We start from the raw sequence: 63,749 nt of genomic DNA, 5'->3' as shown, positions 1-63,749 counted from the left end.
TTTAAGTGTGTATATGTGTTTATGCATATGTATGTAATGAGACAAATATATTAATTCATCAAATTAAATTCAACCCATGTTAAGTTAATAGAGAAAGAAATGTCATTTAAAATTGACAGAAAATTGGTGGAATTGTTGAAATTGAGAAGGGTAGTCTTTGGCTACAGAATGACATTGATGACCTGGGAAAAACAATCACAGATGAAGTGTGATTTGAAGTGATGAATTTTAGGAAGACTAATCAGGCTCAGATATACACATTGAGTGGAAGGACTGTAGGAAGTATTGAGGGCCATAAAGGCAGCAGCACAGGTAGAAAAGGTGATTAAAAAGGCAAATGGGATACTTGACTTTGTTAACTGGGGCAGAGAATATAAGGGCAGGGAGATTATGGTACAACTTTATAAACATTGGTTAGGCCTGAGCTGAGTACTGTATGTGAAGTTAAGGTCACCAAGTTATGGGAAGGATGTCATTACACTGGAGAAGGTGTGGAGGATGTTGTCTGGGATGGAGCGTTTCAGCTAGGTAGGCTGGGTTTGTCCTCCTTGTAGCAAAGGAGGCTGAGGGAGTACCGAACTAAGATGTACAAAGTCATGAGGGACACAGATAGAGTGGACTGTGAGAAACTTTACCCATAGAAAAGGTGACTAAAACCAGCAGGAATTGGTTTTATGGTAAGAGTTGGGTGTTTCGGATAATTTTTGAGGAACAGTTCTCTAGGTGGGCAAGCTCTGGGAACTCCACGGCAGCCCACCTTGGATGAGAGTTATCAGTGGTGGGGGTAGGGAGGGGGGTGGTGGCGTGAAGCTGAGCAGGGGAACTTAAATGCTTTCTGCTAATTAAAAGTGGCAGAGCACTGTACATCCGATATTTAATGCTTTTAGTAGCCTTGTTGAGATTTTCAGTCATCCATTTTAGATTTTGACATTGTCAAAATTCACTCAATCAAAGTGAGGATTTGAAGTCCTTAGGCCCCTGAATTCTGGGTTAACTAGATCCTAAGACGAGCAGAAGTGGCAAATGTAATTGCTGTTCTTGAAGTGAATAGAAATGAAGAAAGATTTTACAGTTGAAAGGCAAATAAGTGACATAAGAAAACAACGTTCTGCAGATACAAGGAGGTGACTTTGCTGACCAAGATTGTGCACTGCCAAGAGGGAAGTTCAGCTAAAATCATTTACAGTAATTGGTAGCATTCAACAATTGTTTGAATTTATATAGTAGCTTCACTAGAGCTTTTATCAAACAAAATTTGAAATCAAGCCTCATATGGAGAGGTCAAACAGGTAGCTTTATGGGCAGAAAAAGAGGTAGAGCAGTGGAGAGGTTTCGGGCCTAGGTTTTTAAAGGCTGAAGCCACAGTGCTGCAATTAAACTAGCTGGGCCTGGGCAGGGGGTACAAAAGGGATGGGGTTGATCAAACAGCCAGAATAGGAAGATGCAAAGATCTGGGAGGCCTGAAGGAGGTTACAGAGATAGGGTGGGGTCAAACCAACAGAGGGATTAGAAATACACACAAAATGCTGGAGGAACTCAGCAGGTCAGGCAGCATCAACGGAAGGAAATAAACAGTCGACGTTTCAGGCTGAAACCCTTCATCAGGACTGGAAAGGATGAGAGCAGAAGCCAGAATAAGGAGGTCAGGAGAGGCAGAGGAGCACAGGCTGGCTGGTGATAGGTGAGTCCAGGTGAGGGGGAAGGTAGGTGGGTGGGGGAGGAGGGATAAAAGGGAGTAATGTAAGAAGCTGAGAAGTGATAGGTAGAAATGGCAAAGGGCTAAAGGAGGAGGAATCTGGTCAGAGAGGGCAGTGGACCACGGAATAGGGGGGAAGAAGGTGGGGAATAGATGGGCAGGTCATGAGGGTAGGGGAGGGGAAAGAGAAGAGGTGAGGGGGCCACAGGAATGAGGAAAGACAAAGGTGGGGGAGAAAAGGGGGGGGGGAGGAGAGGGGTTACCGGAAGCTACAGAAGTCGATGTTGAGGCCATCAGGTTGGAGACTACCAAGGCAGAATATGAGGTGTTGTCCCTCCAACCTGTGTCAGGCCTCAACATGGCAGTAGAGGAGGTCGTGAATAGACGTGTCAGTATGGGAGTGGGGTGTGGAATTGAAGTGGGTGGCCACCGGGAGATCCTTTCCTTTGCGGCAGACAGAGCGAAGGTGCTCGACGAGGCGGTCACCCAATCTGTGTTAGGTCTCACCAATGTAGAGGAGGCTGCATCGGGAGCACCGAATGCAATAAATGACACCCTCGGACTCACAGTTGAAACGCTGCCTCACCTGGAAGGACTGTCTAGGGCCCTGAATAGTGGTGAGGGAGGAGGTGTAGGGACAGGTGTAGCACTTAGTGCAGTTGCAGGGATAAGTGCCGGGAGGCTCATCAGTGGGGAAGGATGGAGGGATTAGAAAACAAGATCTCTCATCCCTCTCATCAGAGCGATTAGAAACAAGGCTGGAAACATAAAACTGAGGGATTGCTTGGTCATGTCCAACATGAGTCTGCAGGTGAAGATGAAGAGTGAACAGGATCCATGTACTTTTTAAATATGATGTGAATTTCTGCCTTTACTCCTTTTTGAGGCAGTGCGTACCAGACCCCCAATAACCTCGGGCAGGAAACAAGTTTTTTCTCTAATCTTTCAATCCAACCCCCTTCCCCCTCCGTCTTTAACCCCTCTGCTAAGGGAAATGGGTCCTTCTATTTATTTTATCTAAGCCCTCCATAACTTGGTATACCTGGATCCACACTCCCTTCAGCCTCTTCTGTTTCAAAGAGAACAACAGTTTATCTAATTCTCCAGTCCCAGCAACAATGCTGGAGACCTCTGCAATCTCCACAGGGTAATCACATTTATCCTTTAAAGCAGTGATGAGAATTGTATAAGGTACTCAATCTAAACTTATGTTATATATAGTTCCAGTATAACCTGCCTGCTCTTAAATTCTGTGCTTCACAGACAATGTGTTTTGAACTCTGGACATGCAAATTATGAATAACAATGAAGAGATTGGGTAAGACTATGGATCCATAAAATGGGGAATGAAGCCCCATTCCAATTATTCCCCCCCCCCAACCTTCTAATCCTGCTTTATCACACAGGAGAGGGCCCAGTGGTTAGCTGCACCTGTTTTTATCTAGAATTGTAGCATGATTCTCATCTTGCAAATTATCTGTTGAAGTGATCTTGGTGGAGGAATACATATTGGCCAGGAAACCTCCAACAACACTAACAACTTCTATTTATATATGTAGCATCATTCATGTAAACAGAGTCAAAAGAACAGAAGCAGGCCCTACTTTGCACTATGTCCATGCTGACCATCAAGAACCTATCTATACTAATCCCATCCACCAGCATCTCATCTGTAACTGCAACACTATATTCTGCATTATGTTTTCTTTTTACTACCCTGATGTACTAATGTATATCATGAACTGTCTGGATGGCACACAAACAAATTTTTTCACTGTATTTCGGTACATGTGACAATAATAAGCCAATACCAATACCAGTACCAATCCAGAGCAGGACAGGACATGAGCAAAAGGGATTCAGTTGATCTCAAATTTACAAAGAGGAATAAGTGAGATTTTTGGTCAGAAATGCATTGGAACAATCAAGTTTAGTCGTAACAAAGGATGAGGTTTCGGGGTACTTGGAAGCACATGATAAAATAGGCCAAAGTCAGCATGGTTTCCTTAAGGGGAGATCTTGCCTGACAAATCTACTGGAATTCTTTGAGGAAGTAACAAGCAGGGTAGACAAAGGAGAGTCAGTGGTTGTTGTTTACTTGGATTTTCAGAAGGCCTTTGACAAGGTGCTGCACATGAGGCTGCTAAACAAGATAGGAGCCCATGGTATTACAGGTAAGTTACTAGCATGGATAGAAGATTGGCTGACTGGCAGAAGGCAAAGAGTGGGAATAAAGGGGGCCTTTTCTGGTTTGGCTGCTGGTGACTAGTGGTGTTCACCAGGTGTCGGTGTCCGCTACTTGTCACGTTTTATGTTAATGATCTGGGTGACAGAATTGATGGCTATGTGGCCAAGTTTGTGGTGAATACAAAGATAGGTGGAGGGGCAGGTAGTGTTGAGGAAGCAGGGAGTCTGCAGAAGGACTTCGATAGGTTTGGAGAATGGGCAAAGAAGTGGAAGATGGAATACAGCGTAGGGATGTGTATGGTCATGCACTTTGGTAGAAGGAATAAACGCATAGACTATGTTCTAAATGGTGAGAGAATTCAGAAATCAGAGGTGCAAAGGGACTTGGGAGTCCTAGTGCAGGATTCCCTAAAGGTCAACTTGCAGGTTGAGTCAGTAGCAAGGAAGGCAAATGCAATGTTAGTGTTGATTTTGAGAGGCCTGGAATATAACAGCAAGGATGTAATGCTGAGGCTTTATAAGGCATTGGTCAGACCACATTTGGAGTATTTTGAGCAGTTTTGGGCCCCATATCTAAGGAAGGGTGTGTTGGTGTTGGAGAGGGTCCAGAGGAGGTTTACAAGAAATGATTGGGAAGAAAGGGTTAACGCATGAGGAGCATTTGATGGTTCTGGGCCTGTACTCGCTGGAGTTTAGAAGGATGTGGGGGGGATCTCATTGAAACCTACCGAACATTGAAAGGTCTGGATAGAGTGGACATGGAGAGGATGTTTCCAGTAGTGGGAGAGTTGAAGAGCAGAGGGCACAGCCTCAGAATAAAAGGACTTCCCTTTAGAACTGAGATGAGGAGGAATTTCTTTAGCCAGAGAGTGGTGAATCTGTGGAATTCATTGTCACAGATGGCTGTGGAGGCCAAGTCCTTGGGCATATTAAAAGCAGAGGTTGATAGTTTCTTTACTAGTAAAAATGTCACAGGTTACAGGGAGAAGGCAGGAGAATGGGGTTGAGAGGGAATAATAAATCAGCCATGATTGAATGGCGGAGCAGACTCGATGGGCCAAATGGCCTAATTCTCTCCTATGCCTTATGGTCTTATGGTCAAAGATATAGATGAGGGTTTTGGCATCAGATGATATGGCTAATATCAGGCAATGTTACAGAGGTAGAACTGGCTGGTCCTAGTGATGGTGCAGATAATATTAGGTGGGATTAGGGTCAAGGGGATAGAGAAGGCGTCTCATCAGCAATTTAGCTCAGAGTAGGCATGAGGGAAGATAAGAAAAAAATAACTTGATCAGGGCTAGTGATGGAGGTAAAGTTTAGAACATCATTTTGCTGAGTCTGGGCAATGGAGAGAGGTGTCAGAGGAAGATAATTGGAATGTCTCCATCTGAGACAAAGAATTCTATGAATTTCTTTTATTTGTTCATGGCAGTGAAGACAGAAACGGACAGGGAAGAAAAATTTAAAAAGATTGGAATGGAGAAAAGTCACAACACGATTGCCAGATAAAACCAGGTAGAATACTTTCAGTTTGGTCAAAGCAGCTTTGAACAATGTTAATCATGGGGATAAGTGTTGTCCCAAGAGTTCAGGCAGCTATTAGTGGAGTACACAGACCTGGTAATGCCTGAGGGCAGATATTGTTAACTTTTTTTACACAGAGAATGGTGGGTGCATGGAACACACTGCAAGCAGAGGTTGTGGGGGCAGATACACTAGGGACATTTAAGAGACTCTCAGACAGACACATGAATGATAGAGAAATGGGGAGCTATGTGGGAGGGAAGGGTTAGATAGATATTAGAGCAGGATAAAATGTCAGCACAACATTGTGGGCCAAAGGGCTTGTACTATGCTGTAATGTTCTATGTTCTATGTTCCACTGGGAGGGCATTCATATGCCTCCTGGGCTCATGAAAATCAATTTATGATCATCTCTTTGACTGAACCATCAGCTGAAACAGTAGCGTGTAAGTGCCTAATTCACCCAGCTGGCAGTCAGAGTTCTCTGTACCTCCATTTGCACATTAACAGGCTTTAATTTGACTCAGATGAGCTCTCCCTCATCCAGTGATAGGTCCTGAGGAATATGGAGTTGGTCTTGATGGGAATGAGTAATAATTAATGCACCAACATTTCAGGCCGTATTTATGCTGGCTTTAGAATCTCTCTCTCTCTTTTCTCAGAGTAAGGATCCTGCAGATACTTTTCCTCTTTGGATAGTTAGATTGAATCTAGTATCTTGTGAATGCACAATTGGCCTGAAATGTGAGTGGGAACTCCTGGCAGGAAGAGGCTTTTCAAGTCAAACTATATTACATTATTCAAAATGATCTAAACAGTGGACTTCAGTCATGCAGTTATTAAGTACTTATTCCTTAGTTCTGACAGTTTGGGTCAGATCCATCGTAGACTGATGGAATGAGTCTCTTCCATTTTTCAGTTGGGAATGGAAATGAAACTGTTTGGCATGAATTGGTAATTTCACTCTGAAGCCAAGGGACAACTGGAATGGGAAATGCAAAAATGCCATATTGGTGCCATTGTGGAACCAAAGGTTATTGTTGGTGCAGACCACAGGGAACTTCTCCTTCACTCTGAAGCCAAGGGACAATTGGAATGGGAAATGCAAAAATGCCATATTGGTGCCATTGTGGAACCAAAGGTTATTGGAATCAAAGGTTATTGTTGGTGCAGACCACAGGGAGCTTCTCCTTGGTATAATGTTCAACCTGGAAGTCTTGATAGAGACATTGGGAATTGAATGAGATAGATAACTAGCAGACAACCTGTTCCCTTGAGTTAACACATAGGGGGTAAAGACAGAAATTTACTGCTGAGAATATTAAATAGAAAGAGTTCCTTTCTCTAGCATTGATGAGTACGTGATAAAAGGATTGAGCAAAAGTCAAAGAACTCACAGTTTGGTGACATGGGAATGAGTAGTTAGGTGTTTTCAAACTGGCAATAGCTACATATATATAAAGTTTAGCCATGGCAGTTCTACAACGTGCATTTGTATACAGGTACTGTGAGTCTGGGATATATTGACAGATTCAGTTGGGGGGTTGGGGTGTGAAGCTACGAGTTTACACTGCAGCTAGTCTGGCAATGCCCAGTGGAATTCTGGGAATTACCACTCAGATCCTGCACTTTAAATAACTTGTATGTTATGAATGTTAAAATATTAATAATGTAAAATATTAATATTTTTAAAATGTTAAAATATTAATAATGTTAATTTTTAAAAATTGTTTACTTCAACTTTACTAGTTGTTAAATGTCTCTGAATGTTCGTCCTCAGCTTTGCCTTCCCTTAAAGGCTATTGGAGGTTTGTCAGGGATGGTTCCGACCATACCCGCTAGACCCAAAGGCGCAGAGGGTCAGTGAAACTTGTACTCCACGTCTGAACAATGTTAGTTGCTGGCTATAAGATCTACCGGTGGCAATTCTGGGTAGTCCAGTGTCAGTGTAAAAAGTGTAAATAGTGCCTAAAGCAACACATCTAATTTGGTTAATTATCTGGTATCAGTACTTTGACTCCAGAAAATATGAGACAAATCTCACTGGTGCTCCTCATCCCACAGTCCATCAGCATGCTGTGGGTGAGGAGATTGCAATCCCAACAAGTCCCTGACAACCTTTGACAGTGAGAAAGTGGACGGCAGGTGGGGTGTCGACCTTTGCCAGCTGTAACTGATTTAAACTTCTTTTGAGTGTCTCTGACAACCAGAAGCATTTAAAGATGATTAAAACTGAAGTAAATTTTTCAAAAACATAAAATGTCTAATTTTAAAGAAAAGTTGACAACATTTGGAACATCTAAAAATAATAATGCAAAGCAAAATAATTTTAAAAAAAGGTAAGATCTACCTTTCTGCCTCCCAACTCTTCGACCTATAATCTTCAGTGAGATGAATATTAACCTGGATCCTGCACCAGATTTAACATAGAATCTGGAAAGCAATTCCCCAGTGTAATGCTGGGAGATTCCAACAAGACTGGACTTCGTCACTGAACTCCATGTGATACAGAAAACCAACAGGTTCTGTCAAGTCCTGGCCTTTCATGTTTCACAGCCCAGGTAGGTGGGTAGAATTGCACCACACTCCCCACTGGTGCCTTGTTAGTCATGGAAAGACTTGGGGGCATCAGGATGTGAATCATCTCACAGGATTCTGATATGTGGATTTCACATTCTTGATTCTTTCATTTCCACAATCTTGCATGATTTGTGTAGAACCAGGACTGTCTGGAAATACATGCCTTTCTGCTGATTATACCATGCAGCTCATATATCAACATTAGAATATTAATTAAAGACATTGTTGCTACGATATGTTATCAGAAGAACTGCATAAAAATTTAAAGGAATTCTTGATAAAAAGCAAATGCTTTGATGCAGCATCCTGGCATTGTGGAAAAATCTGAAACTCAACGGATGCAGACTAACTATGCAATTTTGACAGCTATAATTCAGCATGAGTTGTTACCTTTGCCTGTGTTTGCTGAATCATGATATCTTGTGGTAAGGAAGCAATCTTATCTAAGGCACATTATGAAACAAATAAAAAGTGCTGTGAACAAAACCGAGCACCAACCGTGTTGCCAATTCCCTCTAACAATAGCACATAGGTCAAAAACAAGTGAAAGAAGGAAGGAGGAGTTGTCATGTCAGAAAGCTGTCCTACCTGGGATTTGGATTCTACCCAGTTTTTGGTGTTCTAAATCATGGTTGAGTTTACTGCTAATCAAGCCCCTTGCAAAAAATTATGAAATGGGTAAAAATCCAGTGTGAAACAGTATCAGGGTGGTTTATACACTGAAACAAACACTTAAATGGAACCTGCAAGATTCCTAACCGGACTTCACCCAATCTTGTATATGTTATAGAGTCCTACAGCATAAGGATGAAGGAACTGATGGCATTGTGGCCAACCCAAGTTTGCAAATGATACAAAGACAGGTGGAGGGACAGGTAGTGTTGTGGAGGCAGGGAGTCTGCAGAAGGACTTGGACAGGTTATGTGAGTGGTCAAAGAAATGGCAGATCGAATACAGCGTAGGGGTTGTGCACATTGGTAGGAAGAGTAAAGGTGCAGGCTACTTTCTAAATGGAAAGAGAATTTAGAAATTGGAGGTGCAAAGGGTCTTGAGAATCCTAATTCAGGATTCCTTTAAGGTTAACTTGCAGGCTGAGTTGGTAGTAAGGAAGACAAATGCAATGTTAGCATTAATTGCGAGAAAACTAGAATATAAAAGCAAGGATGTACGACTGAGGCTTTATAAGGCGTTGGTCAGACTGCATTTGGAACATTGTGAGCAATTTTGGGCTCCTTATCCAAGGAATGATGTGCAGGTCCTGGAGAGGGTCTAGAGGAGGTTCACAAGAATGATCCCGGGAATGAAAGGCTTAATGTATGAGAAGCGTTTGATGGCTTTGAGCCCATGTTCAATGGAGTTCAGAAGGATGAGGGGGAGATCTCATTGAAACCTACTGAATACTGAAAGGCCTGGATAGAGTGGACATGGAGAATCTAGGATCCGAGGGCACAGCTTCAGCACAAAGGGTAGAACTGAGATAAGGAGGAATTACTTGAGCCAGAGGGTGGTGAATCTGTGGAATTTTTTACCATTGAGGGCTGTAGCAGCCAAGTCATTGTGTGTATTTAAGGCAGAGATTGATAGGTTCTTGATTGGTAAGGGGGTTAAGGATTACGAGGAGAAGCAGGAGAATGGAGTCGAGAAAAAAGAAATCAACCTTGATTGAGTGGCAGAGCAGACTTGATGGGCTGAATGGTCTAATTCTGCTCCTATATCTTATGGCCTTACGTCCACAGTGACAAGTGGATACCGATCCATGTTAATCCTATCTTCCAGCACTTGGCCTGTAGACTTCTATGGCTAGGCGTTTCAAATACTCACCTAGACACTTCTGAAAAGCTCACTCAAGGTACTCTAGCTCCTCCAAATTCCAGCAGATCTAAGCACAGCCTGTGTAACCTTTCCTTGTAAGATAACCTGTGCACTCCAGATGACCATTCCAAGTAGCAAACGGGTAAACCATCACTGAACTGCTTCTGATGCATTAACAATCTTCCTTAAAAATGGAGACCAGTACTATACACTGTCCTGCAGATGTGGTCACACCCATGCCTGATATAACAGAGGCATAAGCTCCCTACGTTTGTATCCAATTCCCCAAGTAATAAAAGATTCTGTTAGCTTTCTTAATTACTTGCTGTACTTGCATACTAGCCTTTAACAAATCATGCACCTGGACACCCAGATCCTTCTGCATCTCAAAGCTGTTGCTAAATTTGTTCTTTGACCAAATGGCATTTTATATGATGTGCTTGCTGGTTGAAGTGTTGAATCTTGGAACAGATTGCTAATTGTTAAGGTCCCAGGATAATTCATTAACATTACTATGAGAGAAAGTCATTGAGTGTCTGTGTGAGATAGTGTGAAAACTTGAGTGTATCTAAGAATGGAGTAAAAATAGGAGACCCTCAATTCTGGGGGACTGTTAAGAAAAACTCTGAGTAAGAGTGGGGGTGGTAGAGTCTGTGTCAATTTCTGTATAAATGTGTGTTTTACAAGAAGGATAGTGTGAATACCCATGTCCATGTGTGTGTGAGCAAATGATTGAATGAGCGAGAGAGTGTGCAAGAATACATGATCAACTGTTAGAGTGCGTACTTGTAGCTTGGATAGGATATCTGCATATATGTGTGCAAGAATATAAGTGTTGGCATGAACGTAAGTCAGAATTTCTTTCTGTGTGTATGTGTGTGTTTGCACGTGTGAATGTGTGGGTACTTTTAAATATAGCTCCTTCCATTTACTCACCACCCTCTGCATGAAAAAGTTTCCCCTCAGGTCCCTTTTAAATCTTTCCCCTCTCAGTTTCAATATATGCCCTCTAGTTTTGGGCCATCCTATCCTGGGGGAAAGTCTTTGGCTATTCATATGTATATATCTACATTACTTGGGGGTAAGAGCACAATAGTGGCACAAGGATCTTTAAAAATTTTATAGAAGTTCATCTACCCAATACTGTAACATGTTAGATGATAGAAAAATGGTAACATGATAGAAAAATAGAGGGCAATGTGGGAGCGAAGCATTAGATAGATAATCGAGCAGGATAAAATGTCGGCACAACATTGTGGGTCGAAGGGCCTGTACTGTGGTGTAACGTTGTACATTCTATATGAGGAAGAGATAGAGAGAGGCACAAACTCAAAATGCAAGGGTATATGTAAATATATGTATGCATGAGATTGACAGGTAAAATATATGTGTATGATAAAACTGTGCATGTCGCAGTGGTAAAACTGATGATGGATATAATTTATTTTAATTAATTATTAATAATTAAAATAAAATGAAAGAATTTGTGATGGTAAACTCCCTCAAGTGTTCTCTTGCTGTGATTTCTTTCTGTGTTTTTGTATTCCTGATTACTTTGTTCTTATTCCTTTATCGTAGCACCTAGCTTGGTTCAGAATGCCATAGTCTGCCCAATCTGATATTTTTTACTTTATTTCAAATTCAGAACATTTTGTAGCTTTCAGTCCTTTATTTTAGTATTTTCCCTTGATCTACAGGTTTAGATAAATCACATCCTAAACACAATATTTCAAAAACTATCAGTGTTGCTACTTTAATATTAGTATCAGCCTTGCATCCTTATTCCCTATAGATCTTTTTTGTTAATTTTCTAAATGGTTCTAGACTTTTGAACTGACTGCATCGAAACACGGCCATCTCAGCTAGATTGTCTCAATCAATACTATTGAACACCTGACTCCTAATCAGATCCACTCTCAAGCAAAATCACTTGTGCAAGAACCATGGTAATAATGGCGATTTGGGCTTCCTGTTGGATGAATGTCTGAAATGCATTGCAATTTGTGATTTTAAATAGACTTTCAATTTTCCTTTATGTCCAACGGACAAAATTCAGCGAGGTTTGTACATGGACATTAGAAAAGGGTCTCTGCATGTTTCACTGGGATAATTACTGTAAAATGATTGACCCTCAAAATGCTTTGCTTTTTGACTCAATGATCCAGCAAGAAAACTAAAATTTTGCAGATATCAAAAAAACAGAAGGGCTTCAAGGCAATCAATATAAACCCAACTTTCAGCTTTGCTTTAACAAATGCAGACAAACTAGAAAGCCAATCATTATAATGAGGTTTTGTTACATCTCACAGATTAAAGTTGTTGGTGTGCCAGCTCACAACTCACCAGGGGACTTCAAGCTTCCAGTGCTGTTTGTATGGCTTACTTCCTGCACGACAAATTGCTTTAAATCAGCTTTCCTTTGGAATGTACCCAATCACCTGCTAATTTAAATATTAAATATAACATTGCCTAATGATGTTTATTGCATTATTTGATGTGGCTCCTGTGTATTCATGTATTTCTGTAATTAGTTCATCCATAAATCAAACTTAACAAACACTAAAGGCTGAAAATTTGCAATAAAATAGGAAGTTTGGAGATATCTCCCTGGGCTCAATGCAGACATTAAACCTGATAATCTGGTGATTTTACTGATCTCAAATTCTGCCCTGGTGTACAACCAATATTATTAAAATATGCGCAGTCTTAAAATGGGGAGAAATGGGTAAGTCCACATTAGCAATTAGATTCAAGGAAGGCATCAAATCCACATACTCATCCCTGCACATCATGGTCTTTGACATTAAGGAGGAAAGTAATCAAATTTTAACGTGACTTATACTTACCTCAATGAAAATATATTTAAAAAGTCTAGACTATGATGATCTTTGCAATGAAATAGCAAAATAATTACTTTTATTTCAACTGCCCTTAAAAATTTGGTTGTAATGTTGAGTGTTATGCCCTAAACAAGAGCAGTCCAGGAAAACTCACCTTTGAGAGTTGGCCAATATTGTAGCTTCGATAGATATAAAAGAATGGGGAGAACTGAATCCAATATAGTGATGCATATAATTCACTTACATGGAGAAGTCTGAATCATGTCACATTAATGACCTGGATTCTCAGTCAGCGTGAAGGAATGACACTTTCCACTGACATCAATGGAAGCTACCAACAAGATCAAATGACCTCAATGGTGCTGTCTCTCTGTTGCTGCAGGGATCAGTCCAACAGGATCCCTAATGTCCATCAACTGTGATGTCATTAAGCTGAGCAGCAAATCACATTGAAGAATTCCCATAGATAGCAAACTAGGAAGGAAAAATGCAATGTTTAACAGATTGTTAACAGTTTAAAAAGCACTAAATGACAATGGAACATGCACAAGAGATTAAGGTAGAAGCTGAAATATAAAAACTAACATAAAGTAATTCAATAAATCTACTAAAATATTTTCATGGGAAATACAAACTATACAAAATTATATTTCTTTAGGGCAAGAATGCTAAGTATGGCTTTGTAAGCAACTAACAACTTAAGTATAGTTCATATAACAAAGCCTAACAATTTTATAGAGTGTTACAGTAAGTGATTCCTAAATACTTGAAGTTCTTCACAGACCATTGCTTTGCTTTGATTATACTGGAGAAGATTGCAAGATAGTCCATGTGGAGGAACAGAGAATTATCAACAGCAATTCCTGGATCTCTGCATTTAACTGTACAAGTGCTTATTCCAAAGGTTGCTACAGCCTATAATGATACTGAATGCTGTCATTCAGTGCCTGGCTACCATCCTGTTGTTCACGAATCTGGGTAAAGCCATACAATGGTGTCCAAAATGCACAGGAAATCCTTGGTCAATAATTTCCAAGTGATTCAATCTTACTACAGTTATACAGAATGTTAGGGAGACCACATCTGGTGTACGCGAACAGTTTTGGTCTTTTTACCTTAGAAAGGATATGCTTTCCATAGAGGGAGTGCGGTGAAGGTTCACTAGACTGATTCCTGGGATCGCAGAACTGCTGGATAAGGAGACACTGGGTTGACTAGGCTTGAGATTAGAAGAATAAAGGAATAAAGGAATAAAGGACAGGGCTTGTCAGGCTGGGTGCAGGGAGGATGTTTCCACTGGAGTGTCTAGAGTCACAGTCACAGGGGGCGGGGTAGTCATTTATAAGTGAGATGCGGAGAAATTTCTTCATTTTGAAAGGAAAGAATCTGAGGAAGCCCCTATCACAGAAGACTCTAGAGGCCAAGTCACTGAATACATTTGAAAAGGAGATGGTTAGATTTCTCGACTGAAAGGGCATCAAGAACTGAGGGGAAAATGATGGGATTTGGTATTAAGACATAGGATCAGCGATGATCATATTTAACGATGGAGCAGGCTTGAAGGGACTCCTGTCCCTATTTTTCTTTTTCGAGTAGGCATGGTTTGTATTACCATGAGTATAGCCTGCTAATATTTATTTTAGGCTGCTAATTGCTTTTGAATATTTCAGTAGAGGTGGTAACCCATTTTGGTTAAATAGATAATAGAAACAGGTAAATCTGGAAATACTCAGCAGTTGGGGCAAAATCTGTGAGGAGAGTAAACAACTCAGGTCGAAACCTAAACGACAAAACCTAAACCACATGCAGTTACCATCTTGGGCAGGACTCATTGTCCTCTAGCCCACCACAGCAGGGCTGAGAAGAAACTCTCTACTTGTTTTTCTCGTTATAATCGGTTAAAAATATCGTCTCTGCTGTGTTTCTGGTGGTAGGCCAACTTAATAAATTTTCCTACTTCATGACTGTGAATAAAATTAACACAATGTGCATTTCCTTATCCCAAACCCCAACGTTTTTTTTTCTCTCTGGAACCAAACGTACCTTTTTAGGATGTAAAATCAGCCTCGTGACCCCAGTGTCTAATTTCCATAAAGACGAGGGTGGAGGCCGTGAGTGGAGATCGGCAGCAGACTGTAGGAATTTGTACTGAATTAAGTGCGGAGGGCTTGTTGGGTTTGATCTACGAGTGGGAGACAGTCCAAGTGCTATCACAATGATTAGCTGGAATGTATGGGTAGTCCTGTCTCTTGCGGTAATTTCAGAAACGGCTGTCCCCCCGACACAAATTCAAATTAGCCAAGGTAAGAAAAACTTTCTGGAAGCATGCTTAAATGTTACATTTTAGTGGGAATAGTTTAATGACTTTGTCACGTCCACATACAACATTTTTAAAAATCTATACCATTCCATCGCTCCGAATTTAAATTTATAATGATGTTTATGCTCTTTCTTTCCTTAATAATTCCGCATCAAAATAGAGTAACGAAACTGGACAGAACTCTCGCATGGTTAACATTTTCCTTAATTTGCAAGCGAGATAAAATGGGGAATGAAGATTTATCTTGAAAAGATATTGCAGCCTGTTTATTGGCAACAGCGCCGATAAATCTGTACAGATATCAAAGTAATAGTTTTCCCAAGAATTTAGCACATCGCTCAGTCGACAATGTTCCAGACCAGACTGGGAACTTCACGGGCTTCGATTTCTCAGTCTCACTCTGTGCGGCACTTTTATAAATGTCTGTGGGGAAGGCGCTGAATGGTGCACAGGGGATTAACAGCCCAAGAAACTAGAGCATTTTTTGTTAATATAATAAATTGGTGTTTTGCATTGCATGTGCTCTGGTCTAACTCAATCGGGAGTTACTGAGGCACAGTCCGGTGATTAATGGTATAATCGTTATGTCCCTGCATTGATGCATAGTGGAAGATGGATCTAACAATTCCTGGGCATAGTATAGTATGCATTTTCCGTTAATATTTATTCACTTAATTTCTATTACTTTGTATGGAGTTGATAATAAGTAGGAAAATCTGTTCAAATTTTCCTGAGGTAAAAACCCAGCAAGCATCATGGGAATGAGAAATCACTTACCCATTGCAATCTAGGATTAACTGTTAATGGGTGAATAGGAACCATGTATAGATATAACTAGTATAATACAAAACTATTAAGTAGTGTTAAAAATCCATGGCGGTTACAAATATAGGTCAAGGAGATTTACTATGAAGTTAAAAAATGGTAATGGAGAAAATAATGGGACTTATAATTGACTGATCTTCAGGATATGATATGCACCAGAAAATAAGTAGTAAAGAAGTAACTTAGTTAAAATTTGTATCAGAGAATTGCAAACGTGGCTGCATTGTTTAAGAGACAGCAGGATGAACCAGATAACTACAGACCTGTCAGTTTAACATTAGTCATGGGGAAATTATTGGAATGTGTTTTCAGAGACAGAATGACTGAGCACTAGGATAAGTATGGGCTGATCAAAGAAAGTCAACGTGGATTTGTGAAGGGCAGGTCACATCTGATTAATCTTGTTGGATGCTTGAGAAAGTCACCAGGAGAAGCTCGATAAAAGTTATCTTTCAGCAATGACTCTCAGAAAGGATTCGATAAAAGTTTACCCTGAAGATTATTAACTTAATTGAAAGCTCACAGAATTCAAGATAACCTTTTGACATAGGTTGGTAATTGGTTGAGAGGTGCGAGTCAGAACATAAACATCAAAGGAACAATTCCTTATCGACAAGACCTGATAAATGGTTTACCTAAGGTCTATCCTAGGGGAACAAAAAAACAGAATGCTGGAAGAACACAGCAGATCAAGCAGCATCTATGGAGGCAAAAGATGTAAGTTGATGTTTGAGTTCGAGTCCTTGCATCAGGACTGAGGGGGAAGAGGAAAGTTTGACGGTATATAGCAGTACAGGGGTGTGGGGTGGGGGGGGGGCGCGTGAGACAGAGGCTGGTAGGTGAGAGTTGGAATCAGATGGGGACGGAAATACTGAATGCAGTAGAACAAGTTGGAAGAGGCACAGGTGAACCTCTGCCTCACCTGGAAGGGCTGTTTAGGTCCCTGGATGTTGTTGAGGGAGGATGTGAAAGGACAGGTATTTGCACCTCTTATGGTTGCAGGGGAAAGTGCCTGGGGATGGGGAGGGGTGGGTGAGCAATCCAGGGAATCCCAAAAGGAGTGGTCCCTGTGGAAATCAGAAAGGAGGCCAGAAGGTAGGATGTGACTGATGGTGGGATCGTGTTGGAGCTGGCAGAGGTGGCAGAGGATGATGAGTGTGTGCAGGCTAGAAGGCAGAACACTCGCATGAGGCAGGACACCATCCCTTTTTCTCAATTTCTCCATTGCCACTGGATGTGTTCTCAAGACGAGGCTCTATACTCCAGGGTACCTGAAGTGTCCTTCTGAAAGTTGATGGATCCCTCACGGGCATTTCCTCCATTTCCTGCACATCTGCTTCCAACCCCTCCCCCTAGACAGAACATCAATAGAGCTCTCCTGGTCTTCAACTTCCAACCCCCACTTCCAACACATCATCCTCCTCTATTCCCGCTAGCTCCAACATGATCCCACCACCAGTCACATCTTTCCCCCCCACCCCACCTCTGCTCTCCACAGGGACCACTCTTTCATGATTCCCTTATTCATTTATCCCTCCCCACTTCTCCTTGTCCCTTGGACCTCTTCTCTCCAACCATAGGAGGTGTAACACCTGTCCCTTCACCTCTTTCCTCGTCACCATCCAGGGATCTAAACAACCGTTCCAGGTGAGCCAGATGTTTACCTGCACCTCTTCCAAACTGGTCTACTACATTCAGTGTTCACAATGTGTCGTCCTCTATATTGATGAAACCAAGTATGGACTAGCCGACTGTTTTGTGGAGCACCTGTGGCCATCTCGTGCTTCCAGTTGCATTTTAACTTTCCTTCCTACTCCCACACATACCTGTCTGTCCTTGGATTTCTCCATGGTTATGGAGAGGCTGAACGCAAATTGGAAGAACATCTTGGGTAGCTTACAACCCAGTGCTATGAACAATTCCAGGTAACCCACACCCCTGGCATTCTCTTCCCATGCCCACTCACCCATCCTTTTCTCCTCTCTTCCGCCACCTTGTTCCATCTGTTCATCAACCCCTCCCCATCTGCTTCCACCTATCACCTACCAGCATTTCTGCCATCTCCTCCTGTACTGCTATATACTGGAAATCTTTCCTTTTCCTTCTCGGTCCTGATGCAGTGTCTTGACTTGAAAAGTTTTTGTCTCCACAGATGCTGCCTGATCCTTTGAGTTCCTCCAACGTTCTGTTTTTTTTGTTCCATGTTTCAGCATCTGCAGTATCCTAGGGGTTCTGGAACTGCAATAAGGAAGATGTCATGGCACCGATGGGTATGTTCTCACAGCAGCATAGACTTGATGGGCTGAATGGTCTCCTTCCCTATCTTAAGGAAATAAAAGAAACATAATATATCCAGTTTCTAAATGACACTAAATTAGGATGCACATTCAGTTGTGTTGATTGGAACAAATTTGAATAGCCTACCTTTGTGTTGTTGCCATTTTATCACAATGAGGGAAGGACATATAACAGCAGGGGGAGTTCAATGTAGGGAGCATGACAATTACTTTAGATCTGTCAGATCTTGTAGATCAAGTCAGAATTTATTTTTTAATAGGGATGGTATTCCGTAAGGAAGCAAAGTGATTCAGGTCTCTGGGTGTCTTAAAGGGTTATTGGAAAGTTAATCATTCCCTGCATTATTTACTATTTCTGAATAGAGGAAATTATGCTGAATTGAAACCAATTACAAGGAGGTACATTGAACAGGTATGGATTGATTTGCACTCCAGCTCTGTCATGGGAAGAGTTTATCAGATGGATCAGAGGAAATGATTCAAGGATGTGCTTAAAGCTTCCTTGAAAAATTTAACAACCCCACAGACTCCTGGGAATCTCTGGCCCATGACCACTCAAAGTAGTGAAGGAGCTTTTCGGATGGTAATGCAACTTTGAGTCCATGCATCAGAAGCACACAGAAGCCCTGAGTAAGTGGCAAAAGGAGCAGACACCCCACAACCTACCTACCCACCCACCCACTCCCATTGAGCATCACCTGCCCCATCTGTTGCTGTTGAAGAGTCCCACAGTGGCCTCATTAGTCACCTCAGAACTCACAAAACTATAGATTATATTGATCAGCTGGGTAAGTGGGTTGAGGAATGGCAAGTGGAGTTTAATTCCGATAAATGCATGGTGTTGCATTTTGGAAAGTCAAATCAAGGTAGGACTTTCACAGTGAACTGAGGAGGGTTGTAGAACAGAGGGACCTAGGAGTTCTGGTACATGATTTCCTGAAAGTGGCATCATAGGTAGACAGGGTGGCAAAGAAGCTTTTTGGCATTCTGGCCTTCATCAGTCAGTATAGAAGTTGGGAGGTTATGTCGCAGTTGTACAAGACGATGGTGAAGCCGCAGTTGGAATATTGTGTTCAGTTTTGTTCACTCTGCTATAGGAAAGATGTTTTTAAACTGGAAAGCGTGTAGAAAAGATTTACAAGGATGTTACCAGGACTTGAGGGACTGAGTTATAGGGAGATGCTGGACAGGCTAGGACTGTTTTCCTTGGAGTGTAGGAGACTGAAAGGTGATCTTAGAGGTGTTTAAAATCATGAGGGGCATAAACAGAATCTTTTTCCCAGGGTTAGGGAATTGAGAACTAGAGGGCATAGGTTTAAGGGTGAGAGGGGAAAGATTTAATAAGAATTTGAGGGGCAACTGTTTCACATGGGGTGGTACGTATATGGAATGAGCTGCCAGAGGAAGTGGCTGGGGCAGGTAAAATAACAACTTTTAAAAGACAGTTAGACAGGTACACAGATAGGAAAGGTTTAGAAGGATATGGGTCAAATGCGGGCAGATAGGACTACTTGGATGGGTATCTTGGTTGGCGTGGACCAGTTGAGCCAAAGGGCCTGGTTCCATGCTGTACGGCTCCATGACGCTATAACCCACATCCTCGATCCTAAGAGTGTGCTGAAGAAGGAGTATTCCTAACTATCTCAGGATGGATGTTAGACAGGAAGTTAATTCCATTGGGAATTGGGGAAGTTGCAGGCCCTACCACGACAAAGGATAATCTATCTGTAAACCAATTGACCATAAAGCTGGTGCCTTTGCAGTCTCTGCTCACCACTGAGGCAGCTGAATGATTCTTAAAAATGTAGTAATATTGGGAAATAATTTCAACATTTTGCTTTATAAGTGCACAGACAGCTCCAGTGAGAGATCTATGACATAAAGTGTGTGTACAAATGAAGGAATAAATCAAGTTTCCAAATCTTTAATACATTTCAGCAAATAAGATTTACTCACATTTTTAGTGTGGTATAACGTAATAAAGTACTGCAGAAGATTAGATCAGATGAGATCATTTAGTTTAGGGTAGAGTAGTAGCTTAAAGAATTGATGTTTTAGGCAGGGTTTGCCAAACTTATCACAAAAGGCATAGCACAGAGGGTACCGAAGGTATTGTCAGAGAGGAATATGCAGAAAAAATTGTACAATGACAGATTAATATTCACTGCTGTGCACATCTGTGGATATTTACTCATGGCGAGCCAACAGACTGACATTCTGCCAGGTGTACAGCTGCCATGGCAGGTCCTTGGTGTTGTATTTGGAACTGGCACCAGATGGTGGAGCCAAAGGCCAGTTGCTGGGCTCTGCAGAGAATGTCTAAGCCTCAGCTGGAAGGAGTGGGGCTAACTGATGGACTGGGAATTGGCAAGCCTATATTCCTCGTGCTCTTGGCACTCATCTATCTCTTGGACGGGGTAATCTCAGAGTCCAATGGGCAGATGATCAGATTAGAAAGAATGGTCAAATTTGTGGTCAGCAGTGACAAGCATGGAAGGTCTTCTTTCCAGGCAGTTTTCACTATTTCATTGCACAGTCTTTCCTGCCTCAGGAACCTTTCCTCTGGTGGAGTAAATATGATGGAATATAACCTAAATGTACCTGCTTGGCTCCAGAATGAAACCTTTGGAAAATTCTAATCAATGGGCATAATACAGTCAGTTTTGGTCTTGCATGTAAGCTAGAAAAGAGTGAACACCTAACATTGATGAAATGATATCTATTCTCTAGCTGCTGAAGGGAGCCAAGTGTATGCTTTTCACACCATTCTAATTCCCATATATTTTTACATCTTGAGAATTTTTGTGTTAATTTGTTGCTAAGTTTTAGAGATGTTAAGTGCCGTGGGATGATCATAATTGGTAACTGATTATTGGTGACTGGCAATAAATTTACATTCCTTACTGCTACCGTGCCAATGCATAAAGTCAATGAACTATGCCATTTTCCATTTTTACCATGTAGAAATTAGTGGGATTTTAACCAGGGGCTATAAACCATGATTTTCTAAATGTTTATGATGTTAATTCTGTCATTACAGAGGGTTTCAGGATTGTTCCTAATGTGTTAGATATTAATTTCTGAATTCTGCCCATTTTTCTATGTAAACCTAAAGCCTTTGGCCTTGCTTCTAATTTGAAATGACAATTTTTAGTTCCTTTATATACCTGCCACATACAAGGCTGTGGCCGTTATCACATCACTGAATTTTTCCCAAAGAAGCTTTGCTATCTGAGAAAAGACAAATCACCTGTCAACAAGCACAATGGAAAACCCTTTATCAATACAAGTGAATGTTTCCTTACATACCAATGTTAACTATGCAACAAATATGGTAACAATTTACAACCACAACTACAGATAAATCTCCATTTATGGACACTCATCCTGGATCCTTCCCTTACTGCAGCTGTCTAGCCAGTTTGAAATCCTCTCACCAGCAACCAACTACAGTTTTCCTGCCTAGACTGTAATTACATTTCAGTTAAAAAGACAATGTTTTGGAAAGCAAAACTGGATCCACTAGAAGAATATGAATCTTTTTCACAAGAGTTTGATCTATTTCCACAAATTTTTCTCTTTCTTAGTAAAAGCTTACGTTGTGTAAAAATAATATTGTAAATAACCTATTATTAGAAATAAAAACATTTGCTTACATCACAAGGACAATGTGGCCCTGTTAAGCATGTTTATGAAATGGCAATTTGAAGCAGTATTATCTAACAAGTACTTAATTAAATGATGATATACTTAACTCGCGTTCCACAAATATTTTTAGAAATGTAGGTTTGTTATGGGTGCCCCTTCTGGTTCATTTGAATCAGCTACTTCTGTAATCAGTTTTAGCATTTTGCTTCATTGGGAGTTTATTTACACTATTCTAGATTACAATGGAAAGCCAAGGTGTACAACATTACTTCCTTGTGGTCTGATATGTATGGCTATTGGATATGCATTTCTTCATTTTCTGTAGCAATGGACAACAATAATTTGGACTGGACAATGCTTGATGCAAGTTAATAAGCTGTCATATTCCACACTGAATTGAAACTACAGAACAGCATTCATCATCAGGTGCAATTATCTTTGACTAGTGACACAAAATAAACAACTCGCTATGCTACTCCATACCTGGGCTGGCTTGGTAGACTTGAAATAGCTTGCTTCTTTAACTGTTTCCTTATCGTCTCTCACCTTGCATTATCATTCCTCTTTATCATTTAACCTCCTTTGCCTTTCACCCTATCTTAGACCTTTCATTTTTGTCCTTCCCTTTTTGTTCTATCCTCCCTCCCACTTTTCTCTGCATCTTCAAACGTGTTCATCTCTAACATTTCCCAGTCCTGATGAAAGGTCATTGACCTAAAATGAGAACTTATTTTTCTCTGGCTTGCTGTGTATTTCCTGTATTTATTATTTTTATTTAAAATGGCTATTAGCTATCCTCCGGTACTTCTTATCTTTCCACCTCGGTGAAAGAGCCACAACTTTGCTGTTCATACCCTCCAGCTCTGTGGAATCCTGGTTCAATAGCACCATTTTGTAATCTGTATCCAGTCTCTGTTATCTCCTGCCTTTCACCCAAAGAATTTCCAATCCAATATAAGATGAAGTGCAATGATTTACTTATTTAAATCCCATTGGGAGACAACATCTGAGGTCACACATTAACATCAATTATACTAGTCGTTGTCTAAATGTCTCTGCTGCCAAAGAGTTGAATTCAGTGTTATCTTAAATCTTGGGTTATCAGTATGCTTATTGTAGAAATCCACTTCTCTAATAAATCCTTAGGATGCAGTTGCTTGCTGTCTTTGAAATAGATATGATGATTGATATTGACTTTGTTCAAAATATGATATGTTGAATTTCTTGGCATGAATTCAGCAGCAGCTGGTCTCAGCTAAGTGATGTCATGGAGGGGGAAGTATACACAATTATGAAGTGGAATTAATTTAAATCTAAGAACTTATTATTTCCAACTTTTGGTTTATTTTGAAAGTATCAGGCTAGTTATGTAGTTATGGTATTAGTGACTTGAAGTTAAAGAATTCAAATCCAATTATGGTAAGTTGTAAATTCAATGAATCCGGTAACTCTGGTACTGCACCTGAAACTAAACATGAATGATACCCGCTTGTAAAATTCCTGCTGCTGCTTCGTTATTGCTCTTCAGCAAAAAGAGCCACCATGTTGATCTGGCTTTCTGTTGTTGCCCACGGTAAAGCTGCCTACCATAACATCACCAGCCTGAACCCATCTGCTGCTGAAGTCTATGGTCTTGCCTTTGTTGCTCTGATATCAACAACATTCACCTGCTCTAATTAAGCCTATTGAAAGTTCTGCTGGCTGTATCGACTCCCACATTTCACTTGCCTATCACATCTATTTTTGCTGAGCTACATTAACTACAAGCTTCTCAATGCCTCACATTTAATTAAAGTTCATATTTTCACGGTGAAATCCTCTCATGCCCGTGCCTTTTCTGCAATCTCCAGCTGTCTCCCAGTCCTACCAATTATTCTGACTCTAGTTTTTTGTGCATTTCCTTCCTTCACACCACTGTAGACACTTTAGAAAAATAAAGGACTGCAGATGCTGGAATCTAGATGAAAAACACGATGATGCTGGAGGAACTCAGCAGGCCAGGCAGCATCCATGGAGAAAAGCACGTGTTAAAAACTTAAAGCTACAGAAGAGTTGGAGAGCATGTGATGTGTCATGGATGTAGGTGGGAAGGGATTGGACCGGGGGGACAGGATAGTGTCCAGGTAGGAGGATACTGAAGAAGGGTCCTGCCCCGAAACATTGACCGCCTGCTTTTCTCCATGGATGCTGCCTGGCTTGCTGAATTCCTCCAGCATCATAGTGTTTTTCACCATAGACACTTTGCCCCACCTTTAGGATTATATTTTTGTGAACCTATTTTAATACCACTTTCGTGTATGACATCCATTTTCAGATGATTACAGCTCTGTATTGTAAAGGCACTTTATAAAACAAAGTTGTATATTTTATTGTCCCAAATTATGTGGCTGATTTCCAAAGCCCTAAGGGCAAATGGAGAGAAGCAATTAAGTACCATGTTTTGCCACATCCATGCAACAACCTTCTTAAACACTCAATCCTTGGAGATGACTTTAGCTATATGGAAAAATTGTTGTTAATCACATTTGCTTAATCCCATGTCCAGCTAACATAGAAGGAGTCCAGTGACAAATGGTGGGAAGCAATACAGAATATCCATTATAACTGGCTGGCTTAATATGCTTGAATCCCACATCCCTTCCCTTATGACTGAGGTTCAGGGAAGGTTTTAGTGCAATAATGGCTCATTTATTACTGGTATTTTGTTGTGTGACATTTTGATATGCATGTAGAGCATTGGAAAGGAGGAAGTTACGTGGAAGGGCAGCACGGTAGCATAGCGGTTAGCGTGACGCTATTACAGTGCCAGCGATCGGGGTTCGATTCCCTACCTCGGGTCTGCAGACTCTTTTCACGTCTGTGACTTGGTCCTCCTTTTTTGTAGAGATCAAACCAGCCACCTTCTCCTGCCATTTTAGGTCAATCTTCATTTTCTAGAAACTGGATCATGTCATGCCACCTTCCTGTGTGTTGTGCAGTCCATGAAACACATAACATTAAACTCAGAGACTTAATCTGCAATTTTTATCCCAGGGTGCTCTGTGTTTTTGGCACCTCTTGCTCTAAGGACCAGAACATGTGCAATGATGTCCAACAAAAGTCTAGAAGATACTTCCAACTTCTCCCCCTCAGCCATGAGATTTCTGAACAGTCCATGAAACCAATGAACACTACCTTGTTATTCCTTTTTTTGCATTATTTGTTTTTGTAATTTATAGTAATTTTATATCTTTGCACTGTACTGCTACTGCAGAACAACAAATTTCATGATGTATAAGTCAGTGATAATAAATCTGATTCTACTTGTATGATTTTTAGTGAAGCTTGAGTGGCCTTTACTGCTAGCAGCCCTTGTATGCAGGGGAAGTCTGCGAAGCGTGAGTCTGCCCAATTAAAGTGTTTGTTGCTGAGCAGATCCCTGGTGATCCTGGGATCTCAATTCATCTAGCTCCCCTTTGAGTCATTTACTTCTCTAGCTCTCCTCTGTGTTCTAAAATGCTATTGCCACAGTCACGACCATGATCTTCCCCACCCACCACCAATGATCTCATGATCCTTTCCCCCCCCCCCCCCATCAACCTGCCACCTCTACCAACCCAACTTAGTCCTCTAAAAACTTCCCCATGCCAATCACAATTGCTGACTTGATCACCACCATTCCTGACCAATTACCACACCTCTCTTCCCCACCGATTCCTGGCAGTTGACCTCTGCTCCAGGCTGCCACCTTAGTTGCCTAATCCTTTATCGTCCCTCAACCAAACCTCAAGCCTTTGAGCTCCACAACTTCTCTGCCATTCTAGCCCAGAATTACCTGATTTCTTTCACACGCTCAACACTGTTGGAATACATCAAGAAAAGGTCTCATCATCATGTATGAGGGTGATTTCAGTGGGACACAAGTCCCCTAGTTTTATGCACTTCTGAATTTTGCAGTGGTGGGGCCACAATTGAAGTCTTTGATAGTCCAATACACAGTGACTGTTTAATTTGACAGGAATAAAACTAATTCTATGCCTAAGTCCTTTCATCATATGTGAAAAGACAATATGATAAAAATGATTATCATTTCTTTTTCTTTCTTGATTCAGTGTATTTTGTATTCTATTTCTAATGGATCACAGGAAACCTTAAAATAGAGCTGACTGCCAGGCATAGCCCAATGTAGTCTGAAGGACACATAGAATGAGTAATGGAAAGTCTTCAAAGTTTTGCTTTGAGTGGGTGTGCTGAAACAGCCAGGAAAGTGGTGTGCTGTATACTGTTCTCACCTAGAAAAATTCATGCTTCTATAATTAATGGAATCGTAAGGATAATATTCATTCGTATCATGGGGATTAGTATTATCTGCCAGTTTTCCTTCTGGAGTAGAATATAGAATAATTACAGCACAATTCAGGCCCTTCGGCCCGCAAAGCTGTGCCGAACATGTTCCTACCCTAGAAATTACTAGGCTTACCCATAGCCCTCTATTTTACTCAGCTCCATATACCGATCTAACAGTCTCTTGAAAGACCCTATCGTATCAGCCTCCACCACCATTTCCGGCAGCCCATTCCACACACTCACCACTCTCTGAGTGAAAAAACTTATCCCTGACATCTCCTCTATATCTACTCCCCAGCACCTTAAACCTATGTCCTCTTGTGGCCACAAATTCAGCCCTGGGGAAAAGCCTCTGACTATCTACCCTATCAATACCTCTCATCATCTTATACACCTCTATCAGGTCCCCCCTCATCCTCCGTCTCTCCAAGGAGAAAAGGCCGAGTTCCCTCAACCTGCTTTCATAAGGCATGCTCTGCATCCCAGGCAGCATCCTTGTAAATCTCCTCTGCACCCTCTCTATGGCTTCCACATTTTTATACCAGTCAAGAACAATAAAATGACATTGCATTATATGGATTGAATTGTTGATTGTGACTTCTATGTATGATTTGTGTTATTGCAGAACTGCCTCTTCGTCTAACTGGAGCTATTCCAGCCTATTCCTGCCCTCTCTTCTGGACAGAATTCAATGGATACTGTTTCCGATTCTTTCCTGAGACCAAGACCTGGGCTGAAGCTGACCTGTACTGTGCTGAGTTTTCAAATGGACTTAGATCAGCAAAATTAGCATCTATTCATAGGTAAAAACACTCACCTGCTTAGATCACATATGTTTAGATGGCATATGTCTCAATAAACATACACATTCAGAACTGAATTCAAAATTCTTCATTAAATGTTTATGACCAGGAACGTGCATTATTATTCTGTCAGGAAATTTAATTTCCTGTATTGACTCCTGGGCAAAAACAATGATATTAATTTATTTGTGGTGACATAAGATTATGAAGAATTAAAATTCAAATTTGCCTAGAGTTACTAAAGCTTCAACTTGCAGGTTTTTTGTTCTAGCTGCTGAAAAGTATTTGATATCAGATATTTTTAAATTTGAGTTGAAGAATTTCCATAAAGTTGATAGTGACATGAATCGTTGGAAATCTAATTCTCTTCATGGAAAGGTTCCATGTGTGAAAGTAAAGATGGTGAAAGATGTCACAGCAAAGGCCACAGCTAGTATTTCAGTTTGTATTTTGTGCTGAATCAGATATGTAGCACAAAACTGAAATACTGCAGATGTTGGAGATCTAAAACTGAAACAGAATGTTTTATGTTTGGACTTTACTCAGAAGTTTTGTGCCAAAAGTATGAAATAGAGAGAATGAGCCCAGGCTAATTTGTAAATATTGGCGTGCACATTTAAATTTATATGTGTATCTCTGACTGTGATTGTTACTTCTTGACATCCTTAATATCTTCTACAAAGGCAGGTAGTTATTTGGGAGCATCTTACAAAGTATTCACACATTTGAGGTATTTGGATGGAGTATAATATCCAAGAGAGAAATTTGATTGGTTAGTACAATAATTCAAATGCTGAGTGTGTTCTCAGACCTCAGTACACAGGGCCCAAAAAGATGCAACGCTTCCAGCACATTCCTGTCATTATTCCATGTAAACACCATTCCAGCACCATACAGAGGCTCTGGCTTGGTCTTGTTGGTGTAACAACCTCTGCCTGCCTCAAACCAGAATCTGAGCTTCATGCTCCCATGCCAAATTCCCCTGCTTTTGGGTTCTCAGTAGGACAAGGCACATCCCTGCACTGGACCTGCTACAGTTTGCTGCAGTCTGTACTTCTGGAGTCAGGATGTGTCAGTAGCATTATGCAAGTCTGCTCTTAAAACTAAAAGTAGAAAACCAACCCTTGGGAAGTTCTCCCTGATCAGTAGTGAAGGTTCTTAGGATGTGCACTCCCAATATTAGATTTTCATCCCAATATTATTAAACCATTGGTTATAATAGTTTGTTTAGCAATATCTTGTGTTAGAAGGTGAACCCTGTGATCATTCCTCCACTCTATCTTACTCTAGAGATTTTACTGTAGCTCAGTGATGGGAGTGTCATTTGTGAAGCAGATGGTTGTGGGTGGACCTCACCCTGGTGACTTGACCACAAAATCACAAAAGTCTGACAGTTCAGTGCAATGCTGGAAGTGCCTGTTTGATAAGCCAACACTCTGTTCACCCACTCATATAATTTTAAGGAAGATAAGGAAAGTTCTCAGTTCTCAAGCAGCTTTAATAAAACAGAATATCTGGGCATTGTCAAATTGCTGTATGTGGGACCTTGTTATGGGCCATTCCTCCTGCAATGGGTATACTTCAAAAGTACTTTGCCAACTGCTGCCATGTACAGTATGTGTAGGTGCACACATCACTTTCTTGAGTTATGGGTAGTGCAGGGAACTTTGAGAAACATGAAGGGGTACGGAGAGTTGTAGAATAAGTGCATCTTGTTTTTCAACTCTGATCACCCTGTGTATTTACGCATACTTGAGAAATGGTCATGCACTGACATATTCTAGATTGCTTTCCTCTTTTTGAAAAGAGAGAATGATTCACATATTCACATTATTTTCCAATTTTACTTATTCACAAGTTTTCTGCCTCCTTTCGATCTTCTCAAAGGAATGACTCCAGACCTCATGAAATCTCACGACAGCAGAAGAAGCAAGCATATGGGAACTTCATGGGCATTGTTGCTGTCCCTCAGCTGATCGATCTATACTCTTATGAGTCACAGAGAATCAAAGAGAGATACAGCATGAAAACAGGGCCCTTGACCACCAAGTCAGCATTGACCATCAACCGGCCATTTACACTAATCCTATATTAAACCCATTTTCTTTCTCCCAAATATTCTCATCGACTCCTCCTGGATTCTAACACCCACCCGCACACCAGGGACAATTTACAGTGGCCAATCAACCTACCAACCCTCACATCTTTTGGATGTGGGAGGAAACTGGAGCACTTGTGGGGAAACCCATGCAGTCGCAGGAAGGACGTGCAAGTTCCTCACAGACAGCATCCGAAGTCAGGATTGAACCTTGGTCCCTAGCACCATGGTACAGTGGCTCTACTAGCTGCGTCACTGTCCACCACCACCCCCCCCCCCCCCCACCCCTGTTCTTCTCCATACTGAAGACCACCTGGAGGAAGCACTGAGGCTAACAAACTAAACAGAATTATACCCAAAGATTAGGGGGAACATCGGTGTCCATCACCAGTGTATCTGGCTGATCTAGCTAGACTGTATTTGTGGGAGGCAGTGTAGGAACCAACATGAGGGAAATCCTACATGTCCCCTCCATTAGCAATCTGCCTGTCACAGACTGAAATGTCCAACATTTACTCACAATACCATCTGACTCAATCCCTGCTTTGGCAGCATCATTTGAATGGGGTGCCCATAGGGATAGATGTTACTCTGATTATCATCTTCCAGAATTCTATAGATCATGGAATTGTTCATGTGGATTGGAGGGTAGCAAATGTAACCCCATTATTTAAGAAGGGAGGGAAAGAAAAAACAAGGACCTGGTGACCTGTTAGCCTGAAGGTCTTAGAGTTGATAGTGAAAGATATATAACAAAACATCCTGAAAAGAACAATAGGATTGAGCAGATTCAGCATAGATTTACAAAGGAAAATCAGGTTTCATTAATCTACTGAAGTTCTTTGAAGATGTGTCCAGTAGAATAGATAAGAGAGGAGCTGATATGGTGTATTAGCAATTTCAGAAGGCTCTTGCTCAAGCCCCTTGCAAGATGTTTGTCAACATGGAGTTGGAAGTAATAGACTGACAGGACAGAGAATTGGTTGTTGGACCAATTCTCTGGTCCAAGTTTTAAGAGTTACGATGGATGGCTATTTCTCAGGTTGGCAGGTTGTAAACAGTGCAGTACCACAGGGATCGGATCTTGCCAATTCATAACCTAAATCAACAATTTAGCTGAGGGGACCAAATGTCATGTTCCAAAGCTTGCTGATGATACAGATTAAGTGGGGTGAGAAGGGAGGAGGAAAGTCTAGAGTAAGGAGGGAAAGAGTCTTCCAGGTTATATAGGCATGCTGACTGAGTGGACAACAACATGGCTGTTGCAATATTAGGTGGAAAAGTGTGAAGTAATCTGCTTTGATCAAATGCATATCCATTAAAAGTAATCTTGCTCTGGCTAGATGTTGAATGAATGAATCCTTCAGGTGCTGCTAGATGGCCAGTGAGACCTTGGGCCACATTTCTGCAAGATACCTGTCTATCATGAACCCTAAGCTCAAAAGTAAAACAGAAGAGCAGAGTATTTTTTAAATGATTAGAGACAGGGTAATGTTGATGTTGCACCTTCCCATTTTGGTGGTTGCACTTCACCAAGACTATGAGCTCTGTAGTTACTCTCCCAAACCTATTTATCTCTCTTTTCTCCTTTTAAAACATGTCTGAAGTACTTGCCTAAGCTTTTATTAACTTCTGATTAAAATCTCTATTTAGGTCACTGTCAGATTTTTTAAAAATATCTCTCTCCCCTTCTCAGTAACTGTTGATGGTCGCAGATCGAATCTATTGGCCTGACCTGTCCTTCACTCTACCATTAGCACCAACATTGATTCAATGGAGAATGTAGATAGCAGCAGAGATTGAGAACTATCTGCACCTCGAAGCAAGCTGTTCTAGAACAGTTGCTCTCCTTCTCAATATCCAATAAAGTGCTTCACTGCTTCCTGCTGCTTCATGATTTCTGTTGACTCCAATTTCAAAAGACTATTTGCTTCAGTTATTTCTCTTTCCATACAACACAACAGGATAACCTGAGCAATGACTTGCTTCATTTGTCATTCCTGTATGTTACAGAAAAGTGTTTGCATGATATTCAAACATTTGAGATGATTCAGTTTTTACTTCCTCTAGCCTCTGTTGCTTTGCCAGTTGATTAAACAGTTGCTCCTACTCTTCCAGGGTTTACCCTCATGGTGGATTCACAAAGATGCATGGAGCTGTGTAGGTTTCAACAGCAGTCTGCTGTCACCACGAAGTTCATAAGTTGTTCAACATTGTGATGCTGTAACCTAGAGTTCCCACCAGGATTCTTTTACATTCAGACAGCATTTGGCGGTGGTGAAGTCATTGTAAAGTATGTTGGCATATGATATACTATTCACAACCAAGAGTCTCGCAGTAATTGGTGCCAGTTTGCTTCATCGTAACATCCCTCCTTCTGTCAGGCTGCTCTGCTTATATGCTGAGTTTAATGTCTGACAAAATATTGGGCCAAAATTTGCTGCCAGTAGTAAGCTGGCCCACCAGTGACAACTGGCTTTCCCAGTTGTAAGTGGTGAGGCCTTGTGTCTTTGGCAGGTAAGGGATTGTGGAGGGAGGGGTTGAGTGCTGGACAGGTTGTGCCTATTAAGAGCCGAATAAGAAACTTCCATAGGAGCCCAGCTGACTGTCAAGTCTGCCAAAAACAGTGAATATTTCTGAATTCCCCTGACAATCAGAAGCTTTCAAAAACTATTATAAATCAATGAAATAACTAAAATGTATTGAATAAAAACAGACAATGCTGGAAATATTCAGTAGGTCAGACAACATATGTGGAGAGGGAAACAGAATTAACATTTTAGGCTGATAACTTTCTGTCAGATCTGGGAGAATTTAGAAAATGAATAGTTTAAGTTGCAGAGAAGGGCGAGGGGTGTCGCGAACAAAAGGACTATTAGTGAAAGGGTGAAAGTCAAATGAAAATGGATGATACAGATTGACATTTATTGAGAGAGGGTCTTGATGAGTTACTAATGGCAGGTAATCTCTGTTAATGATAATTAATCAACACCACTCACTCAATCCAAATCAGGAGTGCAGTGGAAACATGCAAGGCTCCAAACTGTGATCATCTCTGATACACAGAACAATTATTATTTCATTCCTACCAAGACCTCCTCCCGCACTTCCTATTCAGTATAGCGATGACTGCATTGATCCTGCTCATGTACAGAACTCAGAAGTGTCATCAGTCTTGCTGCCAACCTTCACTCTGCTCTCACTTTCAGATGGTTTGTCACTGATTTTTCCCTTCTCTTTCCTGACTTAATCTCCATTTCAGGAGCTAGGTTAGCAAACAATAACCATTACAAGCTGACAGATTCCCACAGTTATCTTACAACACTCTGCTTCCTGTAAGGACTCTATTCCATGCTCCCTGTTTCTCTGGCTCAGTTACATCTGCTCTGATACTGTCAATTTCCACAGCAATACTTCCTTTTTTTAAACCATTGCTTCTCCTCTATGGTGGTTGACATGGTTTTCAACTACCTGTTCCATTCTCCACACTTCTCCACACATTCCCCGCCCCTCTCAGCTTTCCAAACTGACTATTTTATCCGTGACACCCTGGTTCATTCTTCAAACTCCCCTTCTTGCACCGCCTTCCAATGCAGTTACAGGAAATGTGACTTTTACTTCTTTCTACCATCCAAGAACCCAAACAGTCCTTTCAGCTAACGCAGCTTGAAACTTGCATTATTTCTGATTCAGTGTATTGTGTTTAATGCTCATGATGTGGTCTCCTTTACATTGCAGAAAACACACACAGGCTAGGTGAACACTTTGCAGAACTCCTGTGTTCAGTTCACAAAGGTGATCCTGCTCCTTTATTTTCTGTCACATTCCCACTCTGATCCCTCTGTCTTTGGCTCTTACACTGTCCCAACAAAGGTTGAGGAACAGCACATTGTGTTCTATTTAGGCACGTTGCAGCCCTCAGGACCCAGTATTGACTTCAACAGTTTCAGATCGCCAGGCTTTCCTATTCGTGTCAGAGCTAGCCTGCAAGGTTATCAACCTGTAACATTAACTCAGACTGTCTCGCTCCACATCTGCTACTTGAACTGCTCAGTATTTCGAGTATTCCCTTTTTATTTCAGATTTACAGCAAATGCTGTTCTCAACATCTCATAGTTCTAGCACTTCTTTATCTCCTCGATTCTGATTCGTTTCTTTCAGATTTCCAATATCTGCAGGTTATTATTTTTCAATCCCTGGCCAGGGTTTATGTAAGATAGTTTTTCTCTCGTTACTGATCCAGCCTAACCTGCCAGACTTTCCCAGCATTCTCCTTTATTTCAGATTCCCAGCAACTGCTGCACTTTGTATTTCACAGTGCAGGTTTTTTTTGTTTCTCCTTTATTCTTCATCTATTTACACCTTCCCCAGACGGATTAGCTGCCATCAGCTAGGCTTCACCCTGACATTCTGTGTCATCCAGTCTCTGTTGATCTCCACCCTATCATGGCCATTCCTTTGTTCTCCCTACCTCTGCCTTCTCTGCAACCTAACATACAGTATGCTTATTAGCTCAATTTTCTCAGTTTTGACAAAGGGTCATCAACCTTTACTTTTCTTCTCTATAGAAGCTACCTGACCTCCTGAGTATTTCTTTCCTTTTCTGTTTTCATTTTTCTTTTAGCATCTGAAGATTTTTGCTTTTCTAAAGCATCATTGTAGATATTAACATCCTGATATGGGGCAGATGTTCCAAATTCTCATAGTAAATCTTGAACCTAGTATTGGCTTTTTGTGCATGGCTTATGATGGGTTAATGTCAATGAGAGCCTTTTAAAAACTAAACATGTACCTGCCCAGTATTTTGTGTCCTTAACATTGGATATTATGTTGTTGTTAGAACTATAATTAATGTGAAGTGTATTACCACTCTTTGTATAAATGTTATTATAAGTAGAGTTTAATTGAATTCTGCACAAAATTGAGTCTCCCAGGCTATTTGAATTTTTTAAAAAAATTATTGAGTACATTGGAACTATTTTTTTGTTGTTGGATTGATTAATTTCCTTTTATTTTCTTTTATTCAAATCCAATGTGCTTTACAAGCAATCTAAACTGCTTCTTGAGCATTCCTGTTTGGACTTGTGTTGCTATGAGGATGAGGAGAAGTTCCACAGGACTGAGTCCCTCTGCAGTGCAGACAGCTTGCACTCCCCCACGAAGGGGTGTCTACGGGCTTGTACAACTTCAACTGCTGTTACCAGATCATCTCATCCAATACTGCAGATGCTTTGTTTCTTCCAATTAATTACTTTGCTGGATTCCCTACAGGAGACTGCCAGCAGCTTTGTAACTTTTCTGCTCGGACCACAATTTCTCTTTGAAATAGATTAAAACTCTCCCAGATGATGCTGAATTGAGAATGGATAATGTGCTGCAGGACGTCTTGTATTGATTCACTCCAGGACACTGTTAGCATGTATTGTAGTTGCCCAGAAAACCACATACAGCCAGTTTACTGGAGAGTTCTGGTCTTTGCAATGTTAGGATTAAGGTTGAAGCTGCTGTGCTCATCTTGGATTGTTGTTGCCAGGATTCTAGTAAATCTTGAGTATTCCCTTTTACTTCAGATTTCTAGCACCCGCATCTCATACTTCCAGCATCTTTTTCTGTCTTCAATTCTAGTTCATCTCTCTGCAGATCAAAAATATTCATTGCATTTTTTTTCAATTCAAGATTGCAAGGCTTCACCGATGAAACATTACATGGGTCCCATCTATTGATACTATGACTGTTTGGTTAATGCACACTTTAGTATATGAATTGCAATTGGTATCCACCTTTTAAATATCTCACCTTCCCTTTCCTTGAGAACAAGTTTAGGCAGCTTATGGGGAAGTGCTCAGCTTTTATTGCAGCAGGCAATGAAAGTTGTCAGCATCTTGTCGGTGGTAAATGATTGAGAACATGTACCATCTCCCTGACATCCTAGATGAGGTCTACAGACCCATCAATATTAATTAAAGCTCTGGCAACATAATTTCCAGGGTTGGGGACACAAATTGCAGGGCAGGTAAATGCTTAGTTTTTAAAAAGCTATTTTCTTTGTCTCCTTAATCACATGGAATGCTGCTTCCTCATTCTTCATTTCTACTCTTCTCACCTAAAGAACCACTATAGGAAAGGACAGCACGGGATGAAGAAGATAATGATGAAAAAGAAACAAAAACTGTTACATGTACATGAACAATATTTATAACTTAACTGTCTGCCTTACTCTTACTAGCTGGGAAGAAAACGTGTTTGTTTATGATTTGGTTAACAGTCGAGTTCCTGGAATACCTACTGATATTTGGATAGGACTCCATGATAGAAGAGTGGTAAGTCCATTTTATAATATCAAGTGGCAATTAAAAAAAGTTGCTTTCATGATTTTTGCAGCAGAATCATAGAATCTAAGCCTCAATAGTTAACGCTCTAGACCTCTCTATTACTTCCTTGACCAAAAAATTTGCAATAGAGGTAAAGTCACAGTAATGGCTTGTTTTTCTATCTGAATTCATTTTGACAATGATAAGTCCTCCAATACTTGATTTGAGATATTTTGCCTCTTACAGAAAATTACAATTATTTTAAAGAAAAAACATGAAGGAAAGATTTGTCATCGTTAATTGGTGCTAATTGGATGTGAGAGTGCTAGCTGCCAACTATACTCACCTCTGCCAATTCAGTTTAATTGCCTTCAATGGAAATGCATGTGCTGAGATGACCAGCAGGTGATACTTTTGCCTCTGTTTTGGACCAAAGGTGAATTGCTCCTTGTATAAGTAGCTCTGATTTGTTTGAAAAATGTACAACAAACAAGAATGGGGGAAAAAAGCCAACAAGAATAAAACATAATTGAGGAACTAATAAAAGGAGCTTTGGAAGAAAACAATAAAAGATTAAGCAATCAGTCAATTAACTCCTTGAGAGATTGTTTTGTTGATTCATGACGATACTTCAAATAATTTTGATGCTCAATTCCTCAGTGAAAACCGTACAATCTGGCTTGAAAATTTCAATTGAATCTGCACTAAATTTTTGGGAAGAGCCTTCCATATGCCACAATATTTTGTGCACAAAACCAATTCCTGATTTCATTCGGGAATGAACTCAGCTCTAAGTTTAAGATTGTGCCCCTTTATTCCAAATTCATCCATGTCCTGCAAAGAAATAACATATGGTGGTTCAGGACTGAAGTTCACAACCAAAGAAGCATGCCTTGCAAAAACACACGTTTCACAGCAAACTGCAGTTTCTAGGCCAGTGGATTCCATTATGTGGACAAATACGCACAGCAAAATTCTTCGTACCACAGTTGGATAGGTGACCAGTTGATCTTTTTGCTGGTGGAGGAATACAACTTTCGATAGCATCAAATAGCACATTAGATTCCTTAGTATTTGCCTGATTGACAGTGGCCCAAAAGTTGCTCCGAGTAATGTTGTGAGTCACCCTAGCACTATTTGTGAAACTCACAAACAGAGCAACAACATCAAATGCGTGGTTCACAGAGAATGGGTGTTGCTACAATGTATCACAATAGGTACAATCTTTTCAGGGAACAGTTAAAAGGGTAAACAGCCTTCCAGCCACCAGGGTTTGTTGCAATGTTTATTCATGTATTGGTACAGGAGCCTGAAGACCCACACTCAGCGATTCAGAAACAGCTTCTTCCCCTCCGCCATCAAATTTCTGAACAGTTCATGAACCCATGAACACTTTCTCGTTATTCCTTTTATTTGCACTATTTATTTATTTTTGTAATTCATAGTAATTTTATGTCTTTGCTACCGCAAAACAACAAATTTCACATCATATAAGTCAGTGATAATAAATCTGATTCTGGCAATGATGCATGGATCTGATTTGAGAGAACATTTCCTGGAAGGTCAGAGGCAGGCTGATGAAGAACAGTACCACAGGATATATGTCCTTTGTGCACAAGGGACGTGGAGGTCCTCCGTGGCTACAACCAGGATTCCTGATGAGTGCATGCCAGGAAGTCTATGAACGCCTGCACTTCAAGAAAGCCTGAAATGCAGCAAAGCCACATGCCTTGCTCTGCCTGCTCCTGCACCTCGATTGGAAGGTAAATGAGGTTGCAGTTCCTTGAGTGTGGAGTTCAGGGACACCTCCAATGCAAAAGGAAAATGTGTTATGTGGCAAATCAGCAGCAAGAAATGGCCCTGAGGCTAAGAAGCTGGTATTAACCATGGCCCTGATCTCCACAAAAGAGTCCAGGCATGTGAGTGAGGGTGTATTTCAGGGTACAGTAGCTCACAAATCTCAATGAGGAGAAAGAATGTAGGTTGAATGTTGTCCTTTTAAATAACACTGTTTCGGGGAAAATGGGGTTTGTAAAACCAGATTGTTCTGTCATTAAATATGAATTTTATTTAAGACCAGGGAGTGACGATAACCCACTTTATGGGTTCTAAGAGTAGCCGATGTGTCTGGTCTCTTCCTCAAAGGGTGATGGAAGCAGAGTCTTTGATTATTTTTAGAGACAGGTAGATAGGCAAGGAGGTGAAAGGTTACTGCAGATGGATGGGAATGTGGTATCATTTAAATCAGCCACAATCTTATTAAATTTTGGGGCTGAGTATCTGGATTCTGGGCTGATTTGGGAAGATACCAAAAAAATGTGAATTTTTGGCCCATTCCTTTTAAATCAATAACTAATAATTAATTAAAGTTTTCAAATTCTGTTCAAAAAATTATTCAGGAGGGCAATTTTGAGTGGACTGATGGGACAAGGTATGACTACAGTTATTGGGATGGCAACCAACCTGATGATGAGACCCAGTTAATACAGGAAGAGGAGGACTGTGTGCAAATATGGTTCCGGCAAAACAGTGGTATGATGTTTTCTAATATATGCATTTCTGTGATATAATGTAAAATAATCCATGCTTCTGCTGGAAAAGAAATTATAAAACATTCAATCTATGTCTTTTGTAATGTTGTTACTGTAACATGTTATTGCAGTTCCCTTTTGTATAACTCTGCGTAGATCCAGTATCTTGTGTGTGGGGTTTACAACAAAAAGGACCTGTTATTTACACCATTCTTAGCAGTGAATCTGTGCAAAAATGTAGACTAAAACAGTCAGAGTTTATAACATTAATTGTAGAAATAAAGTGAGGTGAGATTACTACTAGATTTATCTTGGTCTTCAAATTTAAGAAAATAAGAACAATTATTACAGATGAAGGAAAACCAGGAGAAATTAATTATTTTCATGAATTTTATGTTCTGAGATTCTGTTACCTGCATACACATTTAATGCTAATTTGGAAACATTTCATCTTTCATGCTTGGAAATAATTCAATAGCTTTCAGTATTCTTTACGATACTATAAACAGTGTAATATGTAATGTAAGGTATTTTCCACAATGTTAATATGGTGCATTAACTGGTGAAAGAGGAAGAAGAAATTAGCTGTGATAAAGTTTAGGTTAAAAACAGAGAGAAGTACGAACTCTGCAATCCCTTCAATTTCTGTACATAAATGATATGAATTGGTATTCCCACTTTGAGGTAATTAAATTTGCAGATGACACTTTATTAGGATGGACACAGAATGTACAACTAAGACCTTATCCAGATCTCTCCTGCCCACAAAAATACCATACCATTAGTCTACTCAGAGCCTACGGCAAATGATGGAAAGTATCATTGGAAGTACCACCAAGCAGCATTTACTAACCAGTAATTGCACAGCAATGCCTTGCTTGGATTCTGGCAATTCAGCTACATTCAAAGTGCATTATATACTTCATCCAAAATGTAGAAAGGAGCAGAATTCAAGTGGTGATATCCTGCCTCTGATATGAAGAAATATTTGAGAGGAGCTTCAAGTTGCCCTTGTAAGATTAGGATCAAGGAGAAGAATCCCTACTGGCCATGGTGTCAGATCTCCCACAAAGAAAGGTGGTTGCAGTAAGGGTCAATCATCCTACTCCCGTGCTTCAGCCATCTTCAGTTATTTCAATCGCCTTTTTCTCCATCATAAGGTCAGAGGTGGTGGTGTTTACTGATTATTGCTCCATAGTCAATGCAACTTGCAATACCTCAGATAATGCAGCAGACCATCCCTACAGGAAGCAAGATCTCAGTAATATATGAGCATTATCCTGTACATGACAACTATTATTTGGAACACCAGTATTCAAGACCACAACAAGAGGGAGTCCAATTACCTAACTCCCAATGGTATTGCCATCATCAAATCACCACTGATCTATATCCTGTGTGTCACTATTGGCCAGAAACACAATTGTGATAGAAAATTTTTCACCAAGTTCAAAAATCTCCATTCCTTACAGAATGAAGCCGCCTGCTTGATTGGCACCCTCTCCATTGTCAAGGTTCATTTCCCCCCCCCCCCCCACCCCCCACACCCCTCCATCAGAGCACTGTGGCTGCAGTATGTACCACCTGCAAATGTGCTGCAGCTTTATGTCAACGCTCCTTGACAATACCTCCGGGAACTATAAACTCTGTCACTCAAAGTGCCAAAGGCAGCAGTCAGATGGGAATGTCGCCACCCCCAAATTACACTTCCAAGTACACATTATCATGACTTGAAAAGACTTCACTGTTCCTGCATTGCAAATGAGTAAAATAATTGGAATTCCCTACCCGTAACAACACTGTGAGAATGTTTTAAGGTTTCTTTCCCACAGAGTTGTTCTCTTAACTTTTTGCTCACTATGTTCAACCAGTCTGAGGTATCAGTAAACAAATAGTTCTATGATATACCATTCAATCTCTAGGGATCTCTCTGTACTACTAAAGTGCTGCTCTCATCAGGCTCTATCAGGAATGCTGCATTCCTGCAACATAAGGTGGCTATTAAGATCTTGGAAACAGTGTTGAGAAAAGTATCCATCTCAGAAGTTTGAACCAAATGTGATGATTAGATAAATTGGAGTGTTTCAGTCTCAAAAAGGGGTAAAGAGAATGCTTAATGGGTTGGAGAAAATAAACCCAAAATAATACTTCCTAGTCCATAAGAGCAACAAGAGAAATGAATACAGGATCATGCTTGTTCAGAGTTGCAGAACCAGACTGGTATATGGAACTAAGAAACAAAGAAGCTTTAATCTAATTGAATCAGGGAAAAAACAGAAGGGGCTGATGATCTACTCCTGGTGTTATGTGCTTGGTCATTGGAGTAGGGCATTTTGGGTTGGAAGTTGCTTCGCACTTTATGTTTGGTGTTAAAACAGTGTTATGTGTCATCAACACTATTTGTGAAACTCACATAAAGAGTGAGAATTTCAGTTGCCAGGTTTACAGGACAGCATTGTTGGGTTTCCCTGTTTAACACCATGCTGAAACAGATATTCTCAGTTTAGACAGGGCATTCCATATTAATGTGTTGCAAGATCCGACACTTTTTATCAATATGTGATCCAGCAGCTGTGATCTTGCAGCCAGCTTTTAAAATGACATACTGGATTATAATAAATGTTCCTCCAGTTACAAGGGAATGTTGCTATTGAATGAATGGATGCCACAGTGATGGGAAGAGGGGTGAGAGAGTGCTCCCGAAAGACTAGTGAAGAGCATGCGCCCCAAGTGGCATGCCCTTTGTGAAAGGGAGACATGGATACTCTGTAGGAGTACAGTCAAGTACTCCTGAGAGGAGGCTGTAAGGCAGATCGGGTGGCATGGTGCACCTTGTAGAGCTGCTACCTCACATTACAGAGACCTGGGTTCAATCCTGACTTTGGGTGTTGTATGTGTGGAGTTAAAACCTTCTCCCTGAGACCATGTGGATTTCCTTTAGGTGCACCTGTTTTCTCCCACGTTTCAAAAATGTGCCGAGATGCAGATTAATTGACCACTGTAAATCATCCCTGCTGTGTAGGTGAGGGATAGAATCTGGGAGCAGTTGATGGGAATTTGAGGAAAATAAAATGGGATTGATGTAAGATTAGTGTAAATGGGTACTTAATGGTTGGCACGGACATGGAGGGCCAAGGCCCTGTTTCTGTGCTATATGACTCTATGAATCTGAGTCTATCTCTGTAAGGACATGTGCAGTCTATGAATCCCTACAATGCAGCCAAATCCCTACAGTAGCTCGCTACTGTAGTGTGGCAGTGAGCATTAAATTATGAGTTGTGGCAGAGATCAGCTGCAGTAGCCTGGATGACCTTGAGCCTAGGAAACTGAAGGTGACTGCCGTGCAGATATCCAGTGGCAAAGCTGTCAAGGGACATGTGAGGTTATACTTGAAGGTGCAGGAGGTCACTGATCTCAGTGAGGATAAAGAGTGCATTTTGAACATTGGCCTTTTAAAATGCGCAATTTGGGGAGGGAAAGGAGTTAATAAAACATGGTTCTGTGAGTAAGTTAGAGCTGTAATGTTTCAAACTAATGAGGTTGAAAATCTCACTGCAGATGAATTTTGTATGTTGCACTAGCATTTCATCTGGGGAAAGTGGAGATCCCACTGAAAAAGTGGGAAACAAATTTCCTGGCAGCCACTAGGGCATTCAGGAAAACATGAAAAATTGCTCCCTTCTGGGTTAAGCCAATTTTTTACAGCACAGCACCTTTTATTTGGGATGTCCCTTTATATCTGCTTCCATATTTTAGTGAACAAAAACATTGAAATTACAATGAATATGATGGAATATGAAGTTGGTTATTCTCAACCACAAAGCTCAAATGGGTCAAATAATCTTTGCAGTTGAAACGATTACTAAAATCTTGTGTAAGCACATTTAGAAAAAAGGGGTTGGAGTTATCCCCTGATCTACAATTTTCTACACATTAAAATGAATGAACAAATTGACAAACCACAGGCTTGACAGTGCAGAAGATAAGAATCCTGCCAACAGCTTTAGCACTCATAGTTATGTGCTCTCATGAATATAACTGATATTCCTAATGAAGGTGAAATTTTCTTTTAAAAAAAACTTCTATCACATCTCTATAGTGCAGAAAAAAAGAATGCAGGCAAAATCTCACAGGCTCAATGAATTTGTTCTTTCCTAGTGTCAACTTTGTGTCACTTCTCCCAAAAATATGCCTGGAGTCATTGCTAAAATGGGATAATAGGATCCTAATACATTTAAGAACCCTTTGAATAATGTTTTTCATCAACAAAGAGATGGCAAAAGGTATTTCTCAATGGATTCAAAGGAGAATTGCAGATTGCCTGATAAATACAAAATTTAAGATACTGCTTTGCAGTCTCTGTTGCCAGTAGACTGAATAAAATAGTTAGACAGCTCATTACATGCAAGGCATGAGTGAATTGAAGAAGTATTTTCATGTACTTATAAATATTTCTTTCTTCATTTCACAGTTGGGTCAACCAGATCGTGTACCACTAGAGCAATATCATTATCATTCATACTTTTATCTAGAACTAGAGCTTAATACAGCATTTAGGGAATTATTGAGTATGCCAGAAGGAATGAATGACAAGTTGATTTTAATCCACCCTAATTAGAAGGATGGAACAGAATTAATATTGATCCTTGGGTATTGTTCCTTGGTAGGAAAGAAAGGGGAAATGGACACTAAACAGGGCAAGAAAGTTCACATGGTAGAGGTCTTGCAGACTGATTCATGCGACTCAGAGTTCCTGTGTTGGGATTTTAGTTCTCTTGCATTCCAAAAGAGGCTTATTGAACACATGAATCATGTAGAGAGATCTCTTTCCATATTGGGAGGATAATTGTTTAATAGGCAATAGGCTATTAATGGATATTATCACCAGCTGTGATGGTATTATTCAAACAGCGGAGAGTCTGTTGAAAAACAGTTTAGAGATTTCTGCCAGTGGGATCTTGGGACTTTTTTTGAAGAATTCTCTTCTGTCCTCCAGCAACAAGTGAGCGTACTGAGGAGGTGTCCTTCAGGAGAAGCATGTACACAAAGATCCACTGATACCTGAGTTTCTGATTGTCAGCTCTGAGACAGCAGTATCTTGTAAGAGTGATTTCTAGGAATTCTCTGAAAGCAGAGGCACACTAGAAGCTAAATCCCTTGACTGTTTCTGGCAGGGATGAATGTACATTTGAATGTCATCATCAAGCCAGAGAGAATATCGAATTGCTAAAAGAATACTGGGTAGCAACTAGTGAGTGCTTTGTCTGGATCATAACTATAGGTATCATAGTACTGACATTCCCATCTGTTGTGAAGTCTTGCTCGATGGGGAGTATAGATTGGAGATCCTGGTGTGAAGCTCACTGAGCCTGACTTGTAATGCAGCAAAAATATCCAGATCAGTGGCCAACAAATGAAGTGGGCACATCAGATTCTCTAATCTGTGCAATCCCACCATAGAAGAATCCATAGAAGAGCATGAGTCATAGACCAGGTAAAAAGATTGACTAGAAGTTTAGTTTGACTTAAAACCAGGTGGATTTAGAATCTAAGTATTTATAGAATACCATGCAGAGAAAAGAAGCATCCACAATGCTTTCATTTTCAGTCATCTCTTTGAATAGAAATTGAACTCCACCATGAATAATCACAAAATGGAAAACATAAGAAGTAAATTTTTCTTTCTGATTTGGTTAAGCAAGTTAATTTAGTTGTTTTAATACTTTGAAGCACCCCTTCCATTCACTCCAACTTCTTGCTGTCTATGCATAGCTCCATTGTAAGGCCACTTCTGGTGACGGTGTTCCGGGAGGACTTGGGTACAAGGGTGTCTGGTAACGTCTTTTGCAGTGTTACATTGTTAGATATTGTAAGGTCAATTTTGGCTTTCTGGAATAATATGAAATGTCTGGGTTATGTCTCTGTCAGTTTTTATTTCCATTGACTCAGTTGCATATATTGTTTTGCCTGATTCCCCACACCATAAATTCATCTGCTGTTAAAACCCTCATCCATACCTTTGATACCTCAACACCTGACCATTCTATTACATCTGGCTATCTTGTCTCATTCTATTCTCCATGAGCTTCGGATCATTAAACTTCCTATCCTCGTCTTAACTTGCCGCGTCTAGTTGACCTACCCTGGCTTCCACTCAAACAAAATAATCCATTTTCAAATATTCATTGTGATTTCAAATCGCTCTACAATCTCGCCCCTCTCTAACATGTTATCTCCTTCATCCCTACAACTACCTCAAATATACTCTTACTCATCACTTTATTATTGGCATTTGTGCTTTCTGCTGCCAAGGTCTGCATTTTTTTCCTCTTTAAACCGCTCCACTTCTCTTTTTCTCTCCTTCCTCCATATGATTCTCCTGAAAACCTTCCCCTTTGACTTGGACTTTGAGGCATATTAGGGAGATATCAGGGCAAAAGGACAGTGTCAGACTTGGTATACTAACATCCCTGTGAAACACCTTGCACCATTTTTCTATGTTGAAGACACTATATGTAAAATTTTGCAGTTGTTCATTTCCATTGACCATGTTTCACTCTAACACAAAATTCAGATCTGCTTCTGCATGAAGATAATGAGGGCTTCTTTATAGACGTCATACTTGACATTGAGTTCGAAAGATTTACATTGACATTCATAAAAAAGCATTTTCACTAAAAGGGCAGGAAGAAGAATTTGTTCTAAGAATGCCTTCATTTTACTCACAAATCTTGTCATGCCTCCTGAATTTAAAATTCAGCCACAGCTCATTTGAACTTGATTGTGTCTGACAGCATGGGTTAGGATTCACTTTGGAGACCAGTTGTCAACACAAGCAGAGGGGAGCAGAGTACTGACAGTGAAATTATTACTAGCATTTCAGCAAAAGGAAGCATATTGGTTGTGGCTGAGTACTGGAACACTTGCTCTCTGTTTGAAGTTTAGTTCTGAATTATTGGTTGATACCAAACTGCTGTCTCACAGCTCCAGTGATCCAGATTCAATCCTAATATCTGCTGCTGTCTCTTTGGAGTTTGTATGTTCTCCCTGTGTCTGTGTGGATTTCTTTTGGGTGCTTTGGCTTCCATACATATCCCAAAGATGTGCAGGTTGTTAGATTAATTGACCACTGTAAATTGCCCCTCATGTAGGTGAGTGGTCGAATCTGGGGGCAGTTGATGGGAATGTGGGGAGAATAAATTGGGATTAATGGAAGATTAGTGTAAGTGGCTGTTTGGTAGTCGGCATGAACTTGGTAAGCCTGTTTCTGTGGTGTATGACTATAAATGTGAACATCAATAATGATGTAAAACTAGAAATATCAGGTCAGACCCTCGTTTCACATCTCCTCTATTGACTTCAATGGAAATGAAAATCAAGACAGAAGTACAAGTGTCTGATCTGATATCAGTCATTTTCACCACTGTCTGGATTCCCAATGATTCTTATTTCAAATGGATTCACTCATGAAAGTTTCCAATTTTTCTCTGCACCTTGGCAAATTGTTAAGAAACATTTACAAAGTATTGTTTTTTTCTCTCTCTCCCAACTGTATTTGCACAAAAGAAGAAATTGCAGCATTTAAAAAAAAAAGCTATTTCTTGTAAATAAGTAAAAATAATTTATGTTCGTAACATTTTGGTTTTTCCATTTTGGGAATTCTATACACAACTTGTGATGCAACTTTCCCTAATGTACTCATGAATGTAAGGAATTGTATTGCAGGGTTGACATACAAAGAGACCATTCAGCCCAACTAGCTGCTGCTAGTATTTATATCCCACATGAGTGTCCTCCCATTATTAACTTCATCCTAACCTTATAGCAAATCCTAATCATATTATTTTGTCCTACAAACTGGCCTAGGTCTATCTGTCTCAATCCCTTCCAGTGGAAGAAAGGTGCACATTCTAGCCACTGTCTGAATGAAGAAATTTCCCGTTTCTCTACTGGATTTATTATAACAACCTGAATTTATCTAGCATTCCTAATGTGATGAAACATCCCAAGGTATTTAACAGGTTTATCCCAAAGTTTAACTAAATTTGACAATGAGCCACAGTGAAATATCAGAGCCAATGGTCAAAAGTTTGGTCAATAAAGTGGGTTTTAGGAACATTGTGAGGAGGAGAGAGAGAGAGAGGCAGTGATTTAGGGAGAGAATTCCAGAGTACAGGATTAAGATAACACAGAGCACAACTGGCAAAGATGGGGTGAACAAAATCAGGAGTCCACAAATAGACAGAACTGGAGGAGCTCAGGAACCAGGAAGAATTGTAGGGCTGGAAGGGGTTGTAGAAATGAGATCATAGATGGGTTTGTAAATAAGAGTGAGTAGTTTCATGCTAAAATGTTATTGGAGTGAAAGCCAGCATAAGCAGCAGCTTGTCTAATGAACAAGACTTGAAGCAGATTAAAGTATGAGCTTGAGGGTTTTAGATGAGCACATATATAGGGTAGAAGATGGGAAACCATCCAGGATGCATGGATAAACATTTTAGCTGAGACAAGAATCAAATGTCAATATAGAATTGGACATTGGCTGACCTAAACGAGCAGATATGTTGATGAAAACTCAGCTCTCTGTCAAAAGCAATTCAAAGGTTGCAAACGTTCTGGCTGAGCTTTAGACAATCTCCTGGGTATAGGATTTTGGCCAAGGAGCTGAGTTTGTGACTCCACAAACTCTGGCAAGGCCAGTACCAGGGGTCACAGGAAAGCATGTCCCAAGGCTCAACTGAAAATCAGAGCTCCTGCCAATGCTTATCATGCTGAACAGCAACCACTAAAACTAGAATGCTGATACAGCAAATGAGACCAAGTACTGTTCATAGTGTGGACAGGATTAGTTTGGACTGCTGTTCAAGGAAGCTTTCATGGTGATCATGGAGGTACAGAGGGACAGATTAGCCCTGGTGAAAATTAAATGGTGGTAGCCAGGGAATCTCAAGTGTATAAAGTATCTAAAGAAAATCAAAAAAGTGCAAGGGCTGAAAATCTGAAGTAAAAACAGAAAGTGCTGGAAACACTCAGCAGGGCTGGTTGTATGTGTGGGCAGGGAAGCATAGTTAATATCTCAGGTCAAAAGCCTATCTGTTCCCAGAATTTTCTGTTTTTTTTAAAGCATCAAATGACACTGATAGATAAAGTTTGGACAACTGGCAAAAAACTTGGAGTACAAATAATAGAAAATATGTTGTTGGATCTAAGAGATCTATGTTGTTTGTGTAATGGCATCCTGAATGTTGTATTTCTCTGGAATTGTATTTTTCATTGGCATTCCAGAGCAGCATGGGGCATCTCATAATGGAGCTGATTGTAATTGGCAATAGTGGTTGAAGCTATTCTAAAACTGTTTGCTGCCAGACGCAGTGATTGGGCTAGTATTTTCAGATTGGGTAAATGGCAGCAGAGCCATGGGAGCTGACACTTCCCAGATCAAGTTCTAAATGTTGTATTTTATTTGTATTGCATTCCCAGCAGGCAGTATGAATTTTGCTCTCTTGAATGAGCAATTGTCTGCAAGCACCACAGGGCACAACAAAATGTTACCAACAGCATTACAAAAGTGTGGCAGATCAGCCAGATGGGGGTGTCTCTTGCCTTCTGTAGGGACTGACAATTTACAACATGGCTGCCGGAGAATAAACAGAATGCAAATGCCTCATGCCGTGCTTTAGCCATTGTGTTTCCATAGCAACACTGGCTGCAACTGATGCCTAAAATTTGTTTCTAGTTTGCTATGGAGATATTTGGATTTTAAAAACTCAGGGCAGTTGATTATAGCACAGTTGATTGCATAGGTCAGAGTGATATCTTTATACATTAGTCAACTTAATATTGGGTAACCAATAGTTCTGCTACTGATAGGTATGCCCTGAAGAACTATCCAAGGCTGACTCTGTAAGACCATGAAAATAGGAAATGGCCATTTGGCCCTTCAAGCCTGGTCCGCCATTCAATAAGATCCAATTTTCTTCAAATCCATTTTCCTGCCTTATCCCAATAGTGCCTGATGCCCTTATTGATTAAAAATCTATCTTTGCATCATGTTCAAGTATTCCACCACCACAGCTTTCTGGGGCATGGAATTCCAAACACTCACAACCCTCTGAGAGAAGAGTTCTTCCTCCTCGCAGTCTTAAATGGGAAGCCCCCTTAATCTGAGACTATGCCTTCTCATCCTGGACTCTCCCATGAGGGAAAGCATCCTCCTAGCTAAAATTATGAATATGTGGAGTTATGATAGTAACTTTCCTTGAAGCGTGAATGGTTACCAGTCTTCATAGAAATGCACCTCTTTTTAACCAAAGCAGAAAATCTGGCCTAGTATGTCCCTAAGTAGTGATAATGTAACTAAAATAGAGATGATGTCTGTGATAGGGTGAAGAATGAAGTTTTCAAGGTGACATTACTTTAAAAAAAAAAGTAACTTTGCATTTTCTACTAGATTTGATCGGTATTGTTTACTAATAAGCCATCAAACAAGGGGAGACATTGAATCCAGTCTTTTGACATGGTGTTTATAAGTTGTAATATTCATATATATTGTCCTGTTCTTCACATTATTGATTATTAAATGGACATAGCAGAACTGTACTAGGTTGGGGCATTGCCCCTTCTAGCATTTGGGTTCAAAGCCAGCCTAAGTTAAAGAATGAAAATATTTCCCTCTTAACAGTTTAGTGTATAGCTTTACACTAAGACATCGTTAGGGAGTTTCAACCCGGTTTATAGTAGAACAAATTCACAGCCCAGAGTCCTCATGATCTGATATTAATTTGGCAATACCTTGCATGATATTTTCTAAAGTGGATAGTACTAAAACTTGAGGCATCACATGGGCATATAACAGGTGCTCTCTAAGACTCATTGTAAAGTACAGAAAACTTCCGGCTTCATATAAACACTGATATACTTGATTTGCACATTAATAGATGCTGATACTGTGTATGATAGCTGAAAATAAATCTTCCACTCTATTATCCCTCAACTAATCCTCTTTTCTCAAATTAAAATGTCAAATTCTATTACAATTAAAAGTTATTTGTTATTTAAAACCAAACCCTCAACTTTTGTTTCTCTTTTTATATTCTTAGCTCTTAGATCCTGGAATGATAACCGTTGCAGTCGTGAATTTCCATTCGTTTGTAAAATTCCCTCCCTGGAGAACAACTAACCAGCATAAGTAGCTTAGGCTGTTTGGAATTCATTCTGAAGGTTATTTCTTTGGAATCAGCAGCATTGACGCAAAGACATTCTAGCCAACTGGGAGAAACAATTTAGACGTTCTGATCAAAGTGCCACACCATTATAACAACACTACTATCTGTTCCATGTAGGAAAATAGCTTGGTCTATTTTCTGGCTTTTTGTTTTATTTTCAGGCTTCAATATATTGTAATCCTTTTCATGTAAAATAGATTGAATTGTATATGGCTAAGCACCAAACATGAATATTCTTAGAATAACTCTATTTGATTTTTGATTAATAAGTCAAACTTGGTTTCCACAAATGTATTAGTTAGATATTTGTCATTATCTTATGTTCGATCATTTAGATACAAACCGACTAAAATATGCATTTGATAACATTTAACCAAAAGGATTCAAAAAATACATGCATTCAATTTCACATTGTAATTAAATTCCAGCAAACCAGCAGAATGTCAAATACTTTTCTAATTTCTGTGTAATTGTATTTTCAGTCTTATGATCCAGTTGTCAAAAATATATATACTGTATATCATATATTTGGATCTTTCAGATATATTAAAGCATAACTTTGGGTACAAAAGAGAAACATATATTTTCACTTACCTACTTACTGTTCGAACACTAGGTGAAGTATTTTTATGGGGAGGGGGGCTGTGTGGACATTACCCTTTGGTTCTAATTAAAAATTTGGCAAGAACTATTATTAGTGATGGCTGCCAGATACTGACAAACTGTTTAAAAATGCCCAAATGGAAAGATTTCACTCTGTTCCAAAATGCAAATTCCAGTTTCATTCACAATACCACTGGAGAATTACGTACCATCATTGCAAAAGAAGCTTCAATTTTCAGTATTTGACAAACAATGGTAAAGCATAAACAAATAGAAAAAAGGAAGTACTAAGAGCCTTCAACAATTATATTTACAACGGTTAGATCGTGGATGATCATCAATTTATTGTACAATTCATTGGCTTTATATTGACAGTATTCAGATGAAAAGTAGATTATTTAATTTTTGGCAGTTTTGAACCATTTCATTATTTTGAATAAGTGAAAATCTATAATCTCGCTTCATTACACTGCACAAGTGACCCTGTGCTCTTTAAGCGATGGATTCACTCATAAAGGTGCTTTCTTTAAAAGTCACCATTATTCATTTAGAAGTTTGCTGGGTGGAGAAACTGAAACACCATTGACCAACATACCAATCATTTTGAAAGGCAATTATTATTTCCAGAATACAGGTAAAATTGATTGAAAAAAAATTCAAGCTAACAAAATTGAAAGTTTTTTTTTACTCTGCATCGGATGACTGCATCCTCTTTCACTTGACCTAATATGCAATTGTGCAACTGATTTTAAAAAAAAAGCAGAGAAGAAATAAATCTAGCTTTTTAAGAACAGAAAATTTTGGTCCATGTAGCTAGCAACCATGTATTCTGGGGTATGTCTGCCTTGGTGCATGTTGCTATCATCTGTTACAGTTTAAAGATCAGTATCTGGTGTGCATCCAAATACAACAGAAAGGAGAACCCCCAGCACCCCCCAACACCGCCCCCCCTCCCCCACCACCACCACCACCGCCACCCATCCCCACAGCAGCAGACCTATTTCAGCTGCACTCATTGCTATTTTGTTGCCAAAGCTTCCAACCTAAGTAGTGTGCCCAGGTCCAACTTTTGAAGGTCCTAAGACTCTTCAGCAAATACATTTAATAGAATAGCTGCCAAGTAGTGCTATAAGAACTGTGACCATTGAATATGCAAATCAAACAGTTTGTGGGAATATTGTTATAGAGTTATTTTTTAATTTATTTTCTATGGCAGACAAAGGAATTAGATCTGTAAACATGATATTTTTGTATAACTCTATACTTTCAATTTATGTGGCTAATTGACACACAATGAGCTGTGACTTGTAGACGTTTTACGCTGGTATATTGTTTAAGAGACTTGTGTTGCCATGTGGCCAACAAGTAAACCTCCATGTTTTTAATTACAGTTAATATAAACTAAAAAAAAACTTTTTCTTCTGTCATGTTTCAATTCATTGGGTCAATAATCCTCATATTTCCCAGATCTGAGGTTGTGCTATCCAATTAGAGGTATTTTGGTAGACTGAGTTTCAGTTTTTAGATTGGAGTTGTTCTTTCTGTACACTCAACCTTTTAAAAGCCAAAACTGGTGAATGGGACACACATGATTGTGCAGAAGTTCTGCTCCATACAAAAAAATATATCAGCCCTCTCACCTCAACCCCCCCCCTCCCCCACCAGCTCTACCATTCTCTCCATCACCCACTATCTTCCCTCCATGAACACAAAATGTAAGGTCATTGGTATAATTTTGGTATTTAAATTTATGCTGTTTTGGTGGGGTATTGATGTAATATGGATCCATAATTCTATTAATCTGTTAGACTGATCATGCTCACTTGACAAAAGAGTACGGGCATGCTGTTTTGGATTCATATAAACATTGTGAAATATCTAAATTTGGAAGTGAAACAAATTAGTTATTATGACTTTGTGGAGGTCAGGAGTTCTTGACAGGACCATTAATATGGTGATATTCTGCTGAAGGAACACATTTGGTACTGAAGGAAGATCCATATTCAGCTGTTGAAGATGGAGAGGATGCACTCTCCATTATAGATTCTGAAAGATTGGCCTTTTTGCACTTGTGAATATACCCTTTGAAGACTCATTTTGGGAGGAGCGTGTTCATTAAGGCAGAAATTCTTCAGTGAAGTGACTGTGGTCAACTGAGCTTACACAGGGAGGCCTCTACAGCGCTGCAGTTCCAGTGGGAATTCTTCATTCAATGAAATAGGTAAGTGGAGCAAGAGGAAGTGTGAATGTAGTAAGCAATTCAGAGCAGACCATTCCAGCAGAATTTATATATCCAGATGTGTTTACCAAGCAACCTGCAATTCTGCCTCAGGAGATTGAGCTCACTAAGAAAGATTTAAGTAGCAGCCACTTCTGCATCTTGGGTTCCCAGCTTGCTTAGCTATCAACATTGGAAAGATGGTGCTCTTCTGTTCTGAACTTCTATAATACAATTGGACATGTTCCATGTCAGCCAACATGCTGTGCACTTCCCTATAATGCAAGCTACTATTCACCAGGGTGGGACAATTTATTTAATTTGACAGTGCTCTTCACAGCTGGAAGGGCCATCAGGTTGTTCAATGTGGTTATTGCTACAAACCTGTATTTGTATGAGCTCTTTGTTTGCATTGATAAGCAAAGCTCCTTAAGCATAAGTTCATAGCATGCTGTAAAGCAGCCTTTGTATAATCTTACTTCATTCCTCAATATAAAAGTTCTCTTCTGTATCCAAATCTCTCCCTGACTTTGCTCCTCCCATCTCTGTAACTTCCTCCAGACCTGCAGTTCATCAAGAACCCTACAGTCCTTCAACACAACCCCTCGCACATCTCTTATTTGCACCACTTGTAACTGCACATTTGGGTGAATTGGTCACAAGCTCTGGAAGTCCTTCCTTAAATCTCTACATCTTTTTCAAATACTCTTTATTCCTGCCTCCTTCACCAAGTGTTTAGCCACCTTCCATCTTTCTCCTTCAGCATGGTGTCCATTTTGACAGATAACTCTAATATGAAACACAATGAGACATTTAGTCTTTAAGCAAACCAGGCTAAAAATACTTTTACAGAATTATTTTGTAACCTATGCATGTGAATTTAAGCTAAGTGTATCCAGACCCTTTTGTGAATAGGTTGCACATGCCCAAAAATTTAATCCAAGTCTTCCATGTACGGATGTGCATGTACGCAGAGATACCAGGGTATGTGTAGTGACACATAATGCACATTTTAATCTCACTTGCAGAATGTTTTTTTGTGCATTAGAGCTTCATTGACAGTGTGAGCCACTCACTGGAGGATTGTGGCTTGCTTTGGTATTAGTTTAAAGGTTTTCAGTTTGAGTCCTCTGGTTCTTTTAAAGCATTTGCTGAGTGTACCCTCTCATCTGCTGCCAAGTCTTTGCTTATGTTTGGCCAATCCCCAGCACAATCCACATGTATAACCTCTTCCCTATTCCCTGATAAGCACTCCCTCCCACTCCAAGTACTCAGTCAAAACACAATATGGTGGTAATGCGGAAGGATGGATGGTGGTGTTTGTATACACAATGAGGGGGCAGGACCCTGGGGGCGAGCTAGTTATGCTATCAGGGACCTGAAAGACATTGAACATAAGAACATAAGAAATGGGAGCAGGAGTAGGCCACCTGGCCCATCAAGCCTGCTCTGCTATTCAATAAGGTCATGGCCGATCTGACCGTGAACTCAGCTCCACCTACCTGCCTTTTCCTCAAAACCCTTAAATCCCCTACGATGCAAAAATCTATAACTGTGTCTTAAACATATTTAATAGGGTAGCCTCTACTGCTTCCCTAGGCAGAGAATTCCATAGATTCACTACTCTCTGGGAAAAGCAGTTTCATTTCATCTCCGTCCTAAATTTCCCCAAATCTTGAGGCTATGTCCCCTTGTTCTAGTCTCACCTATCAGTGGAAACAACTTTCTTGCTTCTATGTTATCTATCCCTTTCACAATTTTATATGTTTCTATAAGATCCCCCCTCATTCCTCTGAATTCCAGTGACTATAGTCCCAGGCGACTCAATCTCTCCTCATAGGCTAACCCCCTCATCTCTAGAATCGACCTGGTGAACCTCCTCTGCACCGCCTCCAAAGCCGGTATATCTTTCCTCAAGTAAGGAGACCAGAACTGCATGCATTACTCCACGTGCGGCCTCACCAGTACCCTGTACAGTTGCAGCATGACCTCCCTGCTCTTAAATTCAATCTCTCTAGCAGTGAAGACCAACATTCCATTTGCCTCCTAGATAACCTGTTACACCTGCAAACCAACCCTTTGCAATTCATGCACAAGCAATCCCAAGTCCCTTTGCACAATGGCATGCTGCAATCTTTCACCATTTAAATAATAATCTGATCTTCTATTTTTCCTTTTAAGGTGGATGACCTTGCATTTACTAACATTGTAGTCCATCTGCCAGACCCTTGCCCACTCACTTAACCTATCTATATCTCTCTGCAGTCACTTCTCATCCTCTGCACAATTTGCTTTTCCACTTAATTTAGTGTCATCAGAAAACTTAGATACGCTACACTCAGTCCCCTCTTCCAAATTGTTAATGTATATCGTGAACAGTTGCAGGCCCAGCACTGACCCCTGTGGCACCCCACTCACCACCGATTGCCAACCAGAGAAACACCCATTTATCCCAACTGTCTGCCTTCTATTGGTTAACCAATCCTCTATCCATGCTAATACATTACCCCCAACTCCATGCATCCTTATCTTATGGATAAGTCTTTTATGCGGCACCTTATCGAACATCTTCTGGAAATCCAAGTGTACAACATCCACCTGTTCCCCTATATCCACTACCCTTGTTATAGCCTCAAAGAACTCCAGTAAGTTTGTTCAACAGGACCTGCCCTTCCTGAATCCATGCTGTGTCTGCCTGATGGAACCACTTCTATCCAGATGTCTTGTTAGTTCTTCCTTAATGATAGCTTCAAGCATTTTCTCGACTTCAGACAGAAAGCTAACTAACCTATAGTTATCTGCCTTTTGCCTACATCCTTTTTTAAATAGTGGCATGACATTTGCTGTCTTTCAATCCACTGGGACTTGCCCAGAGTCCAGAGAATTTTGTTAACTTATCACAAACACCTCTACGATAACTTGCGCCATTTTCTTCTGTACCCTGGGATGCATTCCATCAGGACCAGGGGAATTGTCTACCTTTAGGCCCACTAGTTTGCTCAACACTACCTCTTTAGTGATAGCAATTGTATCGAGGTCCTCATCTCCCATCACATTCATAACATCGCGCTTTGACATATTAGACATGTCCTCCACCGTGAAGACCAACACAAAAAAGTTATTCAAAGCCTCAGCCATTTCTGCATTACCCAATATTCACTCCCCCTTCTCATCTTCCAAGGGGCCTACATTCGCTTTAGCTGCCCTTTTCCCCTTTATATAATTATAAAAACTTTTACTATCTGTTTTTATATTTTGTGCTAGTTTACTTTCATAATCTATCTTCCCTTTCTTTATTGCCCACAGAAGGTGTTGGTAGAACACAGTATTTAAAGAGCACCTATCCACTGGAATTATAAACCCTATCACTCTGTAGCAAAGTTTCAGTAAGAGTCATATCCTTCAGCTAAAGCTTTGTGCTCAATAGAATTTGACTGTTGACTGTGAATTAATTGCTTTATGGATGTTTCATCCCATCAAACATTTTCCTTTCCTCACCAAAATCTCCAAGGTCTGAGTAAGAAGCCAGCTCCTCCCAGCCAGTCACCAATCCTAAGCTTGAGCCTTAACATCAATACATTACCTGCCCTTCATTCAGTGCCTCCATATTGCGATGTCTGACATCTGGATCTCACATGTTGAGGGATTTGCTTTTGTGATGTCTATTTTCTCCAGTCTAATCCAGAGAGCTTGAACCTTCTTTGTTGTTGGCATACTAGAGGGAGGTTGACTTAACTACTATTCTGACCATCCAAATTGCATTCTTCCAGAATACTACTACTTTCCATACTACTTTACATTGTAGCATCCTTAGGATAAGCATTTACTTGCCCCATTGTTTAGGCAGTCATGTTTATGCCTCCATTCAACTATATCAAAGCAAGAAAGAGAGAACATGCATTTTATATCGACCTTTTAAGCAGTTAAGGACGTCCAGAAATCCTTTATATGCAATTGATTCCTTTTGAACTGTTGTCGCTTGGAAGCCAAGATGGAAATAAGTATCAATGAGATAACAACCAGGTAAAGTATTTTAATAATATTCATTGCAGAATAAATATCGTATGATAAGATGGACTCGTGACCTCACAATCTATCTTGTCATGGCCTTGCACCTCATTGTCTGCCTGCACTGCACTTACCCTGTAACTGTAACACTATATTCTGCATTCTTTTATTGTTTTACTTTTGTACCACTTCAATGCACTGATGTGGTGAAATGATCTGTATTGATGGCATGCAAAACAAAGTTTTTCACTGAACCTTGGTACATGTGATAATAATAAACCAATTACCAATATTGCCCAGGATTCTGGCAGCAATTTTATTCTTCTTTAAATTGTGTCATTGATTCTTTCATGTTCACCCACAAGGACAAATGGGACCCTGGTTTTAACAATGGGAGCATGGCTGCCTACAGCATAATATTGCCACGTGCAGTGTTTGTAATGGTCACTGCAGATTGAAACATAGCTTCAGCTTATTGTAACCATTCTGCATTTCTGATTTATGCCAGTGTCATTGTGCTTTAGCTCAATTATAAACCCACCACTTAAATTTTTCGTGCAGCATCATGTCCACCTTAGCAACTACCAAACATGAAGCCAGCTTGATGACGTTCCTCCAGATTCATGGCTTCTTCCTTTCCCTCTATTTGTTTCTCCTTCTCTCCCTCCATCCCTCCCTCCCTCTCCCCCACCCCCATTCTCTCTCTACCATGCATTTCAATCTCTGCACCTCTTTAATAATTTCACTTTGTTGTAATTTTCTACCCCTTCCTTTCATGTTAGCAGTACATGTTCAAATCAGCACCTGAAGCTTTGAAAGTAGCTGAGCAAGGAACACCTGGGTGAACTAAGTATTTCCAATCAGGTCAGGGTCAGACCCATTTCGAATTATTTGGTTGTAAATTGCATGTGTATTGATTATCAAAACTATGGCCCCAAAAAAATGATTGAAGCATTTAGCAACTGTTGGCTTCTTCTTTAGTATCTCAGTCCAACAGTTAACAAACAGCTGTTCCTCTTTAGCAATATGGCCCCAAATTTCCTCCCCAGGAGGATTGCAGGAATTTTTATTAGTACTAAGCAGAGGCAGAAGCTTTGCTGTTGTCCTTCTGTGTTCAACACCGATATTACACAGGTAACATTAGTGAAAAAATGGGTTGCTGAACATGAGAATGGGTCAAGCCACTAGTGGGACAAGCAACTGCTTTCTTTTTTCTTCTGTTGTTGCTGAGAAATCTTAATAGCCTTTATTGTCCTTTCAAGTATAGTCTTTCTTACCAGCAGGTATTTATTCACTGATGTCAGATTCTATGTTCTCTCTTGTCTGTTGCAATTTTCCTCAGTTCCCTCTTTGTTTTCTCCCTTGCCTGTTCTGTCTCGCTTCTCTCCCATCTTCTGCTGGGGCAGGCACAGTGGTGTAGCGGTTAGCATAACGCTATTACAGCACCAGCAACCCGGGTTCAATTCCAGCCGCTGTCTGTAAGGAGTTTGTACGGTCTCCCTGTGTCTGCGTGGGTTTCCTCCAGGTGCTCCAGTTTCCTCCAACATTCCAAAGACATATGGGTTAGAAAGTTGTGGACGTGTCATGTTGGCGCTGGAAGTGTGGCGACACTTGCGGGCTGCCCCCAGAACACTCTACACAAAAGATGCATTTCACTGTGTGTTTTGATGTGCATGTGACTAATAAAGATATCATCTCCAGTCTTCTCCATGTTCCTCGGCCCACAGGTTGTCTCCTCTGCCTTTAGCCCATCAATGAATTTCTCAAGCTCTTGGTTTTGTCTCTAATTCCCCTCATAAACTGAAGAGTTATACATCTTGGTGAATTTATTTCTCATAATTTAGAAAGTGGTTTAGTTGACTCCTGCATTGCTGAATACCTCAGGTAAAATATGACTTCACTGCACAATAAAGTGACATCTTACTAAAATAGAGCAGAAATTTTATTGATGCACTGCTGAAATGAAAGGTCAGGACAACATCAAAATACTCAAATTTAATCAAAATAATGTCTAAATTGTGACATTTATTTTTAAATGGTAAAATAAGTACAATGTGGAAAGGTAGTTAAACTTCCAAGTACGTTGAGTAACTATAGAAGTGCTAAGCAACTTAAGTTCACTTTGTATAAAGTGCCTCTTTATCCAAATGTATATGATAAATTTACACATCTTTAAACAAGATGTCATGCTGATATGCAATTCAAGGGTTACTAACACCAAAAAGGGGCGTTGAGTTTCCAGAGTGATTCCAAATGACAATTTTCAATTGCACGCACTGAAAAAATGATTTTATGCCATTGAACTTCTATGTCATGGACAAACAAAAATATTAAAACTTGCAAATTTGCTTAAAGATAGTGTGGCTTTGCCTTTTAATTGCTTCTTTTGAATTATTGCCCATATTGTAATAAAGTTTGTTGTTTGTTGTCCGTTAGAGATGCTCTGGTGGCAGTGAGGAGCAGAGTTTCAACCTGCTGTGCCCACAATTGTTCAAGTTCAAGTTTATTGTTGTCATAGGCATACACAGGGTATTAATGCCATGAAAATTAGCATTTTGCAGCAGCAACCCAGTGCATTACAAGATGAGGACAAACATAAGTTAACATAGACTTAAATTATACATAACTTACATATATGCACAAATGAACGACGAATTAAACAATGACACTGGTGCCATTGCTATTTGCTAGGAAGTCATGTGGATTTTTACATGTGTGGTGTTTTGTTTCTGCCAACCCCATTATGGTTAAAGAAGCAGGTAAATGTCCATCAAAGAAAATGCAACACCAAACCTCAGGCTGCTTCCATATTCTCCTTGAAAATATCTGCAAATCACTGGAGAACCTCATGTGTTCATTTTCCTTGCTGTGGTTTTTGGTGGTGTGGAATAATATGGGAAAGGATCAACTCTATTCGACTTTGGAACAAGTCCATTATCTTCAGTTATTCCTACTTATATCCCATTGCAAACAGGCTCCATCTCATTACAGGTCCTCCCTGACTTATGGATAGCCCATACATATGAACGAGCATTTGGAGATGGGCGTGATGGATGGGGCTGGATTTGCCGACAGCAGCAGGGCTGCAGGCATCTTCTGCCGGGTGGGAACGGGGCATTTCCGCGTCCCTTCTCTCCCCACCCCCATCCCCAAACTGCAAAAATCAGGGGCTGGGTGGAGCCGAGTAGAGCTGGGAGCACTGAGCAGACTCACCTGCTCACTCACCGGGTCTGTGAGCCCTGCTGGCGGCCACTCTTCCCGCAACTGCTCCCTCTCCCGTCACAGCTGTTTCTGTGATCTTCTCCCACACACTGGTTTTGTTCACTTCTGACTTACAAGCAGTTCGGGTTAGGAGCAGTTCTCAGGAATGGAATCCTGTCGTGACCTGGGAACTGCCCCTACTTGGGGTTTGTTGCTTTGCACCCAGTGCGCTGTCAGGACCTGCTGCCTATAATACATGCTGTCTGCACCCACCTCTTCTGAATACAGAGGGTGAAACAACCTAACTTTTCATACTCGAGAGGGGCCCTGCGAGGAAGAGCAGCCTCTGAGAGGGGAGCACAGCTGACGTCTGGTACATCTGAGATCCTGCTGAAGGAGTGCTTGCTGCTAACTAAAGTTTTTGATCTTTAATGCCTTTGACAGTCCAAAGACTTATAAAATATTCAAATAGAATTAAATTAAAAATATAAAACTTGTTAAAAATTAATACATATATATTGTATATTTCATTAATACAGCATAATCGAGGAATTCAAACACTAAAATAAAGTAAAAAGCAAACTAAAACAACAACAATTTATTGCATATAGCTCTTTCCACACTGTTGGCAACTCCATTCAAATCAATGGGGTCACTGTCTGCATCCCAGCCAGCGCGGGCAAAAGATCATCCAGCCACTCTCTTTAGCTTGACGGTGCTCTGCCATTGGCTTCAACAGCAAATCCAATGGAGAGCAGGGGGTTGGATGTGCCAGCATCTGACCTCCTATCCATTTCAGACTTTCACATTTGGCTGAGTATGCATGCAAGTTTGAAGTGAGATGAATGGGAAACATCTGACAGGCAGCAGTTTCCTAGACCTCAGACCTACCAGGTGCCAGTGATCCCCGCACTCCTGTATGCTTCTGAGACTTGTACCACCTACATTTTGAGACACTGGAAAGATGCCACCAAGCTTTTTCCACAAATACTCCAAATTCTTTGGAAAGATAAGCAAATCAATGTCAGTGCTTCTCCCAGGTGAACATTCCCAGCATTGGGGCCCTGGTTACACTTGGTCACCTAGGTCAGGCCAGTCACATCATTTGCCCGCTCAATACCAGGCTTCTGAAACAGATACACTCCTTGAAGTTCTGCTAAGGGAAGAGGTTACCTGATGGACAGAGGAGGAGATTCAAGGATGTGCAAAGTTGGAGCGTTTCAAATGATTCCTGGGAATCTCTGGCTCATGATCGCTCAAAGTGGGGAAGGAGCATTTGACCTCGAGTCCATGCATCAGGAACACACAGAAGCCCTGCATAAGCCCAACTGGCCTCTGCCTACCTGATCTCTGAAAGAATCAGCAGCTCTAACATTGGCGTTATCAACCACCTCAGAACCCACAAAACCTGAATAGAAGTAAGCCACCCTGAATCACAAGGAGCTGCCTTAGAAGAAGGAGAGGGAGAAGGAGGAAATCTCTGTCTGTCAGTCAGCTTGCTCTGGCTCAGTAACTTTCAGAATGCACCAGGAACCCTGTTAACACATCTCCATTCCCATAACCTTGAGCCATTTTTAAGTCAACTATTTTAACTGCTCACAGTTCAATAACTCTGCACAGGTTGAACATTTTAAGTATTATCTTTCACATTAATTACCTAATGTGTTTTCAAATTAAAATATTTGGAGAAGGATAACAGTTAAAGTTATAGTTTCATTTGAACCCTGAGATTACAATGTGCAACGTTAGTGCTTGAATACTCAACACCTTCATAAAATATTGCATTGTGTCCTCTTTTGACAGAGGAATTTACTCATATATTTTAAATTTTTAGTTGTAACTACATCATGTCATATTAAAGTGGTGCGTGAAAATTGCAAGAATAATTTCTAGGCTTTCATTTATTATATATTCTTTATTAATATCACAGGAGGTTAACATTGATTTCAGGTCAGGCTAAATATCTATGTAAAGGATTTTATGTGGTTGCTATGAGATACAAATGCTATAGTTGAAATAAATCCTATGTTTAGCAAAGTAAAAATGCAACTGCTATCCTAAAAAGATAAATTTAAGGTTTTGCTGGATTCCATGGCCAAGGAAAATCCTCCCACAGAACCTTCTGCATTTTATGTTTGTCCAAGCTTCCATTGGCACAATGGGTTGCACTGTGAAATTTCTTTAAAAGTGGGAAGATGTGATAGACTACACAGCAGGTTTTTGATCTTGAACATTGTCAACTGGAGTCAAGACAAAAGAGTTAGTGATAAGTGTGCCAAATTCAACCTTGACAGGAACACAACAAAAGACTTGCATTTATATGCTCCAGGACATCTCAAACTATATTTCATTCAATAAAGCACTTTTGAAATGTAGTTGCTCTTGTAATACAGGTAAATGCAGCAGCCAATTTGCACACAGCAAGCTATCAGAAAAACCAGTGTGATAATGATCAGATGAAATGATGTGTTTTGAGAGATGAGTATTAACTGAGGTAGCAGGAGATGCCTCTTCCATTTGTCAAAATAGCATCGAGGGACAGGAGATAGTATTTTGCTTCAGCACTTCATCACAAAGACCAGACTGAGCTGCAGTGAGTCAGCCCCCTGTTGTACCTCTTTGCAGATTTCTCTGTCACTGTATTACAGATCAGCTTTGTTGTTGCCTGAGCCTGTCAATCTTCTCACTAAGAAGTGAACAGTAAAGGCTATCCTGAAAGGGGGTAACTTTTAAAAAATATACATTTGCTTATAATTATACAATTACAGATCTGAGTCTGCCATTGACACATCAGTTTCAGTTGTCTTATTAGAACTGCAGGCATTCTGAATATCTTACTTTTGGATTTCAAATATCTTACTTTCATGTGAAGTGACTCATGCTCCCCTGTATCCACTTGCAAGACTGGATAAGCTGTCAGGTAACAATGGTATCCCCTTGTGATCTGAACTGGATATTAGTCCTTTGCACACACATTTCTTTAATTTCTCCAAAGGCAGATCAAGCAAACACTTGGTGAGCTGAGGTCAGTTATGAATCATCGAAAGGAACTGACTCACAGTGTGGTTGTTCTAATTGAAGCACATAGTTTCACGTCAATTGGCATGTATAATGAAAGTAATGAAATTATAATATCCTGTACTGGTGAACTATCATATACATAACTTTTATTATCTTATTTTTTGAACAAGTACAGCCTATATGAAACTGATCCTCTGTATTTGGCTTTAAGTCCAGAGTAAAACCTCCTTTCATGTCATTTCTCCAGTCAGCCCTATCAAACTACCAGAATGTACCAGCCTAACTTGGCAAAGGCATCTGAGATTTTGAAAGGGTATAGCAATTACAGCAGCAATAAGTGTGAATGATCATTAGAATATTAATCTATCTTTCATTGACTTCAGCATGTAGTTCAGACAGTCTATTTGAATTTTAATCAGCTCCACCAAACCTTGTGATCCCACGAATTTAACCTTCTGAGGCTGATACGATATTTTGGCAACGTGAGTGGCAGTGATCAACAACGTAAAATGAATAGATATAACATTTAATATTTGTGTTCTTGTAGTAAATTTTGGCAAGCAGCAAATATAAAATAGATTTCAAAAGCACTTTGACATTTAGTTCTTAAAATATATTACAAGCTCTGAAATCAAGTCATGAGATAGTGGCCTGTGAATGATTAATATGTTTGCAATGAAAACCCTCCATCTGTTATTTAAATAGATGAATCTCCACATGGAGATTTTAATTGCTTCTAACCACTGATCCTAGGCAGGTATAATCTGCAGAAGCTGTACAAGTCCACATTTTGGATTTTTTGGATTTTTTAGAAAGAGCTGAAAAGGGAAGGGGGTGGGAGTGGGGCGGATTTGCACCTTTGCAACCTCTAAGACAATATCTTCACTTTAATACAATTAGGTTTGATAGATTTCAACAGTTATTTTTCAGTGCACTCCTTGATGAAGCCTGTATTTTCATATTTATTCATATTTTACCAAACATTATCTTTGGCAATTAAATTGTAATATGAATTTTGTAAATTATTAGTGGTATAGATAAGGTTTTAAAACATGGATGTTATTTAATTATTGACCTAATGCTTGTAGAGAGAAAATTATATACATTTTAAAGGTAGTTTACTTAAACTGATGTCCCCAAAAGGGATGAGTGACTTATACACTAGTGCAATTTGTGCATCAGATTTTATGGTAATTGACTCAAGCATAATACTCTAACAAGCTATTCCTACAATATGCAGCTGCAGAAAATCTTACACCAAACAAATATGCTCTGCAAAACTAGAACTCGTGTGTATTTTGGTACAGAACAGGCAAAGCTTGGGTGTAAAAAATGGTCATTTAATGAGAATTCATCAAATTAATTACCAAGAATGCATTTTCCAATGCAGTGGCAATGAAGACTTTGAGCATCTTCTGCAGAGTCTAAATGCAACTTCATGGAGCCTGAACAAAAATGTTAAGTAATCTCATAGCTTTTCCTCAGATCCCTTCTAATCCTTTTGCTCCTCACCATAAACCTATGCCCTTTGGTTTTAGACAACTCTGTCATGGGGAAAGGTTTCATCGTCCAACCACCTTCTTCTAAATACCTCATCTAGCAGTCCCAACAGTACCCACCAATCCCCCAGCCTTACAATGTAATAACTCCTAGCCAATAGGAAGTGAAAAGA

At 40.2% G+C, this 63,749-nt stretch overlaps 1 protein-coding gene across 2 annotated transcripts; it reads left to right on the top strand.

Moving 5' to 3' along the window:
- The first annotated feature begins 14,718 nt into the window (after positions 1-14,718).
- Positions 14,719-51,051, top strand: clec19a (C-type lectin domain containing 19A). 2 transcript variants are annotated; one of them, XM_052022181.1, is made up of 6 exons: positions 14,925-14,945; positions 17,998-18,057; positions 26,684-26,861; positions 35,186-35,279; positions 37,670-37,802; positions 48,901-49,068. In XM_052022181.1, exons 2-6 carry the CDS (start codon positions 18,045-18,047, stop codon positions 48,978-48,980), a joined length of 498 nt encoding a protein of 165 aa, XP_051878141.1. In that variant the 5' UTR covers positions 14,925-14,945; positions 17,998-18,044; the 3' UTR covers positions 48,981-49,068. The 2 variants fall into 2 exon arrangements, with proteins under 2 accessions (XP_051878140.1, XP_051878141.1); XM_052022180.1 differs by lacking the exon at positions 17,998-18,057 and having other exon boundaries at positions 14,719-14,945; positions 48,901-51,051.
- Positions 51,052-63,749: the final 12,698 nt, after the last annotated feature.

The sequence above is a fragment of the Pristis pectinata genome, chromosome 8 (assembly GCF_009764475.1).
Source record: "Pristis pectinata isolate sPriPec2 chromosome 8, sPriPec2.1.pri, whole genome shotgun sequence".
Classification (NCBI taxonomy): Eukaryota; Metazoa; Chordata; class Chondrichthyes; order Rhinopristiformes; family Pristidae; genus Pristis; species Pristis pectinata.
Note: the sequence above shows the minus strand (reverse complement) of the source record. Positions and strands in the feature narration are given on the sequence as shown.

What these genes read in the sequence shown, in the direction of transcription:
- clec19a (XM_052022180.1), top strand. Translation starts at nt 14,858, where the DNA reads ATGATTAGCTGGAATGTATGGGTAGTCCTGTCTCTTGCGGTAATTTCA. An exon ending in ACAAATTCAAATTAGCCAAG is followed by an intron (nt 14,946 to 26,683) that starts GTAAGAAAAACT and finishes GTGTTATTGCAG; the next exon opens with AACTGCCTCTTCGTCTAACT. An exon ending in AAATTAGCATCTATTCATAG is followed by an intron (nt 26,862 to 35,185) that starts GTAAAAACACTC and finishes TACTCTTACTAG; the next exon opens with CTGGGAAGAAAACGTGTTTG.